Raw genomic sequence first — 72089 nt, 5'->3', positions numbered from 1 at the left:
AAAGGTGAGGGATAACACATGAACACATAAATATGTGATAGCACGGGGAACTCCATGAACTCCAGCTAATTTATCTTACAACATTTACATCTGAGCTGCTATTTTTTTCCCCTTTACATTAATGAGCAGAAAATTGATGCTTTGTGGGTTGAGGGTAGTTTGTGTGTCTTGCACACTCACAATGCTTATTTCTTTCTCTTATTTGCGTAAAGAACCTCTACAAGCAGAGTAGCTACCTCAGATATGGGGCTTTGCATGTCAGAATTTAGACAGGACCATCATCCTTCATGATTTTCATAACTATTTTATATATTTTCATAACTATTCAGATGAATATATCAATCAATACCTCAAACAAATGGTAAAGTAAAAGTCTTTCTCTGTTATAAATAAATACTAAAGAAACCCAACACAGCACAAGAAGTGTGGTGTCAGAATGATAGATTTCATTTCATTAATGAGAATCAATACAGATCTTGAAGCATTGATGCAATGATCATACCCTATTGAGGATAATTATTAGGTTGAATTTAAAATTGAGTATGTTATATACCTTTATCTTTTTCAGATAAAATTTTCTCACCTTTTTGCTTATTTTGGGTTCCTCTTAGAGCTGTGCATATTTAATTTGCAATTTCTTTCTTTTCTGTCCCTTGTAGTGTTGATAGTCCATAGACTTTGTGGCATAATCTTGTATATATTGATTACAAGAAAAAATTACTTTAAGAGAGTAAAACCTGAAAGGTCAAAATCTGAGTGCTGTATCAGTCATCCTCCATCTGACAGAATGCCCCCACAAAAGCCAAGGGCACTGTTATTTTTTAAACGCGTGTTAACACATCAAGATTTGATTATTTGGATGATGTGATAATTTTTAAGATTTTAATACCCGAGTTGATTGAAGTAATTGGCCATATTTTCTTTAGAAGATCCTCTTGTGGATATTTGAGAAGGTGATATGTTCTAGTCCAGACACATCCTTTCTGTTTCATTTTCCACAGATTTTTAAAATTTTTATATTTAATTTTTGAGTAGTTGATGTTTAAGGCATTAAAATTGTTTGCGTTTTCTTTTATCCGCTTTTCTATAAGGGAAAAAATGTGGTTTTACCTCCCTCCAAATGCTGCTTGTACAAATGTCAAAGTTCAACAGCTACTGAGATGCCAAATCAAAGAGAATTCCATAACTGGGTTTGAAAATAGTCTTTTGAAATGGGAATCAAATTAAATTCTGAATATTGCATGCCACTCAATGATAACAAAATCATAGGGGAAAAAGCCACTGAGCAGCAAAACCTGACATTTTTTGTAGAGATACAGGCACATATTTTCCCTAAGCGTCATTAGCTGCTGGTATTTCTAAACCAGGCTAATGAGTGCTTTAACAAGGAATCAAACAAGTTCCTACTTTTCAAAGGTTTGCATCAAAGATCTGATCAGTTGAAAAAGACAGTTCTGAGCCCTGGAGTAATACCAGGATACTCAAGTCAGAATGACACTTTAAATTTGTGCGCAAAATACACACAGCATACCTTAAAAACATAAAGTATAAACTTACCTTCTGGCAAGTTCACTCATGTTGTGCTTAGAAGAGCAGATTTGCCTCAAATTTATTTTCTGTATTTTTACAAGATGAAGAGAATTCTAGAGGCATCATATTCCTCTATTAATTTATAAGAACACACCAGAAATAACCACTGAGAATGAAGTTTTTCTGTTATCAAAAGAGATTATATTTATTTCTTAAAATGAGCACCATCTTTCTATGCACAGTCACCATACTGGAGCTTTTTTCATTATTCTAGCTAATAAGAATATAATAATTTTTTTCTATTACTTGTTTTTCCATTGAAAAATAATTGTGATTTCAAACAAAACCCTCAGTATATAAAGATTTTACTGTACTGAGAAATAGCTTATTTTAGTAGTTTCAAAATGGGTTATATCCTTTTAGTTGTCTCTGAAATTATTTAAGCAATAAATTATTTCATTTTTTTCATATTCTTCTACTTTCTGTGGATTGATATGGGCATAAAGTAACCAAAAGCATATTTGTGAAACTACCCAAATCTGTGCTTCTTTCTCCCTCCTAAATGCCCAGAGGATGATTGAACGCTGGCATGACTGAGAACAGTGTCCAGGGGATGACTTATCCTCTAGTCTGACCTTGCACAAATTAACATGTTTTCTCTCTGTGCTTCTTTCCGGCTTGTTTCACATGCCTAGGGTGCACCCGGGGGTGGTCCCTGCACTCGCAGATTGGTGTGACCATTTGAAAGGCTTTTTAAGAGGAGCTGGTGAAAACTGAGAGCAGAGCAAAAGGACAGATGTACAAGTAGGTTGGTTGCCGTGAGTTGAAGTTGTAAGAATTGATGTGCTGGCTAAATAGAAGCTGCTATTTGCAATGTAAAAACAAGGGTTGCATTTTATTGCTCTAACAAAACCTTGAAACTATGCTAGATATTATTCAGCACCCTCTACTGGGCTTGTAACTGTTTACACAAATCGGGCATTCCTGAAGGAAACCTTGAGCAAGAAAACAAAAAAAGGAAGACAAAATAGTGTAGTGTTAGGTGACTTTTCCTTTCCAGATTCCAATTATAAATTAATTCAATTTTCTCCTTTTATCACCACACAGTTCTGTCCCTGTGCCTTTCAGTGTCTTCAAAGTGTAGCTCTATCCAGATGACATAAGATGCCTCCATGAGGAGCTTGTTTGCCTGTATAGTTTTATCAATCACTTACCCGGGAGTGTTAAGGTATCATTTATTTAGGCAAAAAAAAAAAAATTCATTTTTTACCCGAGACATATTTTTCAGTTTTTTACCTGAGAAAATCCCCACAGCCTTTGCTGTGTATGAAAAGTGAGATAATGGAATACAAATATTTCAAATATAGCTCTAATTATAGTGGAAATTGTTTGCTCAATTGACTTTGAGAAAAAAAAAATCCATTTACAAAAAAAAGCACTGCAGCAAAGATTTTTAGAAAATCAAAATGCAAGCATTTTAGAAAGTTGGACTAGAAAGATTTTAGGAATTCAGAGGGCAGCTGGCTGAGATTCAGAGTTTTCAATGTCCCTGAGCAATGGAAGTTTCCCCTATGCATATTTCTGGCCCTTTTAGGGTAAGAGGCCATACATTGGAATGTAATCACATATTTTAGTGAATGATAAAATATTACTTTGGTTGCAGACAGATGTGTTCACCTATCTACCAGTACATTTTAGCAGGAGAAGCTCCTTGAGTTAGAGTATGAAACCTTTTTCATTAAACCAACAGAAATTATGGCTGTAAAGATAGACGGTTATATTTTTTATTTCTGCAAATAAAAATGAGTAAATTGTGTCTAAAATATAGGGAACTTTTAGTCCTTTGAATAAAATCTCTGCATCTAAACATGCATTTCAAATAATAGCATTGTTGTTCTGGTATTTAAGTACTTATTAAACAGGTGACACATAGTTTAAGGAGGGCTAAAATGTCTTAGAGCAATTTGTATTTTCAAGAAAAATAGAACCAAGCTCTATATTAACAAGATCTGGGAAATCAGTCTGCTTTAAAATGGGCTGACGAGACCTAATACTGGAATGCTAGTATAGTGCTTATGTAAAGAGTGAATTGCTCATCATAAAGATTAAATCTTCATAGTGCTGTGGCAAGTGGCAATGAACTGGCAATCCATCTGTTCTCACTCTCTTCAAATATTAGAATTTATTACTGCAGAAAAAAATAGCTGCTAATTTTTGAACCAACCACCTGTAAAGAACAAGTCATTGCACAGATAAGATGTGCCCCTCCTCACCCCCAGCTGCACCTTCAGCTAACTTCATTTCCACAGTTTGAATGAGAGCATATTTCAAGTGAAGAGCAATTATATGGCTCTGTGCCTTGTATAACCTGTTAAAAACAGTAACTTGCTGGCATAAAATTAATTCTGGGCGCAGTTTACAGATCTAACTAGCTTAGAGTAAGAACATTTCTGTCTTCAAAATATAGAACCACTTGCTTGGATGGGTTTACTATTTATATTGTGCTTTGGTTAATACTGTGTTTAAAATAGATTTGTTGACAGCTGATAAGGCAATGCCATTATGCATTGACAGTGCAATACAATGGCATTTATTTTTCTATGCACTTATTTGTGCAAGATAACTTTCTGTTTTTTAAATGGGTATAATTCTTTCCATCTGGAGAGAAACATGGATTGCAGTTGTACTCTGTAAGAGAGGGAATTCAACAGTGATAATGCATTCCTTTCCTGTTTTAAGCTTTACTTAGTTATTTCTTTTCTTTCTCCAGGGTACTCTGTTGCCATATGTAAACACTTGGCCAATTCCCTTTGTCATCTGCAAAGATCCCAGAGTATTTTTTACTGCAATATAGCATTCCACTGTTGCAACTTTGTGCTGAAACTCTGGGCCTTGCATTTAAGGAACAGGGCATGGCATTCCAAGACACTTTGTGGGCATGGCATTCCAAGACACTTTGAACAGAAGAAACAGCCAATATTTTTTTGTATTTCATTGAAGCTTCACCTTTGTATCTCCTTCCAGAAATACTGAACATTTCACCACTTTTCTTAACAATGTTTTCATCTAGTCTATTTCAGGGCACATGTCTTGCTATTCTGATTTAACACTTTGAAACACCCTTAGGTTTATGAATGAATCCTTCTGAAGGACATCAAAAGTTACCAAGAAATGGCCTGGGTTGGAAGGAATCTCAAAGATCAACTCATTCCAACCACCTGCTATTAGACAGGGACACCTTCCACTAGAGCTTCATCCAACCTGGCCCTGAACATTTCCAGGGATGGGTCAGCTGCAGCTTCTCTGTTCAACCAGTGCCTGGGCCTTATCACCCTCACAGGAAAGAACTTTTTCCTAAGATCAAATCTGAACCTTCTGTCTTTCAGTTTGAAGTCATTCTACCTTGTCATGTCACTCCAAGCCCTTGTAAATAGTCTCCCCCCTTCTCTCATGTAGGCACCCATCAGGTACTGGAAGGTCCCAGGCAAGTCAGTCCAAAACCTCTCTTTTCTAGGCTGAACAATCCCAATTTTCCTAGCCTTTCCACATAGGAGGGGTGTTCCAGCCCTCTGATCAATTTGGTGACCTCCTCCGGACTAACTTCAGCAGGTTGATATCGTTCCTATCTCATCTAAGTAATTTCACCTTGAGAGGCAGAGAGGTTTACTGGCAGGACAGTCGTGGTATTTGCCAGCAATTTCACTAGAGATGATGGAAAACCCTTGTATTAAAAGTAGGACATAAATGGCCACCAAGAGATTTAAAGTTGATGAAGTTTCTCAGGCAAGATGCCTTTGTCGGAATTGAAGAGGAGTAAGGAGGGGCTCTGACCTTCTGTCAAGATATGTGAAAGTTCCAGAATCTAGGAATTATAGCATAATAAAATGTTTTCTTTTAGAAGAGATCTTAGAGATTATCTAGCCCCTCTCCATGCTGTGAACAGGGACACCTTTCTCTACTGGGGTTGCCCAAAGCTCCATTCAGCCTGGCTTTCCTGGAAAGTTGAAGAAACAGAAAAATAATTAAAACATTTGGGCTTTTTTCACTGTTCTTATTTTAAAAAACCTTTTCCAAGTTTTTAGGAAGTTTCATGTTAAGTTGGACTCATATTCTTTGCAGTGGCTATTGCTTTCTGCTTAGAGATGTTTAAGTGTTCAGCCATTCAGATGATTGGAGCTGAAGATTGTGAGAGAGGATGTCAGACAAGGAATATGCACCTGAGAAATGGACGAAAACTGGAGATAGGGATAAATAATACTTTACCTAAGCAAATTAAGAAACTAGTGGTATCTCCTTTGATTTCATACAGCAAGCTGAAGAACTTGTCTATGAATCTAAGCAATTTGTAGGTGACTACTTTTACTAGTTCTGTGCTAGAAAAATGGTGCAGTGAACTTGTTCATTTATCTGCAGAAACATGAGAGCTGTTTACCCAAGAATCTTTATGAAGTCAGACATTCTAGCAGAAGTAGTTTGGGATGAACACAGATGGTAAATGCGTTACTCAAAAGTGATGAATCCCCAGGTGATATATGAAGACCATTTTATTGTCAGGGATGTCAATGAGGAGCCACCAGTTTCTTGAGGTGATCTTGTTAATTTTGTATGCAGGTTTTACGATTTATCTTCCAGGCTCTGAAGAGCAATTAAATTCACCTATGCTCATCAAAAGACTTAATGAGTGTCATAAGTTTTGATGATAATGCTGTTCTTTTCTTCTTTAGGTAGCTTCATTCACTTACAGCGCTTTAGACTTTAAGCACATAAATGTCACAACATCAGAATAGGATGGCTTTCTTGGGGGTGGGGGGGGGGCTTTCAATTTAAATTCTGACCTCATTTTACATTAGATGCAGTATAAGTCTTCTGTAGGCAGAATGTCAGGTAGGTAACCCAGGTAAGGTTTGCTCTGGTTCCTACAAGTCCATAAGACCTTGTACTATTATAACTACTTCAAAAGGATGACTTTTGCCTGATACTTGTTTTATAATATATCTAAAACACCAATAAATCCTCCATAAATGTATTAAAATCTACTATTTACTAGAATAAAGTCTTGTGGTGAGATGTAATTCATACACATTTTCACAACAGCTGATAAAAACTCACCTGTAACTTTTAATTGTGAGTTGTAGAATTAAAAAAATCAGAACTATATGAATATAGCATGTAATGCTGATAATTGTTATGTGAAAAACTATTGACATTCCCATTTTTCATACATATAACAAACACAGCTTTGACCCTTCAGTGAGTTCACATACACCTATTTTTCTTGAAAGGCTTTTAAAATATGTTTAATAGTAACATCATTTCCATTTAACACAATAAATACATGAATGTGAACAAAAATAATTCACATCATACTTTAAAATGTTTTAAATTTGTAACCAAGGTGCCCAGATCATGTTGAAATTTTAAAGAATCCATCCTTGCTTTCAATGGTGGCCACTAGATGACAAAAGCCACCAAATAGCACACAAATGAACCAGCAAGGTTTGCTAAATAACAAAAGTTTTATGTTTGGGGAACAAAATGAATTATTGCTATTTGTACCACTGTTGTAGTGTTCCTTTCATATAGGTGAAGAAATAGTTCATTTTAGGATGAAAGAACAGTTTTCATACAGCGTTTTTAATGAGATGTAGGTTCTCATACCTACACTTCTTTTTTACTTGAGATATGTTTTGGTGTTGAAAATGCATGAATTCATCAGCAGTGAAAATCTGCAGAAAGAGCAATGAAGCATTTTTTGTGGGCAGAAATAATCTTCCCAAGTTTATTGTTTCTATGGCTTCAGTGCAACTTAAAGCAATGCAAAGATTGATAGCACAATGTCCAAAGCACCTGTAAGACACAGAACCTCTGGAAAGATTAATGTACCATCCAGAGAGAAAGCATGGTACTTTCTGTTCATTATGACTATCACTTCTTTGGTTCTTCCAAAGTTGAGGGAGGGGATTCTGCCCCTCTGCCCCGCTCTGCTGAGACCTCACCTGCAGGGCTGCATCCAGCTCTGGGCTCCCAGCACAGCAAGGACAGGGACCTGCTGGAGCCAGGCCAGAGCAGGCACCAAGGTGATCAGAGGGATGGAGCAGCTCTGCTGGGAGGAAAGGCTGAGAGAACTGGGATTGCTCAGCCTGGAAAAGAGAAGGCTCTGGAGTGACCTAATAGTGACCTTCCAGTACCTGGAGGGAAGATACAAGAAAGATGGTTAGAGACTATTTACAAGGGCCTGGAATGACACTTAAGTTAAGGCTGACTCATCCTTTGAAATGTTCAAGGCCAGGTTGGATGAAATTCTGAGCAATCTGGTCTGGTGGAACGTGTCCCTGCTCATGGCACAGGGTTTGGTACTAGATTAGATTTAAGGTTCCTTCCAACATAAACTGTTCTATGATTCTGTGGTCATAGATATGATGAAATGTGGTGAATATAATCTAAATATAACCATGCCAACTCAGAATTTTCTCTATTTTTTCACTCTGTTCTTCTGCTCCTGCACAACAGAAATGTGTATGTATGTATATATGTATATTAATATAACTATACTTCTGACAAAGAAACTTACCACAGAAGCTAAGACTGTTAAAGGGTTGGAATGGATCTTAAAGATCAACTCATTTCTGTTGGGCAGGGACATTTTCCACTAGACCAGGCTGCTCAAGGCCTTATCTAACCTTGCTTTGAACAGCTCCAGGGATGTGTCATCCACTGCTTCTCTGAGCAACCTGTGCCTCACCACCCTCACAATAAAAAATTTCTTCGTAATATCTAGTATAAATTTATCCTCTTTTAATTTGTATCCATTACTTCTTGTCCTATCACAACAATTCCAATACTGGAAAAGAAAAAGACATTTCACATCTCCAGGAGGAATGTTGACACCAGTGCCAATCAAAATAGAATGATAGACAATGGAAAAATGTTCTTTTATGGAATTTCTTGGGTTGTGGAGGGCAAAACCCTGACAATATTCACCTTTTTTAGAAGTTTTCCCATCTTAGTTATCTGGATGACTTTCCTTTTGAAATCTTCAGTATGTTTTAGTGACTCACTTCAAAATATCTGTTGCAGTATCTCTCAGTAGTGGCTGTCCATTATCCTCAAGGCTTTTCACCCTTTTAAGAATTTTTTAACAGTATGTTTGTTAGCATGTAGAGTGATATGAAATATAACCCCCACTGGAGATTTGCTCCACTGTCTATATAGGGAATGATGAGATGTTGTGAATGTGTTGTTGAAAGCAGCTGCATGAGTTCAGTTGGGTACAGAAGATGACACTTGGTCTGATGAACATTTGCATCACCAAAGAATTCATTTAACATGTATATTAGAGAAAGAGGGGATTATTTCCTCAGTGAGTTTAATTTTTTATAATTTCTTTAATTTGGAGTGAGGGAAAGATTAAATCGGTCTAAACCCTATACAAAATACTAAAAGGAAGTTAACTGTCAAAACTAGTGCATCCGAGAAGTAAACACTATTGATGATGAATGGATGGGATTTTTTTGGCAGAACAGTTTATGAAAAACACTGTCTCAGGAAAGCCTTCTACAGGAAGTCAAGTGCAGACTTAGACACTTCACATTGAATGCAGAGTATATCTGTTAAGCACAGTCTTTTTTGCTTTTTCAGCTACAGTGCAGATAAGCACATGCCAGTTTTCTGATTTTGTATACTGTAAACAAAACCTCAAGCTTTTACTTTAATGTAAGCTGAGTGATTTCATGATTAAAGAAAACTCTGAATAGTGTCTGGTTCCCTGTATACCCATTCTCTGGGAAATTGATTCCATTTTAATGACTGCCTCACACTCCAGCACCTTGTCTGAACTATCCTAAGTGTCCCCAGTAGATGATTTATGAGCCAATTTGGAAGCTGGTACTCCACAAGCCAGAAGTATGGAACTGCCTCTAGCTGACCAGAGCTTATCATGGAATACCTTTTAGGAAGGTAATGGAGTACTTCTGCGTTCTGTACCATTTCAGAAAGTTTTAAATGTTTTCCTCTCCTACAGTAGAAACAACATTTCTGTTAAAAGCATTATCTCTAGGCCTGGGGTATTTTCTGAAATAAAAAAATGTTTTTTCAAAGAGTATAATTTTTAAAGCATTTTTATATTCAATATGTATACACATTAACATGTTAAAACTGATACATTTTTTACAATTATCAAGTTTGTCAAATATACAGAATGACATTCTAGTTGTACCATCCTGACTTTCAATTATAGTACAAATGTAGTTTTATTTTCTTGTCCATGTAGCTACATTTAACTTTATAATACCATACTGTGGTTTATTCTGAGTGCAAATGTGAAACCTGAACAGTGAATACTTGGTAAGACTTGGGACGATCTTTTTCATATACAGCTTCTGCTTGTTGTAAAGTGTATGCCTGAATGAGAATAAAATCAGGCAGATTGACTAGTTCAGTTGCAAGCTTAACATTTTAGAAGACCATCATTCTACTTTGCTGCAAAGACTTGTAGAAAAATTGAGAGATCTAGCAGAAATTGAATTATTAAAAGTAAAACTATTTTATCATTGTGTATATTTCTTGAAATATAGTAGTTGCAAATTTGAAACAGGTTAGGTGTTTGCATTTTTAACTGGTGTAAAATTGTTTAGAAAAAAAAAGAGAAAAATCCATAGGTAGTGGGTGGAATAAAAGCAAAACATAAAAGACAAGGGATATTGAGTATCTAAGAAATTATTATAAACATCTGCATGTGTCAGCCTTGATATTCTTAAGCCTCATATTATACATGTTCATTGGATAGGAAAAAATTAGCTTAATTTCCTATATGATATTAATTTCTAGTGTTATATGGAGAGTGGAAAAAATAAAAAATAAATTTTGTTTCTTATTGGATAGAAAAGTAGCATTATCAATTTCTGCATGCTTATAAAGTTAGGAAGATATTTTTGTTTTTTCAAATATCAAGGTATAATCAGCCTATTTTTTTTAACCTAGCTTCTCTTGGTCTCTATAAAATTATCCCTTTCCCCCCAAATTCAGTTTCTTCTGAAACCAATACTCATGTAGTTCAAGACTAAAGTGGACTCATTCCTTCTATCTCTCAACAGAAACAAAATTCAGCATGTTTGCAATCACAACAAACTGAAAACCGACCATTATATCAAGACATTTTCAATGAATTACAATGGTAGATTAAAGAGGCAAGATGGGCTCATAATTGTATTTTGTAACAGGGAGACTTATGAATGAATGAAATGTGTTTTAATTTATGTGCAGAGTCCATCAACAATATTTTCAATCATATAAAAAGCACCTCATCCTCCCCCCACCCCTTGATTTTTCCTTTTTATGCAGTTTCTTCAATTATTTCCAGCATCCACATGTGAGGATATTCTGCAGTACCAGGTTTATGAAGTTTGTGAGGTGAGGACAATGTCACATCTTGGCTAGGAGGGGTGAACAAATTAGGAAACAGTGCTGATCATCTACTAATAATGTCAGCTTCACTTTATTCACTGAATAGGAAATGCATGGGTTAGGATATTGGATATGGCTGTGGTTCTGAAAGATGTTGGGAGGGAAAATCATAGCTAGTGGGTTTTGTACAAATCAAGTTTAATATTAGGGACCAAAGAATTTAATCATAAATAGTCATAATCTTTCTTACACCGCACATATCTCTGATACAGATTTTGATGCTTTCCACAAGGATGAAGCTTTCTTTTGACTGGTGACTTATCAGTATAATATAGAAAGTACCAGAGACGTAACAGTAATAAACCAGCAAATCTTTTTCTCTGTACTACTTTTGTCTTCCTTAATTGTCATTAAAACTTGTGATGAAGTAACTACTCTGTCCTGAAGTCCTTAAGCAGTGAAATTTCCAGATGTTCAAAGCAGATTGCTATTAAGAAAAATACGTGGATGATTGGGTTTTTTTTATCTAAGAACATTTTGTGTCTCATAGGTAGCATGGAGAACTTGCTCAATCTGTATCACAAGCTCCAAACCCCACTTCCCATGAACAACTGTCAGAGCTTCTGTATTAACCTCACCTTAAAAGGGTGATGAATCACAAAACATAAGTACCTAATAGAAACCACACTGCTGTCCTTTCTTAAGAAAAATACTGCATAATCCTAGAGAAAGAGACCATAGTGAAGACCAGAAATGCAAATTACACAGGTTCCTCTTAGACTGCAGTCTAGGCATTGTAAATGACTGTCTGTGATGATGAAATACGAGATCTGCTTGTTGGAATGATCTCTGCCCAAAGTGGGCATATGCATACATCCATCCCTGCATGTGTGTGCACATGTTTCCATGTGTCTATTTGGATTTAATGAAGTAATTTTGCTGGATTTTTCCTAATGCAGGGAGTGTCCCAACTCACCTTGGTGCTTCTATGAATGACTTTTAACATGTTGCACACTTTTTGTTACTATTCCTTTCATGTTTTCACCATAAATGAAGCTGGAATTCTGGTGTTTTCCCCCATGTCACCTACAACAATAAGAAGGACAAGGTTTTCTTTTGAGCTTCTTGGAGCTGATATTACTGCATTATGTCTTGCTGGATAGAGACAGGCTTTTTCTAAAATCATTAAAGCAAGTTTCTGCTCCACTGTAAACTGTATTAAGGAATAAACTAACCTTTATTACTGTAATCTCATTTCATATATTACTTTCTCTTAATCCACAGTACACTGCTATTATATAGTGATTACACCAGTGTATGGACACATAAAATGTTTAGATTTCGTGTTTATAATATAACGTTATTAAAGTGTCTTAGCAGTATGCAAGCTCCATGAGTTTTAAGCATCGGAATCTTAGTAGAAAGTCAGAGTTTTTGATAACAATTTAAAAAACATAGTGGGTGATAAAGAAGAGATGAAATCAGTGTTTTTCCAACCCAGAATAATGATCTAAAATTATTTGTAAAGCCCTTAAATAGTTTAACGTATATTACTTAGAACATATCAAAACTATGTGCTAACAGGAGGATACATCCATGAAGTCTCTTGTAAAAGTTGTATTTGGAGAGGCAGTCAGACTTATGTACTCGATAGTAAGATTTGTAGACTTTACTAACTTTGTGTTTTATTTACTGGATTTAATAATTCTTAAAACAGATATCACAAAGCTTTGTCCTTTCTATATTAAATACTGATGACAAGATCTGAGTCTGTTCAGTTTAGTGATAAATAGATCCAGATTCAGAATTTATGGCTAAGCATAGGGCAATTCAAGTCACACAGGAATTCAGCCTTTATACATTCAGCCTTTATAGGTCTGATGTTCATACTCTCATTGTTATCAGTAGGGTTACAGTGCTTTATTCTGACTAATTTATTCAGTTACTTTAGCCTTAATTCAGTTCTGTCTTCACTGCTTCAGGCATCCAACTCTATCCAGACTGTCTCATTCAAAAAACCTCTTTGGGAAGCTGAGTTTATGGTGGTTTCATAGTGTTATACAGTATCTGGCACAGGAATGTGCTTGTTTTCAACAATGTGTGCGTTCTCATAAAAATGGGAAATTGAGTGTGTGGTGCTGTTTCTAAACAATAAAAGGTACATGTCACATTGCAGTGAGTTGTGCTTCTCTATTCAAATCAGACCAGTTTTTTTCCAAAGCTAAGAAAAAATAAGATTCTGAGCTAGAAAAATAGGAGATATATTATATTGATTTATTTAATAGCACTTGATACCACTGAAGTCAAGACAATTTTTTTTTTAATTTCAGAGTGAATAGAGCCTAGTTTCTGAGAAATAATAATAAAAAATATTTTAAGGGTTAAGTCAAAGTTCTTCCAATGTCTGTAGACTTTTCACTTTTATGTCATGATCTGTTCTATAGTGTATGGAGTACCATGCTAACTTTCCTGATGCATAGACTGAGATATTGCATAATAGTTATTTTTGATCTATAATGCATTCATTGTGACAAATCTGATTTTACAATAATTAAAGAATCTCAGAGTTATTTAATGAAAGAATATTATTTTTCCCAAGACCCTTTGTAAAGCATCCTAATTTAATGAAAGCAAAGAAGTCAAAGGAAATGTAATGGTTTTGTACATAAAGACATCAATACAAGCTAAAAAATCACATTGGGAGACTAGACTACTATCCATTATGCTGTAGTTGTTATGAAAAGGAATGTTAGACAATTGGACATTTTTAACGGTATACTAAATCTGAATCACACTTCTACATTTTGCTCCTAAGAAGACTGTAAGCAAAAAGCTGATCTCTTTTTAATTATTAATACATCAGACTTGTTACATAGCATTAAAAATATATTATGGGCCTCTCTTTCAATAGCTGAACCCTTAAAATGGGCCTTGGTCAGAGCTAAAGTGTGCAGATATCACAGAAGATAATTAGCACAGCCTGCTTCTGATCGTGAGGCAGTTTGTTCTGCAGGGATCTCTACAAGGTGAGTTCTGGTTTGGTGTGTTCACACATACTGCCTGCCTGCAGAGCTGAGAATCAGAGGTTATTTTCATGCTTCTGTGCCACCAGCATTAACTAGGCAGGTTAGTGGTGTGAGGTTTGATCTTGTGAGAGTGGCTCTCAAATGAGAGGGGAAAAAAAAATGGAAAAGCTGAGAGAATTGTTCCACCTGGAAAAGAGAAGGCTTTGGGAGACCTAACTGGGACTTTCTGGTACCGGAAGAGAGCCCACAAGAAAGATGGAAAGAGGCTATTTATAAAGGCCTGGAGACACAGGACTAGGGGAAATGGCTTCAAACTGAAAAAAAGTAGGTTTAGATTAAAGATTAGGAAAAACCTAATGTGAAGGTGATACAGCACTGGTGCAGGTTGCCCACAGGAGCTGTGGATACCCCACCCCTTGAAGTGTTCAAGGCCAAATTGAATGAAACTCTGAGCAACCTGGTCTAGTGGAAGGTGTCCCTGCCCATGGAAGGGGGTTGGGACTGGGAGATCTTTAAGCACTTTACAACCCAGGCTATTCTACGAGTCCATAAAATGTGATTAAAAACATGTGTCATTTGTATATGGCTTACATGATTCAATTAAATGTGGATCAGAGACAAATATGCTTTGCCCACTAATAGGAACATTTATATCACCTTTAAAATCTGGATTAGAAGTAAAATCTGACCCAAGTGTGAAACACTCAGTGGTTTTATATTCTAAACCCAGACCATAGTTCTCTTTGCCTTGGCTCTAGAGTCTGCCAGAATCACTGTGGTCACTCTGGTGAAAAGAGGTAGTATTTAACCTAGGCACCTGTGTCCTAAAATGCAGGTATCTGCCAAAGAAGGTGGAAATCTGCCTTGGAATGGAAAATGTGACCCTCTTCCCTCCAAATTATTACAACTTTGAAATTACGGAACTTCGGTGCAGTTCCACTCACGGCCACCAGGGGCGCTGGTGGCTCCCGGCCGGGCGGGGCCGGTGCGGTGATTCCCCCGCGCCTGCAGGGGGCGCTGTGGCGCGGCTCGGCCGTTCCTCCCTGTGGTAATGGCGGGCAGGCTGGCGGGAGAGAGAGAAAAGGGGATTCCTTCACAAACTCACACCAGGAAGCCAATTCCTGTGCACTTCCGGATGGCAAAATGGGCTGCTGCAGGAACCTTGGAGAGGTGGATGGAATGGCAGAGGTGGGCACACACTGTTTGTCACACTGGGTGACAAACAAAATGTAGCAGAAACTCTGCAGCCATAGCAGGAGCCACAGGGCTGTCCTGGCAGGCACGGGATGCTGGGTTATAATGTAGTGAAAAACCAGCAAGGCTGTGCAGCAGCAGCTGGGCTCCCACAAACAGCCGGGAGATGCTCCGTTGGAGCAGGAGAAGGGGATCAGGTCCTGGGTTTTCCCCTGACGCACCCGAGTAGATGGTTAGGGTCCTTTCCAGTGAGATCTCGTGCTGGAAATAAAGGTTCCAGTTCAATGGCTGCTCTGAAGAGCAAAGGCTCACCTACAGTAGGAGAAGCAGTGAATGACAGAATTCCGTGGAGGCAGCAGATTCTCCCAGCTGTAGCAGCAACTCAACCATTCTTCTCCTGTCCCAAGAGTGAGAGAGAGTGAGAGCTAAGACCAGCCCCTCACACTTTAGCCAAAATTTCACAGTATCTCTGCACTTCCCAAGACAAAGCCCCTCAGCTAGAAGCATAGCCAGCTGCACCCTCCCCCCTTCTCCTCCTCTCAAGTATTGGTTGTTCCCATCTTTTAGGTAACAAATAGGACAAAATTCCCTGAGAGAAAAGAAAAAAAAAAAAGAAAAATCCTAACCTGCAACAACCACTTAGGTAATGGACAGGTTCCCAGTAACAGGGGAGTTAGTACTTGACACTGCTCCTGTACCTGAGTACTTGTTAGTACTTGACACTATGCTCATTGTAATTGCAACACTATAAATTGGAAGAGTGGATTTCATAGCAGAGTGGAGTTCTCTGCCTTCTCTCTGTTCTTGATCTAAGAAATTATGAGCTTCCATTGCTCAGATCCTTTGCAAATATGCCTCACATTCACAGGATCGTAGAATCATTGATTTCAAAAGATCTGCAAAGTCATTGAATCCAATCTCTGACCAAACAACACCTTGTCAACTAAGCCAAGAGATAAAGTGGAGGAGATGTTTGCCAAATTCAGAGTTGACCTCTCAGTCATGCAATGGCAAGGGCCTCTGAGAGCAAAGCCACTGCATGGTAGCAAAAGCCTTGGAAGCACAAGCACAGCACAATATCAGAGACCCCAAGGGTGCAAATGCCAAACAAAAATGACAAATTACTGGTAAATTAAAGCTCAAGATGTGCCAAAGTGTCCCTAGGGAACAACAAAGAAAATAACAAATAGGGAACAACAAAGAAAATAAATACGTAAAATAGTGCATTTTTTTTATGGAAGCACAGAGAAAATGGTAAGACATAAATAACTGTTCTGTCCTCTTCAAATATGGGAAGAAAGGAAGAAGGGACAATTGTTCCTGCACTGCCACTTGGTTAATAGTAATGCACATTGTTGCGATTTATGCTTGACAGTATTGATACCAAATTGACAAAAATCTATCCAGCATCAGTATCAGGCCCTTCTTCCTCTTTGTTGGAAAAAGAACACTGCTTTCCTGCTTTCTGATTTTTCCTTTCCCTTTCTTCCTTCTGCAGACTCATGTAAAAACACTTTACTCCTGTAAAGGGTTATCTTTATAAACATGTTTAAATAAATTAGAAAGATACAAATACTACGTATGTGTTCTGTGCTGTGCTCCCTTCCCATACAGGGTGATTGATGCCACATCATTGGGAAGCAAAATTGGATGTGGTGCTGTCTAAGCAACAGGTTCAGAGTCAGGGAAGAGTGATGGTCACTGGTTCAGCTCATCTTGCATATTGTGCTTCAAGTAGAAAGGGCGAGGCTGGGTGGTTGTGCACTGGTTTTATTGGGATTGTTGAAATCATTTGCTTGCTCTAAGAAGAAGTAAGTAAATTCACAGAGTGGTTGATTTTTGTCAAGACAGCTGGAGATTGTCTAGCCCAACTCTGCTCTTCAAACATGGTTATCTAGAGCAGGTTGCTAAGGACATTTCTGGTTTTGAGTGTCTCCAGGGATAACTCACTGTGCTAAAGCTTAGGACTTATGTGTATTTAATTTATAGCAGGTACATTATAGTAGGAGTTTAGGAGTTAGAACTTCATGTCTCCTAAATCTAAGCCCTAAATTATAGGCTTGATTGAAATTGGCAAATGATAATTTAGCTTCTCTATTGAAGCTGAGGTCCTCAGAAAGGATAAATCAAGAAAGAAGCTCCATGATGAGTAGGACTCTGCTTCCTGTGTCTGTAATTCCACATGCCTCAGCAGCCTTGGGCCAAAGATAGAACATAATCCTGCCAAACAGGAAACAAAATCTATTTCAGGTCTGTGATACTGTGCTCTCCTTTATTGTGCCTGCTGTCTAATTTTGTTAATGGATTGTTCTTGCTCCTTATTGAAAGAAATGGTACAGATTATATCCTTAGTTTAGTCTTCCCTGGATCTTCCTACAATGACAGGACTGCTGAAAAGTCAAAATGAAAGATTGCAGTGAAAGGAAAATATGGGAAATAGCTTTTTCCTTCTTCACTTAGTCTCATATAAAGGTCATAGGTGACAATAATGTATTCTTTGGCCACCTTATAAAATAAACCAACCACTTCTCCATTCCCTAAAGGTCTCTTTATGCATCTGAATCCTGAAGAGACATCGATTACTGTTTCCAGCTGGTACCACTGGATTAGAAGTGCTGGCAAATAGCACCATCAGGAAGGATAGATGGATAAATACCCAAGAAAATAAAAGGAAACACTGAAGGTAAGAAAAGTCCTTAACTCATTTTAGGTACCTGCATGTCCTTATGCGTTTTGTATGTAATTTAAAAGCTTTAACATGGTTTACCTTTAAAGAGAGGATACCCTTTTCTGGTTTTGGATTTGAGGACATCTAAATCTGGAAAGAATTGTCATTTTCATACATGCAGGAGCATTTTTCTTCCTTTATTTCTACTTGCTAGTCATGGCAGAAATTGGCTAAATGTATTATTTCTCCCCTCCTTGTCTGTCACTGTTTTTGAAATTAGTTACTAATTGCTTAATGAGTTCTAGTTAAACTGGCGTATGTGACTGGTAGCGATTATTCTTAAATGCCTAACTTGGATATTTGATAGGTACAAATAACTAGACAAAAAAAGCTAAGAATAATTACATTCTTACAACCAAATGGATGTAATGAACTTTGAATTTATGTAATGAACTTTGAATTAATGATTAAAATGCTTAGCATCCAGTTAATTCCTAATGTTGCGAGGAGTGTGTGCTGATGACAGTCTATTAGGGCAGACAGTTGTCAGAATTATAGCTCTTGGATGGCTCTTTCCTAGTTGTCTAACCAGCAAGAAAGTCTTGTTTCCCTGCTTGTTTGATTTTCTTTTTTTTTTAAGTAATAATAACCAACATAATGCAGCTGCCTAATTTGAAATTGATGAAAATTTTTTGGTTTCAGTATAGAAAGTTCCACATGACACAATAAAATATTATTCAAATCAAAATGAAATCCTAAATGAAATACTACATATGTCACAAATATCTTGTATTCATATATATGTATCTTATATTCACTTTTGACTAAGGTCCTTAAGGTTAAGTACTTGAATCAATTCAAGTACTACCAATTTAAAGCTCTAGAAATGTGCAAGCACTTATAACTATATAAAGGAATAACATGAAATCTGTAGAAGCTTAATTAAATAATTACATGTCTCCACAAAATCTGGATTTAATTTTCAAATTTAAGCCTCAGTAAATTTCCCTCCATTTCTAAAACTTATTCTGAATGTGAAAAGTGGTTTAGCTTTCATGGAAAGTAGTGCCATAGGAATACATGGGTCTGTCTTCAGACAATACTTTTGATTTGTAAAGTGTGAGCAGTTTCTAAAGCTTGTGTCTGATTTCTACTTCTCAAATTCAAGTAAAAAAAAATTCTTAATGTATTTCTGTCACATTTATGGCAGCCATTAATAAATCATGCAGAAATAGAGTTATAATGAGGCATTGCTTGCTGTATATGTCCTGACTTGATACAAATGATAGTAATATGGGTGGAAATCTAAACCACAGAAGCCCTTATTGCTTGAAGAAAACAAACATTTGTTTGATAAAATCATAGACCACACACCTTGACACCATTTATAGCAAACTGATGAGTTTCAGTAAATAGAACTATTTTTATAGTATTATTTGTGTAAGAATGCATGTCGAAACATGCATTTTATTTGTATGAGTTAAAAAAATAGAGACCCCACTTAGATTCAAGAGAGACAAAAAATCCTGGTTTTTGTTTTCCCCTCCTAGAACAATACTGCCATTGCAATATTGTAATTTTCTTCTGACATCCTTTGAAAAATATAATACAAATCAAATCTTTCCACTTTTTGAAAACTTTCTGGTTAACTCGTCAGCTACAGAAGACTCCCTGTCTTTGGTTTTTGGTTTTCTACTAAACAGGTAGCAGTTCTCGTATTGTGGCTCTTTCCAATCTCTGAGCAAGCACACTAAACTTAACAAAAAGTAGCTTACTGTTATACACTTATGGCCTTAGATAGGAGCTGAAAATTACTCTCTTAGCTGGTATGCAAGCAGGTACTTAAATATCCACATTGTACCTGATAAAGAAATAGGATTTTTTTTTTGTGAATATGCTTATGTTCTATGATTCTGTTGACCTGTTCAGTAAATTCCAAGAACTGTATCCTTTGAAGGAATCTACTGTGGGTATACTGTAAGTTCAGAGTCCCTTCTAAGACAAATGGAGGCTTGGTGACTTACAGTAGTTGCTGTTACAGCAATTGCTGTAACAGAACAGGACATAGGATCCTTTCATTTTGTGTGAAAGTATCCACATGTTAAACTTACTCATACAAAAGGAATTTTCAGCATATCTACTTCAGCTATGAGTTTTCAGACTGGTGTTACTTGCAAGTCTTCTGTGTGTGATCTTTAGTGGTCAGCTAGATAGTTCTCTTAAAAGATTATTTCAACGTTTAAAAAAATTAACAAGAAAAACCTCAAACCTTAATCAAGTCTGAACTAAAGAAGCACAGTAATGTAGATTTTTCTGAAACTTAGAAAACCAAGAAAAACTAAGAGATAATATGTAGGGTTCTGGGCTTCATAGACATTGAGAGGTTTTACTTTTATATGCACTGCTGAGCATCTGGTCTATGCACACAGGCTGAGGTTGGTGCATGTTTGTCAGTGCTGGTGCTTACTCTGCAATGTCACTTTTGGGATTGGTGAATGAGCAGTATTGATTATTGTGGTGGTATGACAAGCTCAGGAAAAAATTACTTCACATACCAGTTTACAGATCAAGTAAAACCTATCAAGTGTATAGGTACAAACCTATCCACTACAAAAAGGAGGCAGGAATTCTTAACAAACTTATTATTTCTACTCTTTTATTTGTTAAATGTTTTTATTTCTTCTAATTTAATAGCTCAGGTATCTGAACTTCAGGTGCAACATATAATCATTTAGTATTTGACTAGTAATACTCCTCTGGCACAGGAAGTAGACTAGGAGGCAGTGACAACTAAAAGAAATCCATGTTTTTAAAAAAGCTTCCTAATTTTGCCTTCAGAATAATAAAAAAAAAAAGACAATAATTTGGAATTAGAGGTAATGGTATCTGTCTCTTAAATTCTTACTACTCCTGCCACCACCTCATAATTATTATGAAATGAAGAGTATTATTTTCAGGAAGGAAATCTTAGAGGCTCAGGAAATGGCAATTCTCATGTCCCAAAAGGTGAGCCATATGCATAGAGAACTTTGGTGGGAACTCAACAGAAAAAAATGTCAAGACCTCTGGAATAGGGGTTAGGCAACTTAGGAGTCCTGCAACGAAATCAGGAGAGTATGCAGCGGAGAGCACTATCCAAAGAGCCAAAGCTCAAGTAGAACTTAATTTGGCTGCTGCCGCAAAATACAATAAAAAGTGCATCAACCACAAAGGGAGGGTTAAGAACAATCTCCATCTTTTTATTGAACACAGGGGAAACGTACTGAAAAAGGATGGGAGGAGTGCTGAGATTCTCAACGTCATATTTATCTCAGACTTTAATAGTAAATCTGGCTATCCCCTGTGTACCCTGTCCCAGGAGCTGTAAGACAGGTGTGGGGAGCAGAATGAAGCTCTGTAATCCAAGCAGAAAAGGTCAGTGACCTGCTACACCACTTGGAGACACACAAACCTCTGGAGCTGGGTGGGATCCAGCCAAGGGCTCTGCAGGAGCTGGCAAAAGAGGTCAGTGAGCCACCTTCAATCCTCTACCAGCAGTCCTGGCTATCTGGGGAAGTCTCAGAAGACTGGAGGGAGTAAATGGCAAGCCCATCTCAAAGAGCTTGAAAAGAGTTATGAGGTCAGGGTTGTCAGCCTGACCTCAGTGCTGGGGAAGGTCCTGGAGCAGACCATCTTGAGTGCAATCACACAGTGTGTGTAGGACAGCCAGCAGTCAGACCCAGCCAGCACTGTTTGTGAAAGGCAGGTCCTGACTGAGCAATTCACCCATGAGAAGGTGACCTGCTTAGTAAATGAAGGAAAGGATGAGGGTGTTGTCTTACCTGGACTGTAACAAATCCTTTGACACCATTTCCCACAGCATTCTCCTGGAGAAACAGGCTGCTTATGGCTTGGACAGGTGTATTCTTCACTGAGTTAAACACTGGATGGCCAGGCCCAGAGAGTGGTAGTGAAGGGACATAAATCCAATTGGCTGCTGGTCACAATTGGTGTCCCCAGGGCTCAGGAATGGGGAAAACCCTGTTTCACCTCTTTATCAGTGAATTTGGATGAGGGGATCGAGTGCATCCTCAGGCAGTTTGCAGATGACACGTAGCTGGGCAGGAGTGTTGATCTGCTGGAGGGCAGGAAGGGTCTGCAGAGGGATCAGGACAGGCTGGATCTTTAGTCTGAGGACAGTGGCCTGAGGTTCAACAAGGCCAAGTGCCAGGGCCTGTGCTTGAGTCATGACAGCAACCCGACAACCCCAGGCAGTGCTATGGGCTGGGGACAGAATGGCTGCAAAGCTGCCCTGGGGAAAATGATCTGGGGTGATGGTCATCAGCAGCTGAACATGAGCCCTGGTGGCCAAGAAGGCTACCTGCATTGTGGCTTGCCAGACTGGACAGTAAACATCCCCCTGTACTGGGCAACAATGAGGCTGCACCTCAAATCCTGTGATAAGTTTTGGGATAGAACGGCATTGGTGTTCTGGAACCCATTCACAGAAGGACAGTGGAGCTGGGGAAGGGTCTGGAGCACAAGTCTGGTGAGGGGCAGCTGAGGGAGATGGGGGCATTTAGTCTGGAGAAAAAGAGACTCAGCAGGGACCTTAGTGCTCTCTTACAACTGCTTGAAAAGACTGTGTAGCCAGGTAGGGTTCAATCTCTGCTCCCAGGTTGCAAGTACAAAGATAAGAAAAACAGCCTTCAGCTTGCCTCAGCGGAGGTTTAAATGGGATATGAGAAAACATTTATTCACCAGAAAAGTTATTGAGCACTGGAACTGTCGAGGGAAGTGGTGGAGTCACTGTAGCATTGGAATCTCTGGGTGAACAAGGATAGGTTAGATTCAAATCTACACAGGGACCCTCAGCCAATGTCAATCAGCCCTAAATGCAGATGTATCACTGACCAGAGAGCTGGACAGGGCTAAGACCTCAATAAATCACAAGTGTAATTGGAGCTCCTATAAAAGGAGATGTGGGAATAAACTGGAGGCTGTTTGTCACAAGAAGCTTGGAGTGTGTGTCCTCTCTGTCTCTGACCCCCATCATATTGCAAATAACCATTCCTGTAGGTTATCTACATTTTATAAAACCTGTAGAAGTTGCACTTAAGAACGTATTTTAGTGGTGGGCATGGCTGTGCTGGGTTAATGGTTGGAATTAATGATTTTAAGGGTCTTTCCAATCTAAAATATTCTGTGATTCTATGAATCTACTATATAAAACTGAGCACAAAGGAACTAATGAGAAATATTCAAGAATGAGGGAACTATTAATGCTACATTATTCTTTTTTTCTCAAAAGCTGCATGTTTTATTTCACATTAGGGAGAAATAGTTGATGCTACATTAATTGGGTTTTTTTTGAAAGCAATTTGATACAATCCTTCAATAGAAAATTCCTAAATAAAAATCACAGGAAGGAAGTTTTATTTAAAAATTGTGAAGCTACAGTGTTGCTTTGATAGGCTTAAAATGTCAGAGAAGTATTTTTGTGCATTTTGAAGAATTTCCAGTACCAATTTTGATTAGTAATAATGACTGTGCCTTGTGAAGAACTGAATGCTTTCACATTCAGATTCACTAGGCTTATAAATAATGTGTTTGGTATTATCAAAGCAGTTATTACCATAAAATATAAGAAATCAGGACATCTCAAATTCTGTTTAAACTAGTAAGTAATTACAGTAAAAAAAATAGGACCTGTAGATTTATTTTATGCAAATATGGATGAATATATTTATTTATACTTACATTACTAACCCCAAGCTGCATGACTTCAAACTTTTTTAAAAGTTTAGAGAATTGAAGTTTGGATATTTTGATTGAAATAACAAAAAAATAACAAAAGCAATTAAAATAATTTGAAGCATAGTGACAGGAAGAGTTTTGCCTCTTCAATGTGAAAGTAATTCAAATTTCTCCACTTGGAAGAAAAAGGAACGTGCAGTAATTATCCTGTCTGTGCAAAATAGATTTCACATTTGAAGAAACAAGAAGGGAGAAATGGTGTCTTCAGAGATCATTTTTTTTCTTGTGAATACTGAAATGAAAGGTTCTATATTTGGGTCAAATCTTTTGTTTATACACTTCATGTTGCCCCTACATAGCACAAACTATTTCAAATCAAGACTTGAGAATTTTGTGTGAATCTTTTTTGCAATAACTGTTTAGAAAAACTCAGTGTATAAGACAGCATATGTATAAGACTGTGACTGCATAACATGGTTACTGAGAGATATCTAAATTTATTTCCCTTATCAATTATGTCCCCAAAGACAGAAGCCTGAAATTGCTACTTCCAAATTGTACTCCATTCTTGGCTTGTTATCTTGATTTCTGCCCTCAAGTGAGGAGGTCCCTTGTTCTAGCCTCATTTCAGAAAGAAAATATAAGTAGGACATCTTGCTAAAATGACAGAATTGAATTAGGTTGATATTTGGAATATATAAATAGAAAAACTATTTTTTCCTCTTTTCTGGATACCACAGATCATGGTCTTCAAAATGCTGAGGTGATTTGACTGATAATATTAAATGAACCCTATTAAATGAGACTAATTATTTCTTGCCTGAGTCAAAAGCAGACCAATAAATTGCAGTGCTGCTTCTGTCAGTGCATTATTCCCAAATGCCATATTCCCCCTGTGCATTTTGCTTCTGTGAATAGGCAGAATGTATTTTAGTCGATAATCTGTTGGTACTTTTACTTGCTGAGATATGATGGCAGGCAGAATTTAAATATCTCCAGAACTGACTGAAATCTTAGCAGTGCAATGAAAAAACTTTGTTTTCCTAACCTCAGTGATACAGAAATCCAACACCTTCCTTCTAAGCATGGAGGAAAGACATGGACAGACTAAGCTGTCTCAGTGATGTGTTGGAGATTCAGGGAATGCAACAGCGGAGACCAGCACCCACCTCCACTGCCATCAATAACCACCAGCACGGCACATCCTACATGCTGCTCACAGGCAGATGGAAAGGGAGGTGTGGATATGTTTGTCTGAGTGATTCAAAAATTACACATAAAACTCCTCTCAAAAAAAAAAAAATTAAGACTAAACTTAGTTGGTGGGAGGCAAGAAAGGTCTGGGAACAACCATTTCTAAGAAGGGCTATTACTTTCTGACTTAAAATTACATGTATTTTTATACAATACTCTTTCATCTTGTATTCTTTTATCATGAAAACATCATTTAAATAATTGTGGTAAGTGTTGTAATCAGGTTGAAAATGTGAATGCTGGAAATACAAGAAATATCTGGTGAGAAAGCTCCAGATTATATGTGTCTGATTGGCCAAAATTTTTTGGATCTTTTTTACACATATATAAACCTACATATGCTTGTATAAAGCAACAATACCAAAAAGGTATTAGCAACATTCTAGACTAAGACCATGAAGAAGCCCTGGTAGACAAAAGGTGTGACATGGCATTTCATTAGCATCTTTCTGTGAGACTAGGGAAGTCTAGTTAATTTCAAACTCTAAGATTAAGCTGTGTTCTTTCCTCAAATGAAAGAGCGTGATTATACTTGGGTGGGGTGAGAGGATTTTGATGCTTTTGCAATTCTTTGACATATGGCACAGTCTAGCACAACCAGTCATCACGCCAAAGATGATTATGTCCTACAGCACCAATGCCAGCACTAATTTATTAATGTTGTCAGAAAGACAAAGACACTGACTTAAGAACATTTAACTGCTCAGAGGGTCGTGCTTTTCAGCAGATAAGGGAAATATGTGTTTCAACACTTGCAACTTCTTTGGTGATAGCAAAGGTTTTGTTACTTGTGAATACTTAAGGATTATTTCAACCACCAGCCTTGAATGTCAGATTTCAACTCCCAAGTAATTTGTACTTGCAATTAGAGCCTTCACACAAAAGATATTCAGTCACCATGTGACAGAGGTGATGAAGGATTGTTGTTCTTTTCTTTGTTATAACTTTAGCACTGTCCATAAATTCTCTGGTTTTTGAAGAAGAATAATGTTTGATAACTACTAAAATGAAACAGTGTAAACATTAATCAAAGTCCTGTAATCAAAAAATGACTTCAGAATGACAACAGATTGAGACAAGGACTTCATTGTGAAATTAGTGCTTTACTGACTCTTTTTGTGTGACCTTGATTCGTGAGCCATTAAAGCAGTACCTGGATTTGTCATATGGCTTTATGAATACCCAAATAATTATCACTTATTTGTCTGAAAGGGTAATTCAGGTGGACCTTATCTGCAAACCTGTGTATGTGTGAATTTTATTTTTTTGAACAGAAGCAGCATGTAACTTACATTGAACAACAAAATGAGCCTTAATTGAAGTTAGTCTCTCCAGAAAATAGATGTTTGTCAATCAGCAGGTGTGAAATAAGTAATAATCTCCCTTGGTCATACTGCTTTTGATACAGACAGTTAAGTCTAAAGGCAACCATTATGAAGTGCAGTACATTAGGATGAAATTAATATATCCCTTAAAAAAACATAAGATAGGTGAACTCCATCATCATCTTATTGTCACTTCTGACACTAAATGGCTTTGTCAAACAGTAAAACTTGATCTGTATTCCCTTCAGGATTGCAAAGATTGACTGGCAATAATATTTTTCCTTAAGTGCATTCACCAGAAAAGAAGGGTTCTTGGATTATATGTCTGCACATGAGAAGTGAACCTTCCTGTGCTGGTGCAGATTTTCAGAAGAGGATATGGGCACCAATACTCCACTTGGCCGTTTCTCAGATGTAAGAAAAACATTAAAAAAATATTAGCGTCTTTTTGAATATTTGAAGATACTCTTTTTTTTTTTTTTAGTCAAGTTTAAGAAAATAGTCTTCACAGTCATAAGAAGAAATCTGCCATGAGTGTCTCTAAAATGCTGTCTTTGGTACAATTTAGATTGTTTTTAGATATATTTGGTTTAAATGCATAAATAACATTAAAATTATTTTTATGTATAATCAGGTTTTTCAAATATTGGATCTTATTTTCCTGAAGAACCAAATATTATTGTATCCTTATGATGCAAGTTTGAAAATGCATTTATTACTCAGCTTTGTTCCAGTGCTTCAGATTATAACATGAAGTCTGGTGGAAGTGATCCAGATACCATAGCCTTATTATTAGACCAATACATAAGCATTCATTTTCAAAAGAGAATATAATGAAGATTATTTTAATGTGAATTATTTTTTCTGCATGTTGTGTGTTCATTTTTGTTAAGTCTTGAATGTCTATTACCTCCCTTTGTATATTCATAATAATATTTAGAAAGATACATACTCTTATGGGATAAGTTTATTTCATGTGGGAATGTAGGTGAGCTCCTCTTGTTACTACTATTTAAAAAAATATTACTAACTTTATAGACAGCACATTGAAAATGTGTTATGCTTTGGTGCTGTACTGTGCTGTGAATGTACCACTAACATTTTGTGGAGTTTCGAAAAGAATTTAAGATACTTTACAAAATGTTTATTCCCATTCATACTGTTACCATAGAGTCAGTAGCAAATAACGATGATACAAAATCTTTACTATAAATGTGGTATGATACTCAACCTCTGCAGAGAAATAGAGGCACTCCACCTTCTTTTCTGAAGGTGTGAACATATTCTCTGCCATTTCAAAGCTGTTTTCTCTGAATATCCTCCCTTTTCATCATCTACCAAACTTGGAAGATTTGGTCTCCCTTTTTCCCTGCTCTTGAGTTACTGAAGTTATTCCTGTGGCTTCAGACCTGATTTCTTTCTAATGGTGCAGTGACAGTCACAGTGTGTGTGAGCTTTCCTAGGCTAAGTTTTCCTCTGCACTCTGTGTGGCAGATCTTCAGACTTCTCCTTAGTGCTTAGTTTTTATTTTTATTATTTGACCATGCCTTATCTCAGCATGTGAGAAGCCAATTTAATTTATATTTATGCCTCAACATATCTTATAAATCCATTTTCTGACATGTGATGAGAAATTACTTTAGGGGGTGTACAGGTGCTGGGAGCCTTAACCCGTGCCACGCGCAGGAGGCAGCTCGAGGAAAAACAGAGGGAGGCTTTGTCCCCAGGTGGACTTTGCCTGAGACCCAGCTGGGGGAGAACTTCCATGGCTGGGCTGCAAGTGACCCCTCTTGGATACAGGCAGGCCCCAAAGCCTGGAAAAATTTTGCTGGTTTGACCAATGGTCTTCCTAAAATGCTAAGTTATGGGAAGAGCCTTAGCACATAAACACAGTCAACTGCACCATAATTTTTCCCTACCATTTCGGGTTTCTTGGCAAGGAGGGAGTTCCTAAACGGTTCATGTCCCTGCAGAGCTACCTCTTCCCTGCCTGCTTTCCCCACCACCCCTGTCTGTCTACCCCGTTTCACCGAGCAGCCCACGGCAAGCTGTTCTTCAATGACAGAGGAACCAACAGCAACCAGCTGCCACCTCCTGCATGACTCCACCTCTTCTAGCTACTCTTCTAGTTTTTTTGTTCAAACATGAAATGTTTATTTTTGGTGTGGTCAACTTGGGCAAAATCTTTTTCATCTTCTAAAATTCCTGGGAATGGCATGTGCTGCATTTGTCTAAGTGTTAGATCTTGCATTAAGAGAGTTTAACATCTAGAGATTTAACATTTCTAGTTAATCTGGGTGTAGGAATCCTCATTTGAACTGCATCTTATGAGGAAAGGCTGCTCCCTTAATGGGGATCTTGGAAGACTTCTAAGGAAGAAAGTGCTCCATTTTTCTTTACTGTTGCCATGTAAGTGCCGTTAGATGGTACTTCAAGTGTCACTTTATTTTATGGGGTGATAACAGCAGAAGTGTTAGAAAATGAAGACTTCGGTACTCTGGAGTGAGCAACTATTTCTTAGGGAGAAAATGGATGAGGTGAGGTGCTTCCTTATTTTTTTTCTTTTTCCTTTACTTCACTTTCTTTTTAAATGGAGCATCTGAGATGAATATTTAAGAATTCTACTTCAGCAGAATGGGTATTTTAAGCCCAAGTGAGTAGAGAGAACAGAGCAATATGTGATACTTAAGTCAGTGTTGGAGATTTTTTGTGAAATCTCTGCAAAGGATAGAAGTGATCTTCAGTTCTGGAAGAGCTGAAACAAAAATTAATCCAATACAGAAAGGAACTGGGATCTCACTAATTTTCAACATCAGAGGCAATATAAAGTTGAGGATCTGTTTCTTTCCTGTTGAAATGGCAGTCCCTGGTCTGTTGTGGCAAAGTGGCTGTGGACAACAGAAGTCAGTGTTTTATTTTTCTTGTGTATAAAAAATTTCTCCTGAGAGAGCTTGAAAGGGGAGATATTCATTAGTCTAAATAGGCAGTAGTAAAATTTGCATGAACAAAGAATTTCTTCCTTGTTAAGTTCCATATGCTGCCTTTTCATTGTCAAAACACTTTGTATTTTTTATCAAACATGGGAAATTATTAAACTAAAATGTCTTTTATTTCTGCTGTATCAGAATTAATGGATTGTATCAGAGGGAACAATATATCCACCAAAGCATAAAGGAAGATGATGGCTGTGAATTAAAGTCTATCTAACAGTGGTGAGAGGATCTCGGAGACAGGTTGCAAAGATACTTTATAGTGAGAAAGCTTGTTTTCAAACCCTAACCCTTTTAAGTTTTCTCTGTGTGTAGCATATGATTTGCATGACTTCTGGGTAGATTTTCTTGTGCTGAAACAAACCGCATCTTTTTTGAATGCTCAAGTTCTGAGTGGTGACTTTCTTGTTTCTCCACCTTACATACAGTCTTATGAATGATTATTTGAAATTTTTTTGAACATCACTCTTGAGATTTTGTAGGAGAGAAGGGAACTAAATATGGTTTTCTTGATGCATGTGTTACTGCAGAGGATTGTGACAGATTTAATTCTCTATTTCATCAGTCTTTAGAGTGATTCCAGTTAATTACTTTCTGGAATTTGTTTTTAGGAGTATTTTTCTGAAAGGCTTTCTGAGCCGTTTTTGACTAAGTAAGGCATAATTTAGCAAATGCACCTTCTTTTTTTATTAAAATCTTTATCTTACTCTGTAAGAAGAAAATATTTTATATACCTCATAATGTGCTACAGACTCTTGAGAATGATTTGCTTTATTCTGAATTAGTGTTAGCTTTGCGTCAATTGTTTTGCATATTTTATTGATAGTCTCCCATATGCTCCTTGCTAGTAAGCAAGAAGTCTCTTAAAATACTTTAAAAGTGTTTCTGCACTGTTAACATTTTACAATGATGAGGTATGATACTTTAAAAAGTATTTGTGACAACTTGAATACAGAGATTGGTAACAATGCATTAAAAAAGCTTAACATAATTGTTATTAACTAATTTCTACTCTGTTAAAATAATGTGAAATTACTAAAAATTTTTTTAAATATATTCTCTCATTTCAATACAATAAAGGTCATTATGGTCTTAAATGAATCCATCGATATTACACATGAATCACCTTTTAAGAATGCTGTACAACATTGGAGAAGCTGAGCAATTACTCTTAATCCCCTAACATCAGCATATCCTTTAATTCCAAAAAAATTGCAGGGGGAAAAAAGGAGTGATCATCAGTAATAGTGCTTCCACAGAGTCCCATAAAATTTTGGCTACTAACTCATCCTAATGAAATATAAATGCAGTAAGGCAGGTGTATGCAGTTAAAATGGTTCCTGCTTGCTGTTTGTAATAAAGCAACATTTTAAAAATAAAATACAGTTTTAATAAAATTTCTTGTCTAGGGTATAAATGGAGCAAGTAATCTTCAAGGACAGACTCAGAAAAATAGTCATCCTCTGTTTTTTTCTTTCTCTTAAGCCACATACCCAACTCGTCTGTGCAAGTCTTAGCACAGTAAATGCTTTATGTTTTGCAAAAAACAGTAAAAACTCTTTTGTTTTGTAAACAGAAGGATGTGAAGCTGCAAGAAGGGTTGTTTGCTGTCTAAACATACATGGGCATTGGAGAATGGGCATTGGAGAATGATCTTACCAGATACTACTATCAAAGCTTTTATTTGCAGCACAGGGTTTTTTCTACGTATTTTACATTCCCCTGTAATTTCTTTTTGGAAATTATTATCAGAACTATGTCTGCAGGTGGACAATAAATATTGAGATCCCAGAAGCCGGATTTGGAAATTCAGTGCATCTCAGTATGTAAGCCTTGATTTTTCTGTTTTAGAAGTATTATCTTTTTTTTTTCCAGAATGCTTTTTGTTGGTTGGTTTGTTTGTTTGTTTGTTTTGGTTTGGTTTAGTTTTTTGTTTTTTTTGTTTTTTTGGGGGTTTTTTTTGTCACTTGTTGTTGTTGTTTGGAGGCTTTTTGTTGTTGCTATTGGAGTTTTTTTGTGAGTTTTGGGGTTTTTTGGTTTTTTTGTTAGGAAATACATCAGTCTGTGCTTCAGACTTAATCTCTTTATTGAAGACTTACTGTCAGATTAAGAAATTAAAAGCCTTGTGTGGCCTGCATTTAATCTATAAGGAACATTAATAACTAAAAAAACAAATGGGTTTTGAATAAATGGCTGCTGTTTTAGTCAAGCATAGTGTAAAATGGTATTTGGTATTTGGTCCTTTCTTAAGGCATACATCCAGATTCCAGAAATTCCCAAAATATTTTGAAGGACACCAGATCCTGTTACTATGCCAAGCTTACTGTACCTTTCAGTGGTTTGGCAGGTAACAGAATATTTTTTATGAAACTTATTTCTTCAATAGGAGTGTAAAAGAATTATCAATTGAATTATCAAAGCTGAGCATGTCATGTTAAGATCAGTGTGACTCAGTTCTAAGATTCTAAGCCAATGGTCATCACTGCCTGGTTTTACAGGTCTGAAATTACAGGGATTTGATGTCAGCCAAACTGAAGGGCTGCATACAACACTTTGCCAGATGCAAGTGTTAGCAAAATGATAATCCCTCTCTATTTGCAGCCATAGCTTTTGTACCCTAGATTCAGTTCAAAACAGCAAATGCAGCTTTTTCCTTTTTGAAAAAAGTCTACAAAACACACGTCTCAGAGCCAGACATGGAAACATTAGTGGCAACAGTAGTATTAAACTGCGTAGTTCAACTTCCAAAAATGGTTCACCTGCCCAACAATTGTGGTGATCATCTGTATAAAAAATATCTGCGTTCATATAATATAGCAGGAAAGAGTGCTGGGGTATCAGTTAGGTAGATGTGAAAGGCTTTTACGTGTTTCAGGAGTAGAAATACAAGACTTGAAAATCATTGACTGTACTTTTGGCTGTCTGTCAGAAAGCACACTTATCCATCTCAGAGACTTTACTTCTCGTTTTGCTCAGTACAAAGAAGTTAAATTTTGTACCTCAGTACCTGCTGTCAAATTTTGGATCTTTCAGTGTTCCTTTATCCCTGCAGGATAAACTGCTGTACTGACAATAAAATGTGAAGTAAAGGCAATTCAGGGTCAATGCCAGTTATTCAAACAGTGTTGTCTCATTTATTTTACAGTGGATTTCATCCAGACTCCTCTTGTTTGTTAAGTTTGTGAACTCCTTAGAATAGTGTTTTGTAAACCTTTGGTAATTAATGTCAGTTTGCTACATTTTCTTAAAGGCGAATAAATTGTATGGATATATTAACACAATCTTTCAACTAAAATTTATCGATTTTTTTTTCTTTTTGCCAGCAAGATCCAATGCTTTGTCATTTCAACACTTACTGATAGTTCTAAATTTTGCCAAATACAAGTTTTTATTTATATATTTTTATATATTATATATATTTTTATATATTATATATATATTTATATATATTTATTATTAAAATTAATAAATATACTCTTGACATCCAAGTGACATAAGGAAGATATAAACGGAAATCAAATTTTGTTGGATAATTGGAGTCAGTGTGATGTTCAACAGAAGTTGGAGGTTTGACATTCCTGAAATCAACTCTTATTAAGACAAGACCTGTTCTTTGACATGCAGTTCAATTTTGCAGTGTTTTCCTGGAAGCATTTTACTGACATGTTGCTGACATATACCTGTAGACACGCATCACTAAGGCTGCAGGATAACCTGAAGCAGTGAGCATTTTTTAGATTTTTGTTTTAATTTGAATCAGAAGCCATTCTATGGGCACAATTTGTAGGAATGTGGGGTTCCTAGTGGGGACAAGGACAAATGGTGGATGTGAAGTGTCAGGCTGTTTCTGTAGCTAAAGAAAAATATTTTGGTTTGTAGACCATCACTGCTTCAGGCTCGAGAGTTCAACATAAAATCATAGAACCACGGAATGGGCTGGGTTGGAAGGGACCTTTGAGATTATCTAGTTCCAACTGCCCTGACATTGCAGGGACACCCCTTCCACTAGAACAGAGCTCTGTCCCACCTGGCCTTGAGTCCACTTTAGCATGGTGTTGATGGGGACAATATTTGATGTCACTGATTTCACAGAATATTCTGATTTGGAAGGGACCCACAAGGATCATGGAGTCCAAATCGTAAATGAATGGCCCATACAGGGATTGAACCCTCAGTCTTGGTGTTATTAGAAGGTGTTGATGTGCTGACCAACCAAGCTAATCGTGGTGGATCTCATCAGTTGATTTATCTCATCCTGAGATGTTACTTTTATTATATGAACTCTTATAAAACAGTGTGGGATGCAAAACTTAATTCCCACCTAAAAGAAAGCAAGATTTGAATGTTTTGAACTTCACAGGAGAGCATCAGTCTGAAGAGAGCCAGAGGAATTAGCTCATCCATGCGATCACTTAAGTGTGAGTGACTGTGATACGGACTCAGACCTGGAGGGAATCTGAATCATTTATTCAAAGAAACTAGGTGGTTCCATACACTTTTCAAGGCACAGTATTTCCTTACATGGTAATTCTCACTATGTGAGCTATCCCCTGTTGCCATGTCAGCAACACACGTTCTAAATGTCTTTTTATGGGGTGATTACATGCTGTTCACTCATCTGTCAGCTTCCAGCAGGCTCCTCTGCCTCAGGGGTCTGCAGTGGGACACCTCTTCTCCCCAGGGTCAGGTGGACACAAGGCCCTCTGTGCTGCCGTGTGCTTTTGCAGGCATGTCCCACAGCCTGCAGCCCAACTCCATCCCATCTCTTCCCACACATAAGTTTTGAAATTTTTGAAAAATTCTCAATAAAATGAATCTTATCACTGCCAGTAGGGAGGAATTTATAAAGATAGCTCGTCTTTAGATATGATCTGTTGAAACCAAACAGAGTAGTTACAGTGATTTAAAATAGTGTGTTGGAACAAAAGCTGCTAAAGGAGCCTTGGTGAAGAGAAAAAAAACAGCGAACAGCAGAGAGAGCAAACGAGGCAAACTTTTCTCTCGGACTAGGCTAGCCCACTAATTTCTACCCTGTGGAAATTACTTCCCATCTGTTGTATTTTCAATTGTGTGATTGGGAAGGTAAGAGATCTTTCCATTCTTTTTCCTCACCTTTATTTCTGCAGCCCTAACGGCTGATGAACCAGCTCTATGAAAGATGTGCATAAATTTTTTACATATATATATATATATATATATATATATATATATATATATATACATATATGCAAATCTCCCACTTTGGTTTTGATTTTCAGCCTTGAAGCTCCCACTGTGTTTGACCCTGTGCTGGGAGTAGAGTGGTAGAAAGCTTATGCATATCCAGATGCCCCATATTGCAAACTCAAGTAAAGTTTTGGCTTAGGAAAGAAAATCGGTAAAATAATTTGGCTAATCAGTTCACTTTATAAGTGAGTTTTCTAAATCATACATTCCCCTCTTTCACTAGAACTGCACTACTTTTACCTAATTTGTGGAATTCTGGGAATTTGTAACCCTGTCAAACTATCCTAGCAGTTAAAATACAGCATGCTGAAAACACCAACGTATACAGCACAGCAATGCAACACAAATAAATTATCAAAATACATCTCTTCATCTATATTTATTATCTGCATGCCTATATATACATAGACATTCCAATTTTAAAAAAATGCAAAAATCGAATCCTAAAGCTAGTTCACAATGATCTCTAAATTTAATTAAATCAGTGGTTTGTGAAAAGGCTATTTATTTTATACAGTTACATTTTATCACTTTAACTGCAAGATAAACTGCCTTTTAAATTACAATGAAAAAGCTATTATTAAGTAGAATAATAACGTTGATGCAATTTTTAAAACCTCAGCTTCCAAATATTTATTCCTATGGTTAATAGCTTTCTGTGTGTGCTGAGTTCAGCATGAAAATTATTTAAACTAAACAAACTGAGAAGCTAAAAGTATGCAAGTGCAAGAAACTAATTTAAAAATCTCCTAACTACTATGTTTTTTACTGTAGCTAAGCTAATTTGTTCTTACAAATAAGAGAATAAAATGAAACTATGCAGTATAGTCTATAATAAAATCTTTTTCATTTTAGATGCACTTAAAAGGAAAAAATATTAAATACTACTGATCAGTTTGTAAACATATCAAAATATATTGCTCTACGCTGTAAGATTGTATTTCTATACCATTTTTCAAGGATCAACATTATTCATTATTTAGGATTTTACCTTTTTTTGTAAAATATTAATTGGACAGTACAGAGATGCACTTAAGCAATGTGCAATTGTTTTATGACATAGGCTGAATGCATGAATTCAGCCTTCTGCAAAGGCTGAAGATATGAATTTTGACCCTTTGTTTCCTTTTCATAACCAAAAAGATGTACCATTATTGTGGCATTCTGGTGGTGGAGCGGCTTAGATTGGGAACATAGGATTAAACCTATGTGTAGTCCATTGTGAGGAAAATTTGGAATAGTAGATGAACAAGCTGGTATACTTTCTGCTTAAGACATTTATTCAGCAGAGTCAAAACTAGTGCAATGCAGCAATGATATCCCTCTGCCTTCCAAGGCAAAGGGATTGAGAGATTGAGGAAGTGGTCAAGCATGCTGGAAAGTAATATTCAAGACTTCCACATTAGTTTTGTCCATTACAATGATATCCTGTCAAGGTTTAATGTACCTGGATCACCCTCATGAAAGTTTTATAGATCTCTGCCTCCTACCAGAGCTGTGTTTTGACTCAGAAAAGGTTTCAGTTCCAGGAAAAATCAAACTTCTAATGTAATAATAAGACAGGTAATTTCTTGACAGGCACATTCATTATTTTATTGTTTAGTCAGTGCTGGTCCTCTAGCAATCTCAACAGAATTTGTGAATCCCATCTCACTAGAAGGACAGTCAAAATATTATGGATTAATTACTGCAACTATGTCACATAAAATATGTGTGCATCTTGCTAGGTAGTTGTTAACATTATTAAACACAACAATTAGGGAAAGTCACAAATCTCTGATAGTGATAAACTTCTAATAGATTATCTCTTCTAATAAACTCTCTTCTGACCTAATAGGTCTTCTCTTCAATACCGATAGGTTTTTAAAGTGGAGTCAAAGTCCAATTCCTACAATTTTCTTTGAGTGTTTTGTGGGAGGAATCCCTTTTAGTCTTGCTTTTTAATGAAAGTCATATATTTAGAAAAAATAGAAAATAGAAAAGAATGTAGAGAAATGCTATTAAGTCTGTATTTGTTTACTCTTTGATTGACAAATGTGTAATTATGGTATTAAACTCACCTAGGCTTATTTATCTGTCAGTCTACATGAACAGATTGTGAACAGAATGATCTGCATCTTTAATAAAGGTTATTAATGTGAGTAATGTTCTACCAAACTTGGTGTGCTAGACTGGCGTTATCATTGTTTCATCCTGATCTCCCACTTTTTATCACTTTCCAAATGTTTTTCCTAGTGAATTTCTGTATTACAGAGATGACTATTACTCCATATGTCATGACTCAGTGTGGAATACTATCATCTGCTGTTTAATTCATTAGGAGGTAAGTTCTATGCTCCTTCCACCCAACCCTCTGCCTGTTATTTCTCCTTTTTAAATGCCCTATGAAGATACATGGATTTTTTTTCCTCCTCCCAGGGGAAGAGATTTTTCCCCAAAAATATGATCTGGGGGTTGCATTTGTATTTTGTTGAAAGAGTGAGTGTAGAGCATTATTTTTCAACATGAAACTAACATAAACTCCCTATTAATTGGTCAGAAGCTGTGAGATGGGCAGGGAAAAGAGAGGAAAGGAAGAAAAAGGATGCAACTAGTGAATACATACAAAAGCAAACTTCATCCATATCTAGATCTAGTTCTCCAATTCCCCCCAAAAGAAAGACTTTCAACTTTTTTTTTTTTTTTTGATGGCAAAAGAAAGCATGCTCCAGTGCTCAGATCTGATAGTAGAAAGTGTTAATTTCTTGCAGTGCAATCACACTGCTTTGTTGGAGCTCCAGCAACACAACAGGGAATTTGAATTGATGTTGTGCTGTTTTATAGGTCTGGTATTTTGTGTTTAAGAATATAAAAAAATACTTGTTCTAAAGATGTTGCTTCTATATATATCTTTATGTATATATATACACATATATATACATATGCATACATTTGCACATTTTTTCAACTGCTAGACAATTTTCTTTAGGAATAGTGGAGCAGTCATGGTGTTTTCAAGACTATTTAAGTCATGCTTATGTTAAGCTGTGTTACTGAATGGAGAATTTGTTTAGTTAACAGTGCATGGACAAAGGAAAAAGATAAGAGAATAATCCAGTGATGAAGTAAGAAGAGGATATAGGCACTCAGTGATGTACTCTGTGAAGGCACCATCATTAGTCTTTGTTCCTACAAGTATTATCAAGCAGGGTCTTGTGATTAGCTGGTGATATTACCTTCAATTGTGGCAGTATGTCATGCACAGGCTCGTTGCTTCACGTACATGTACTCATGCCTATGCTGTGCAGAGGGAATTCGCTCCTTGTGGGGTGAGTATACATGCTGACTACTCTGTCCCTGAATACTTAACATATCTTCCAGTGACCAGGGTATTCTGTGATGAGAGCATTAGCATATTTTTAACTTATCATTAAAACATTAAGTGAGTATAGGATAGAAAAGAAATAGCTAAAATGCTGCACAAACTCTGATGCTGTGATAGAGATTTACAGTTTCAGGATGTGGTGAATCTTTTCCATTTTGGCTTGCTCAAACTCAATAAAGCCCTTCCCTGCTTGGCGTTAATGCTGTCTTCCATCCACTTTGAAAAGTCACATGCAAGAACAATTCTTATTTTCTGTGCCAATGAAATTAAATGGCTCCTCTCAACACTACCTTTGCTTTGAGTGGTGTAATGCATGTCTTGTTGCACACAATTTCTTCTGTATCATTTTCTGTTTTAAGAGATTTAGCTACGTGGATCTTTCATCATATAGATTTGAACATCAAACCAAATTTTATAGCTCAAATGTGTTCATAGATAATTCAGAAATAGATGGATACTTGTCTTTAGTTTTCATCTCCAAGAACACTAACACAGAGTTCACCAGTTGCACTCCAGAACAAAAAATGTAAATAAGCTCCAATCAATTACCTGCTGAATAATGTAACACAAAGCAAAGCTTTTTGAGCTAGGCACTGGAAATTGAACACTATGATTTTATACAGGATCCATGCCAAGGTCTCTGCTGAGATGGGATGAGTTTTTTGGCAACCAGCTAGGAAAAGGAGGAAAAGCTGATTATTTTTATTGAATTTTACTTTTGTATTCATGTGGCTGAGAAGACTCTTCCACGCCTCCCCTTTGCTATTGCACTGTTCTTTTAGATGTAAGCTCACAGACAAGTTTTGTTTTAAAAAGAAAGGATATGGCTCTTGCAATTACATACTGATGGGTTTATAAATGTCTTAAAAGAGTTTTCATACCCCATGACAATTTGATTAAAAACCACCAGTCTGTACAAAGAGTTTCAGAAAAGCCAAACCTATTACAAAATACACTTTGCCAAAATGGAACTGAGTATTTAAAATAAATTGTTTATGGGAAATATTTTGTTGCTTATTAGCAATATTTGATTTCTTGCAGAAGCACAAGAAGAGTTTGAGAGGATATAGGTCCATGATGAAACAGAAACTGCTATGGGACACTGGGAAAAGATCATGAATTTCCACTGCTTCAAAGAGTCATATTTTCTAGATATATGAAATGAATTCTGGAAAGATAAAATTTAGCTAATAATAAGAAAGAACTTGAATATGATAGAAGTAATACTAAGAAGGAGAAGAAGGTCTTGTTCTTGAGCATACTTGAGCATCTTGCAATGTATTTTAAAAACAGCAGCATTTGGCTAACTTGATTCATGCAGATGGGTCGCAATAGCAAAACCACTGCTGTGTGTAATTGCAAGGTAATTTGGGGATCTGTTCTTCATGACAAGCCAGGGGTTGGAAACCGATAACACACAGATGTTAGTGCAGGGGAGGCAGCAAACTGACAGCGACCACTGGTATATGTACTTTACAGTGATTTAGTGGAACCATTTCACTGTTCCTGTGCTTTTTTCCCAAGTTCACTTTGCTCCTGCACCTCTCCTGTCTCCCACCCCCAAAATTATGGCTATGAGTGACATAATCTCCAGTTCCAGTGGGTGAGAACTTTGACCAGGATTGTGTTATGTTTAATTCTACTCTTATGTAAACCTCTAGGCTGTAGTCTGAATATTATAACATGGATTTCATTGCATTCAGCTCTGTTCAGGCTGGAGCCGAGGAGCCTGAGGGGAGACCTCATTGCAGTTAAAGCTTCCTCGTGAGGGGAACAGGAGAAGTAGACACTGATCTCTGCTCTGTGGTGGCCAGTGACAAGGCCCAAGGGAATGGCTTGAAGTTGTGTCAGCAGAGTCCTGATTTGGTATCAGGAAAAGTTTCTTCATAGAGAGTGGTTTGGCACTGGAACAGATTCCCCAGGGAAATGGTCCTGGCCTCAAGTCTTTTAGCGCTCACAAAGCTTTTGGACAACTCTCCTGGGGACATGGTGTAATTGTTGGGGTGTTCTGTGAAGGGACAGGAATTGGATTTCAATTATTCCTTTGGGTCTCTTCCAGCTCAGGATTATTCTGTGATTCTATGCCTCTCCATGGAGCCTTCCCTTGTCCAGGCTGATCAATCCCTACTCTCTCAACATGTTCCCATAGGAGAGGTGCTCCAATCCTCTGATCATGGTTGTTCCCTCTTTTGGTCTTACTCCAGCAGGTTCACATCATTTATGTTGAGGTCCCCAGAGCTGAACACAAGTATTCCAGGTAGGTGTCACCAGAGCAGAGGGGAGAGGCAGAATCCCCTCCCTACCCTGCTGCCCACAGGACTTTGGATGCAGCCCAGGGCAAGTTTGACTTGCCAGGGCTGCCAGCAGATATATCAGCAGTCATGTTGAACTTCGGGCCTGGGGTGACTTTATGATGCTTGTATCCCCATTCGTCTCTTTAGCCCAGAAATAAGTTTTGCACCTTGAAGATTGGTTCTAAAAGTGAAGTGGTGGTGGGGGGGAAAGAGAAGAAGTGTGCAGTTTGTTTTCAGAAATTGCACTCACTCCTCCACATTCCTGCTCTGGGACTCTGTTGTGTGTAGAACGGACAGACGGCAGGACAGAGCTCTCTTTTGCTTTTAGTTAGCTAAGGCAGAGAAGTTCCCTGGACTGTGTTTTTTTCTTTTTCTTGGACTTGTTTAAACCTGTTCTGCACTGAAAGCCCAGCAGAGCAGCAGCAGCTCCAACTGTGGCCACCGGGCTGGGCCTGGGCCATGACATTTGCAGCACCAGAGGGACTGATCAGAGACCGAGTGAGCTGAGCTACAGCCCACGGAGGGACTTCCTGAGTCTGTCATCTCTTTTGGAGCGGCAAGAGGTTTTATTGTTTAATATTGTTCATTTTTTGTGCTGGTGAATTCTTTGCCTGTTAAATAAACTTTTTTTTCCACTTTTCTCCAAGGAAATCTTTTTCCAAACCAGCTAGGGGAGGGGCCGCTTGAATCTGCTTTCCAGAGGAATTCCTTAAGATGTTTTCTCTCAAATTGGGCCTATCCAACCCTGACTATCCTCCTCAGCAGGGCTGCTCTCGATCCCTTCTCCATCCAGCCTGCATTTGTGCTTGGCACTTGCCCTTTGCCTCGTTGGACCTCCTGAGTTTTGTACAAGCCCATCTCTGCAGCCTGTCCAGGTCCCTTTGGATCCATCCCTTCCCTCCAGAGTGTGGCTGCATCACAGAGCTCAGCATCATCTGCAAGCATGCTGAGGGCACACTCAGTCCCACTGCTTTTTACCGTTCTGTTTATGTTACAGCTTTCATGACTCACCTGGACAAGGTCACTTCTTTGTGCTGGAACATGTAGTGAATTCAAGATGTTAGAGAGATTTTGTTTTGTGCTTTTGGACAAATCCTCTGATTAGCACAAGGGATCAGACCAAGGTACAGTTCAAACAGTATATTTCAGTCAGTACCAAAAAAACCCCAAAACAAACCAAAACTCCAAAATAAAACTGGAAGGCACTATGTCTTGAGTTAGTATGGCAAGATGAGAATTTTGAGGATTAATAATTCACGTTGACCACTTGGAGTGGAGCACGTACAAAGGAATCTAATCTCTGAGAACAAAAATATCTTAGAGGCCTAGTATAATTATTCTTTTTTGATGAAATAAAAAATGTCAGTGGTACAGTTGTGGGAATAGTATGATACACTTTGGAAAACAAAGTATTTGCTAATTGGGTAGATAATAACAAAGTTATGCAATATGTTACAGTGGTGAATTGGACTGTGTGTGGGTTGTGTGATCAGATATATTTAATCTATTTAATCAGATATTGGTTGAGCTTTTTATATGACAGGAATATTGATAAGGTAGTTCTGAGGTGGCTCAATGTGGAAATGAGGTAGATTAATTCTTTCTTTAATAAAGTGTTTCTTGGTGTAGCTGCATAAATTATGTAAATAAGAAAAATATATGTTTGGAGCAAACTCTGGGAAAAAGCTACCCAAGATAATATCCCACACTATTTGCTAGTCGCGTTGTTTTACCAAGCCAAGGAATCTTAAAAAAAGCATCATGAATTTTGGCTTTATGGAAATTGATTTTTGCCCCTAATAAAGGATTAAATTTGTATATTAATTTCTTCTTAGGCAAATTTGACTTTTCTAGGGTAAATTAAAATCTGTCTGGCCATGTAAGGTTCTAAAACGTAGCAGTAATTAATTGTAAGTAATTTCCTATACCTCTTATTTAACCTAATGGTCATCATCATGGGAAACATATTTTTATTGATCATAGTAATGACTGTGAGTTGCTTTTTGATGCGTCCTAACCTGGTTGTTGTAAGGTGGTACGTTATGGTGTCCATATGTCATGGTGTCCTGCATTACTTTTTCCTTTCCAGGACAGTGTCTAAAGCATTTTAATTATTATTTGAACTTGGCAGGTTTTTTTCTAGGCATCTACTTGTATTTTAAGAAAGCATGCTGTCTCCATATGTGTTTGTCATTCGTGTGCATTTTTTACAATTTCTATTATCCTTAAATATGAAAGACAATTTTTTTGGCTTCTCTATCAATATTTCTTTATGCAAATAATAATTCTCTAGAGCATGCCACAGCAGGACTTTCCTCCTTCTAGTTATGTATCACCAAAGGGAAAACCTCCTACTGGTTAATTTATGTGTAAAAACTGCTTCAGTTTACATGTTAAGTGATGCTTTGGCACTTAAGGCTAAATTAATACTAATAATGTTTGTGTAACTATTGACAATTGTTGTGACCTCTGGTTGAGTCTTTAAAGAGACACATATGTTTAATTATCAGCAGTAGATTTCATTTATCTGCAATTACCATGAAGAATAAATTATAAACTAGTGAGAAGAAATAATAACAGAACAGAACTGAAGACATTTGCCCTCCTTCAGCAGATGGAAGAACATAGAATAAGTGTTAACATTAGGTGGTGACCAAGCTGCACTTTTAAAGGAATTTAATTTTTAAAATCTGGGGAAAAAAATCAACTCAGAAACTAAAGTTAAAATTTTTCCCTTACTCAATGTAATCAGTGAAATCCTTAGTGAACTGGGTAGCAAAAATAGCTATCTCATATAGGCCAATGTTAATTTATACTGAAGTGAGGCTCAGTTTTGATAAATATTTTCTAGGTGAAAATGGGAAACTACTCTAAGTTCATATAGATGAGAGAAAAAACCTTCTCCGAATTATAGTGAAAGATCAATAAGCAAAGGGAAATTTGTCATGACAGTGTTTACTCTTGGAATATTTTCATGTCTCAGTAAAATTCGTATGAAAGTTCAGTAAATTTGAGGTACACCTTTCTTGGAGGATCGGTATGACTACTTTTTTTTCCCAGTAAATTATGATTATGTTTTATAGGGAACCTTTTCCATCAAGACATTTTACAATTTATGTAAAACTCATTAATTCCTCCACCCCTCAGTAACATTCTTAGCAAAAATCTGCTTCCTGATATTGCATACCTCTCATTAAAATACACAAAAAAAAAATCTTCAGAATCTGTACACAGTATATAAGACAGTCTTGGAAGTAAAGCACAATAGTCAAAGTAAAGCACAAAGACTCTGATCTTCTGCTATCCTTACTCCAGACTCTGGCTTAATCCCATGCTGAGGACAGGAAAATTTCTATCTAGGAGGACCTATGCTGACACCACTTTTGAAAAAAGCAGGCACTATGGATGCTGTTGCCTATAGTTATCCTGAGGAGAAATTCTCATTCCATCACACTTTGAATTTCTACTAGCCACTTGACCAGGTTTCCTAATTAATCCAGAGATTTATCCACAAAAAGTGTATTTCTATCCCTATTATCCAGTAATGCAGACTTCAAGAAAATAAATCTAACCCAGTAACATAGAATATCTCTAAAACAAAAAATGTATGAAAATACAATGGTCTTGCAATCTTCATATATTTCAAATAAGCATTTTTCTTAAAACATCACCATAGTTTTAGCAATTTCTTGTAAAGTCATTGATTTTATGTTGCTTCACGGAAGGTGCAATTTATTACTGTTAATAATGTTTCTGTGATTGCATGAAATGTTCCTTGTTGCTACTAATTAATTAACCCATCAGAAAGTGTCCTTCCTTTTAGAATAGATGATGAGAGGTTTTTATAAAGTCTATCTGACGTCTCTAGTTGTCATGTGAAACAAGATCTGGGATGTGAATATTCCAGAAATTACTTTTGCATGATTCTCCTGTAAATGTCATGTTCAAGTCAGTCTCAGCACAGTCAGGTGTTGGGAAATTACCTGTTCAGTCTTTCCAGCTTCTGCTTCTGTACTGGGGCCTTAGTGGCTGGGTTAGTGTTATTGTACTTGGTTAAGGGCTAAGGAAATTTTTTGACATACCATTGGAAAAAATTCAAAGGTCTTTAGGCTTAAAGTGGCATGTTTATGGAGAAGGTTTTTTCTAAGTAACATACCTAAGTAAGTTCTTCATACATGCAGGAAGCCCACAATGTTGTCACCCAGCATTTGCCAAGCACTGTGACAATGTTAATTTGGCAATTAACTGTTGGTCACAGGCATGTACAGCACTCTTGCAATTCTGTGATGCTTCTGTGAGAAATCAGCTTACTGGTGAGTCCCAGTACTGGGTTTGTTTTCTGCTGACTCTGTGGTGATTGCTGCAGAGGTGGCTCTGAGCAGCAACCATGGAAGGGGCACAGAGCAGTGAGGAAACAAAACCCTGGTGCTAATCATTCCTGTTGATATACTTGAGATTTCAGCTGGAAATGAGGGCTCATCTTCTGTATCCATGGTTACTACCGGAAGCATTGTTGGTCCTTCAAGATACTGTCTGGGATAACTTTCTAGGGCTTTTTGTTCTTCCAGTTAATTTCCAACACTTTCATAGGCAGTTCTACTTTTTAAAAAAGTTGTTCCTGGTCTTGTCCCAGTGTTCTCTTTTTTCCCCTCTTTCTTTGCCTGTCTGGTGCTGCTCCACAGCTTTTGTGCTGACACAATATGCGTCACACTGCTCTTCGGTTATGTACTGAAGACCATCTCCACACCCATAAAAGAGCTCAGAAAGACAGTAGTCCAAATTACCAGAAGGTCAAGTAATGTCCTGTTGGGCTACTCCCAGGCCATTACAGGGATCACCAGCCTGTCAGGACCTGTCTGGAATTCACAGGGACAGGTGGGAACACAAGCCTACAACTCCAAGAAAATTAACAGCTTTTCCAGACTCCTATGAGTGCTATCTCAGCTGAGACATCAATCTCAGTGTCCAGGCGTGAAAACTATCACAGAGTGCCATGGGGAGCAGTCTTGAAAATCATCTTTTGTGCTAAGAGGAGTTGGTGCTCTGGGGTGGGACACATTGTATGTGGGAGAGGAAAAGGAGTTTCATACCACACAGGATTTACTGAGTATTTAGTGCAGGAATCAATTGTAAGAAAAGGAAGGTGTTTGGGTGGTTTGGGAGGAACAGGAGTGAGAAAACAAGAGAGAAATTAAGGGACTAGAAGAGATCATCTCACATAGTTTGGTCTGTATTCTTGCCTGGCCTTGCCCTGTGACTGATCACCTGTCTGTCCCCCTTATAAATTTTTTCCCAGCTCTTCCCTGGATAAGAGGTGCCCCTTCTTTGTGTGCAGGGGTATCTGTGTGCAGTAACTAGAGCATGAGGTGGAAGGCCAGTGTGTCCATAGTGCCAGGAACTGGAATGAGTGTAAGGCTGTGAGCAGGTGTGTGAGCAACAGTAACCATCCACACGGTTGTTGAGTTGGTGAGTAGAAATTACCCAAGATCAAGATGTGGAGCAAGTCTCTATGTCTGACTCCAGCTGTGAAAGCATCTGGGTGCCTCTAGGGGAAAAAGCATGGAGGGGATTAGCTGTTGGGACCTGGAAAATCCTGGCTCAACTTTGTGTGTGATGACTGACAGTCTCTGCCAGCAAAGGGTGTAGGGCTACCCTTTGGGGACTAATGGAATGCAATCATAGAGTGACCTGTGTTAGAAGGGACTTTAAAGATCATCTCTTTGTCATGGGCAGGGGCACCTTTCACTCGACCAGGTTGTTCCAAGCCCCATCCAACCTGGCCTCATATATGTCCAGATGCCAGCATCTGTTGAGCTTGGGATCCCTCTGGAAACCTGGAACCACTGCAGCCTGATGTCAACCCAGCTGTGGTAACAGCAAAGCCCACCAGATCTGGCAATTTCTAATGTTATGTCTAAGTAAATATATTGAAAACATGGTCATTGCACCTGGTAACTACATTTTAATTTCAAATGTCTAGGGCAATATGGTCAGGTACTGCTCATCCCTCTTGCCAGATCAAAATTTTTGGTACAGAGCAAAAAGTACTATAGATTTTAACTTATCTTACTGTATAAATGGTTTCTGGTTTCCTTCGTATGCTGACTGCTGAAAGGAGAATTTCTGAACAAAAGACACAATTTAGGAAAAGAGTATTGTAAATTTGCTCATTCTAAAGTATAAAATGGGGATTCTCAAAAAGTACTTGACAATAATTTGACTAATCAGTGAGCTACTGAAAGCAGAGCCTTGCACTTTAGTGTTCTTATGGCTTTTGTGCATATTTGTGTATTTTAATTGGAAAAAAATACAGATTTTTGCCACCTGGTGTTTTTACATGCTGCTTAGCTGTGGTATATGAATAGATTGAAATTTATAAAATAATAATCTAAATAATAACATAGCTATTAATTCAGTATTATCCTGAAAAAGGATTGACACAACTTGAATGTTCTCAGTATATTCCTACCCACCTTTCTCACTGAGTTATTAATCTGCATATAAAAATGATGTTGAATTACTGCTTGCAAATGAGGTGTCAGCTGTGTAGGGCATGGTGCCTTTGCTTGATAATAGTGGTCTCTCTAGTCTGCCAAGAAAAGACATAACAAGATCTAAGAGCTGGAAGTTTAAGTCACCCAAGTCCAAACTGGAAAGACAGTGAAAACTGCTGGCAATGAGGGCAAGCAAGTGTTGAAAGAGATTACTCAGAGGCATGGTAAATCTTTCATATTCTGGTTTCTGTCGTTCTTAGAACTATCACCAGATTTGTCAGATATTGAATTTCTATGAAGGTGTTTTATATCTATTTAATGATTAAGGTGGAGCTAGTTCAGGAGAAGAAAAGAAACTGTAACTGATGTCTACCTTTGCCTAAAATGTCTAAGATAAATAAAATCCAGGTTAAAAATCTCAGTGGGCTAGTGGGCTACATTGCCACTGCAATTGGCATAAATAAATTCTCATATGGTTTGAAGAGGCATATTTTTGGTCACAAAATTCACCTTGAAAAATCATGTGACTGGCTCAACTTTGTGTGTGATGACTGACAGTCTGGTATATGTATCCATCAGATGGAATATGTATCCATCACTATTGCCAGATCAGTGACTTCCATGGCATGGGCTAGATTGTGAAAGGCCTGCTGGTGTTCACAACAGGGATTTGGTCTTTAGTATATCTTGGCCAAGTTAAAGGCTTGTTCAGTTTCCATGTGACACAGGGGTACACAGGTGGTGTTAAAAAGTCCAGCCCTTGGAGCAGAGCAGTTGATTCTATCAGAAATGATACAGCTTATTTTCAGGAGGATATGATGACAGGTACCTTGCATGTGAAGTATAGACCTGTAGGACCTAGGACAATTTTTAAAACATTTTTGGATCTGTTCAGTGCCAGCACACGAGTTTGTTACTTTTGTAAATGTTTAATATATTTATTGAGTGATTTCCTCAGAACAAAACAAGAAGCACCTATAGTGATGAAGTTCCTCTTACTGCACTTAATAACAATGACTATTATAAAATGAGCACAGAGCTGGGGGGTATTTTTTTGATAAAATGAAGCACAAGAAAGGGAATAAAAGCAAGCAGAGTGCTTGTCAGAAATGGATGACAGAGAAACTGTTATCTGCAAAGAGGAAAGAATTCAGTTAAATTACATGCTTGAAAACACATGGCTAATAGATGGGGAGAGATACATCACTTACGTTAATGTGGATCAATAACTGATCTTTGCAAAGAGGCATAAGAGACAAGTGTGTGTCATTAATGAGAAGGAATTAAATACAGTCAAGAAGTCAAAAGCATGCATCATCAAAAATGAAGAGTGAGACTGAGTCAAATTTCTATTCAGCATGAAATTTTGTGGTCTTGTTAATGGCATTCCTTAGCTTTATTGGGAAAGAAGAATAACCTTTAGAAAGAAATTAATGTGCTTTCATTTGGAAGTAGAAAATTAATAGCTGTTTAAAATTCAAAACAAATTATTGTATCTGAACCTAAAAAGTTATTTGTTATCCAACGCTTAAATGTGTAAAGCTGATGAATAAAGAATGTAGCTAGCAAAGAATTCTGGACAGCTATAACTAACGAAGCAAAATGCAATTGCTTTGGAAGGAAAAAAAAAAGAGAAGAGGTGAACTGGGAGATTTAAGACTGACAAATGAGAAATATTCTTTAGATATAAAATGATCAAATCTATATTTTACTAGAGTTTTTCTGTTGTTTTGGGACATGAAATGGCATAGAACCAAAGAAAGTAATAATCTGTATCCCTTGTGATTAATGAAAAATTGAAAACTTGACTCAATGCCTAGAATAGTGACGATTTTTAAGTGGGTATCTCTGCAGAGGAGCTGAAGGGAGCAATCAGAAAAAAAGGCAATTTTTACACACATTGATACATTAACAAGGAAAAATTATTGACAGAAAAGCAAAAAGAAGAGAATTGTAATGGCACAATGAGAAATAGAAATCTTTATCTCATTTCCGTGAGCAGCAGTTCCAATATTGTTACTGTAAAACATGGAGTATATTTAAAATTTTACAACAGGCACAACAGTTTGTGACTTGGAGGGTCAAGCTCTTAGTAAGATGCAGTCTCAGGTTCTCTATTGGAATTTGTTAGATTTATAAGAATCTGTTAGATTTAAACTCTTGCTGCTCCTCCTTCCAGACCTCAGCCTCTGGCCCACATGTTCTAACCTTTACAATCTTAATGCTTTTGTGATGATGTTATGAATACAGGAGTGTCTTGTTTTCTTGATTCCCCTCTGGAAGAAAACCATCTGAGAGGTCTGAAAAAATTCCTGTTTTTTTGTTTTTTTGTTTTTTTTTTCCAGCAGGGAATTCCCATTATGCACACACATGCTACTGGAGCCCAGAGTTTTACTGTCTTATGCTACTGAAGATCAAAAAAGAAAGGGCTAAATCTTCCCCAAGGCAGGGTTTTCTGATGATAATAAGGATAATGCTTACAACCAGCTGGTAACTCAGTGAGGTACATTTGCAGGACTAAATAGTTATCATGGCCATAATACAGCCTTTTTGTATCTTCCCTAATTTTGCAAAATAATTATGTAGATCGAAGGGCGAAAAAAAATTTAAAAATTAAGGATTTTATTCTAAGCTCTCTGTAACTGATGAATCATCAAGTTATATATTAAATATTTAGTCTTCTTTGCATGTTGGATTTTTAAAAATATATTCTTTGCATGTTCTGGAATATACTTTCATGTCTCTGCTCTAACAGCTCATCTAAAATTTTATAAATTATTAATATTTCAAAGAATGTGCTCTCTGGAAAATATATAGCTCCCCCCATCCATGTGTTTTTTGGGGTTTTTTTTCCCCTCCATCTATTCAGTAATAACCATTTTGCAGAAGAGAATGAAGGTCAGCAGCCACTCATGACTTGATCAATGCATTATTTTCTTTTTTTAGTTTAAATTTTTTTTTTTTATTTTTTATTTGAAGTTTCTCAAATCTGTGCCTGTCTGCCTTTGCCTTTTCTCAGGTACTGACCACAAGTTTAATGATGAAGAGTAAATGGTATTGAGGTGGAATGAAGGATGGGAACACCAACCTACTCATATCCTCCCCACATGAGATCTTGAACTTTCTTGTTCTTTCCTCTTTTAGACTGGAGTGCATTTCTTATCTTGAAATATGAACGTTAAAGTCCTCTTACTGTGCTGTTCCTTACTCTAGAGCCTCAAGATATAAGAATATATAATAAATAATCCAGTAGTCAAAATGGGATTATTTTTCCAGTTCAGGTATTTATGAAAATTTTACAATTGATAGACTCTCAAACTTGAAATTGTCATCTTTCCTTTCTCTCTCTTCCCTCTACATTTTTTCCAGCTGTTGTTATGATGAGCCATTATTAAAATAATCACCTGAGTACAACACGAGCATCACTTGAGAATGCTTCCTACAGTGCATCATTAATGGACGTAAACACTTCTGAGTACATCAAAAACTAGTTTCACTTATAATGGATAAATTCTGTGATGTGGACGCCTGCCCATTAAAAGCTCAACTGAGAGCAGCAACCCTTTTGTGCCTGGAATCAGAAAAATAGAAGCATGCAATGATTCAAATTAACTTCCGAGATGAATTTGAGTCACTGACTGATAAATGATGGTCCTGTGATTAGTGGGGAGATTCTTTTTTCAACAAGGCTTTAATGAAATTCTCCTGTGTTTGAATTATCATGCTTCATCTCAATTTTAGGAGACACAATGTGAATGCAGAACACTGATCAAAAAGTAGCACTTGGAGAAATTTCAAACACATTTTCATTTTATTCTAAAGCTCTATATCCACCATATTTCATATAGAGATTTCAGGATGAACCTGAAACTAACATTTTTAATCTGTGTTTTAGAAACAATAACATGTTTGGTAGGGAGAAGGACATGGTAAACGAGAATGGAAGAAAAAGGAATTTTTAAGTACATAGGATTCTGTGGTATCACCATTGGTATTTTGGCTTTTTTTTTCCTCTTATTGAAAACTCTATTTTCAGGGTAAAAAAAAAAAAAAGCATTGTACTAAGATGGATGTAATTTTTATTTTGTAAAGTAACTTTTGGTTAATATCAATAGAAACCAGTAGTTCTCTTATACTAAATAGAATCCTGTTTTAAGGATTTCAGCAAAAAAGTGACTTAAGAGAATTACCTAAATCTTGTTCCAAGGGTGCAAGAAGTAAATGGCAGAAAATTGAGATAGGAGTAAATGACAGTAAAATCTAAATACAAGATATTCATCATAGCAGTGATAAAATTGTATAAATTTTTTGCAAAAGAAAGAAAATATCCCCAAGCAACCAAGTCTGAAACCTTTAAGGAATTTCAGAATAAATCTGGATGTGGTACTCTGTGCCATTTTTTTCTGGTGTTAACAGTTTCTCTTATGTTGACTGGGCTTTTTTCTTTTTCCTGAGCACACACAAATAAACTGGCACATTTCACCTTTGAACTGCACCTATCAGCTTAAAACTGCTAGTGCTTTCTGTGATTATCAACATTATTACTACAAGGAAAAAAGAATGAAGAAAGTAAACTAAGATAAATAACCCTCTCACCTCCCACGCTGATTAAATTTTAGAAATATGCTCCAGTTCTACATATCCGCCACAGGCAGCATATGTCTAAATGTACTAGCAGGACATTAAAGGCAGCTGTTGGAGACTGAGTGTTATAATTTATGGCTTAAACATCTTCATGAAGGATCTTTGCATATTAGAGCAAAACTGTAAAAAAGCTGCAGCAAAAACCACCAAAACCCTGAACGGGTCCCTCCACTAATCATTGATGAAGATAAAAATGCATTCACACAGGGATTAAGCTTAGCACCTTCAGGGTGGAGACTGCAGCCCCAGGGCTAGGGTGTCTTCCTTCCTTCCTTCCTTCCTTCCTTCCTTCCTTCCTTCCTTCCTTCCTTCCTTCCTTCCTTCCTTCCTTCCTTCCTTCCTTCCTTCCTTCCTTCCTTCCTTCCTTCCTTCCTTCCTTCCTTCCTTCCTTCCTTCCTTCCTTCCTTCCTTCCTTCCTTCCTTCCTTCCTTCCTTCCTTCCTTCCTTCCTTCCTTCCTTCCTTCCTTCCTTCCTTCCTTCCTTCCTTCCTTCCTTCCTTCCTTCCTTCCTTCCTTCCTTCCTTCCTTCCTTCCTTCCTTCCTTCCTTCCTTCCTTCCTTCCTTCCTTCCTTCCTTCCTTCCTTCCTTTCCTTCTTTTCCTTCTTTTCCTTCTTTTCCTATTAAATAAATATATCTGGTTCTTTTGGTACATCTAACCATGTCTAGTTTTAATAATGTTTTTTGGGTATATTTCAAACCTTTTTGGGTTTGATCCATTTTATTCACAGGCTTAGTTTTCCCTGGTCTTTTGTGTTTAAACCAGTTCCTAACATCAGCAAAAGTCCTATTAAATAAAAAATTAGTGTATACACACAAAATCTTCTATTGAGCATGTAAGGTTGTATAGCACATTCATGCATTACTGACTTTTCTGAGATCAGAAGTGTAGCAGAGGTGGGCAGCAAAGGCACTACACGGCTTTTTCTTCCAGGAGTACCTGAAGTGAAAGCTGTTTCAGCATTTCTGCATGTTGCTTTACACATTTTGATTGTTGCTGAAAATTTCTGGATGCTGGAGGAACTCCGTACCGTGTATATTGTATATTCCTGTGAATTCCAGAAGGAGCTTTTCCTATAAGTGTTATTGGAGAAATCTCACAGCAGACATCTCTTATTCTCTCCTTCTTTAGAAGTCAGACTGGGAGACAAAAAATATTGCTGGGACAGAAGGAATGGGATAAGGAGAAGCTGGTTATGAAGCTCAAACTATCCAACGTTCCTGAGAAGCTTTCATAATTGCTATTCTTTGTTTTGCCTTTGACTGCATTTTCCCATCACATCACATGTGATAGGTACGATCAGAAAATAAACTAACTACTCAACATGAGTGTTTGATAGGATGACTTGTATGCAAGGTAAGTACTGGTTTGTTTTTTTTTTCCTTTTCGTAAATTATACACAAAGTTGAGATCCTCTGTGCAGTAAATAATTGAGTGTACCTTGCCCTTGAATCTTCTTAAACCGCTGTCACATTTACTATCAACTTTGTTAAATTACTATTTTATATAAAGAAAGGTATTGCTACTTCTCTCTTAAAGTGAAGTGTGTCACTCCACCAGCAACAAGAAAGTGTTCTAGTGAACTGCCGTGTCCTTCTACCAGGAACATCAATGTTGTCTACACAAAGAGAAATGTGTACTGTTGACAAATGACCAACATATTAAGTCCATTTTGAGAACTAAGGCTCTATCTCTCACTATGAGGAATTTAGATTTTTTTTCCCATGAAACAATAATTTCCTAACATGATATTGTGTTTGGGTATTGTACCAAATGTGGTTTATTTCTCTAAATAAACATTGTAATACCTACTACATTAAAGAACTACAAAAGGAATACTTATTGCCTTTAACTACAAATATCTGAGGATTCCGTCAGTCAAAGAGTAAACAAAGTGGATATGAACAAATACATTTTATCCTGACAGGTAGCCTTTATGCTGAAAAATAAAAGTTTCAACTGACTGAGAATTTACAGGTTTCTTACTGAATAAGCCATTAGTGTTTTTTACCATTGACTATAGCATTTCCCCAAGTTATTTGTGGTTACTGCTTACCCCTGAGCATGGAGGATCCACATTTGATTCAAAATGTGAACATGACAACATACACCTGAATTTACATGTACCTGTGATGACCAAAGTTTGCCCTGCATTAGGAAGTTGCTTATGGAACGTCACTGGCCTACTCTTCAAAATAGATTAAAGTGACACCTTGAGAATTTCTACTGGTGTCTGTTGCCTTTAGTCAGCAATAATGAACTTGTATTATTCTCCTTTTGCAATGGTGGCACTAAAAAAAGTAATTTTGCTGGGTGAAGTGAGGAGGATTATACAAGTTCTCAGGAGGTTCCTACTCTGGTAGGACTCTCTGCTGTATTCATTGTTATATTAAAAACATTGTTTGCACAAGATAATGATTTGATTAGAGGGATGGAGCACCTCTACTGTAAGGAAAAACTAAGACAATTGGGATTGTTCAGCCTGGAGAAGATTCAGGGTGACGTAACTGTGGCCTTCCAGTACCAGAAGGGAGCCTATGGGAAAGAGGGAAAGGGATTATTACAAGGGTCTAGAGTCACAGGACAAGGGGGAAAGGCTTCACACTGAAAGACAGTAAATTTAGACTAGATGCTAGGAAGAAATTCTTTACTGTAAGGGTGGTTCTTTACTTAATAAGGTTGTCCATAGAAGCTGTGGCTGCTGCATTCCTGGAAGTGTTCCAGGAATGCAGCAGCCAAGGCCAAGTTTGGATGGGTTTCTGTGCAACCTGGTCTAGTAGAACGTTCCTACCCATGGCAGTGTGGTCTTTAAAGTTCCTTCCAACCCAGACAATTCTATGATTCAATAATTTACATGAGGCTTATGCTGAAATCCCCTGTAGCCTTATGGTTTGGGGAACCCCCAGAACAAGAAAGCTGAGAGATTATATTTCGTCCAAAAGTGGAGATAACTGATCTCAGGTTATAAATCTATATGAACAGCAGAAGCCCCAAATTACTGGATAAAAACAAGTATAGTCCACCTCTCAGCTGATGCTAAAATATCACCTTTTTGTTAGATATATTTTTTTCCATACTGAAATGTCTAAAATAAAATAAAATAAAACAATCCCCTCCCCCCAATATATCCATTCTTTGGGGAAAAAAAAAAAGTTTAGAACAGATAAATCAAATTGTTTTAACTTCTTTTTCTTCTTGCAATTTGAAAGCTGAACTAGTAAAAGGAAAAGTAATTTTATTGTATGGTGGTAAAAGTTAGACTTTCCTTGACCTTCAAGGCGTGTATTCCCTTTCCATCTAGAATAACTAATGTTTTGTCATTTTCTCCCATAGAAATAATAATAGCAATTGCAAGGGTTATAAAGTTGCAGTAGCAGCAGCAATAATTCCTTCCCTGTGAAAAACCAATACAAGGCAGATGAGAAGCCTTGTAGTACTTTCCCTGTCCATAGCTAATTTGGAATAGGTGGGCTGCTAAGAAGGCTGGAATCACTCCCCACTTCCCTTCTCCCTCACCAGCAACTTGGCTGGAAACTGCACTGTGAAAGTATGGTATTCACATATCCTCTGAATGGAGAGAAGCTGTGAGACAAGCAGAGATGAAGGAAAAACAATTCTTATCACTTACTGTGCCTATGTTATGCCAAAATAGAATGCAATATGGAGATTGTTTATCCAAAGTGAGGATGTTTTGTGCCTATCAGGGCCTGTCGGACTGTCACGAGAGGAATCAGAGATGAGTGCAGTTCTGTGCAGTTGTGAGCAAGGGTGAGTGCAAGGCAGATTCAGTTTAGATGCAATCAATATAGTATAGAATAATAAAGTAATTATTTACCCTTCTGATGATGGAATCAGATGCATCATTTTCTCTCTCCCTCTCACGTCAGTTGCCATTGTTTTCGATATGAAAATGCTCCAAGGGCTGAAATTAGTGATACTCTGCAAAAGGGAGGTTCTGTATCAGGTTTGGTTCCTCATCAAAGTGCTGAACTGGAAAAAAAAGAAGGCAGTACTAGAACCTTTGGCTGTTTTCTCTTGTCTTCATATGTGTTACCTGAGTTCGGGGACTAATCCCCATCTGGCTACACCCTCCTTTCAGGCAGTTGTAGAGAGTGAAAAAGTCCACCCTGAGCCTCCTTTTTCCAGGCTTAACACTCCCAGATCCCTCAGCTGCTCCTCATGAGATTTGTGCTCCAGACCCTTCCCCAGAACATTCCAGAACCTCAACTGAGGAGCCTACAACTGGACACAGGATTTGAGGCGTGGCCTCACCAGTGCCCAGTACAAGGGAACAATCACTGCCCTGCTCCTGGTAGCCACACTATTGCTTATCCAGGCCAGGATGCCACTGGCTGCCTTGGCCACCTGGGCACACATGCTGGCTCACATTCAGGTGGCTGTTAGCCAGCAGTCCCACACACTTTTCCAATTATTCCAACATGGCTGATTTCAGCAGAAAAATGCAATGGAATTGTTACTAGCATAGTGAATATGTTCACATTACACTTTTAGTCTGCTTTAAAAATGATTTGATGAAACCAACAGGCCCTACTAACACTGTTCTCTGTTGGATTAAAGTTTCCTGTTTTAGGTAGGTGTCCTCCCTACAACTTCCTCATGTTGTATTATTTCAGCAGCTCTTGTACCAACAAAACAACTGTAAAAATGAAGCAAGTTTTATTTCTTTTTCACCTTTTGCTGGAATGTGTTGCTTGCCATTTTAAGCTGTTTTAAATTTCTTTTTGTTATGAAAATCTGAAATCTATGGTTTACACACTTTCATAAAAATGACTGAGTTTTTTGTTAATTTTTAATATTAGTTAATACTTTTAACACTTTTGAGGTATTCCATATACCCCTGTTCATCCTAACTTTATGACTTTAACTTATCCTTGTAAGAAATGTTTTCTACTAATTAAAAATATCTTGATTTTGCTTTGGATTTTGATCTAACTTGATTTACTTTTAAATTTGTGAAGAAAATAGGCTTAGCTTATCCTGTGCTAAACTTCTGCAAAAATGTATCCAATTCTTTAAAGATTTTTCAGTATAATTTTATGTAGTTTATCTTGATCTTCATGAAGAAAATAGTAGATACATTTACATCTACAGTTCTGTTGGCTGCAGAATCATAAAATAATAGAATGATTGGGCTGGACAATGTGTTCCAGCGCCTTGCCACTGTCATAATGTTCCTGATATGCAATCTAAATCTACCCTCTTTCAGTTCAGAACCATTACCTCTTATCCTGTCCCTCTTCAGCTCTTTTATAATTATAATTTAGGTACTAAAAGGCTGCTATAAAGTCTTCCCAGAGCCTCCTTATTTCCAGGCTAACAACTCCAACTCTCTTAGACTTGCATCATAGACAGGTGCTCCAGTTCTCTGATCATCTTCATGGTCCTCCCCTGGACTCCAAGAGGGCCACATTCTTCTAATGCTGGGGGCCCCAGAAATGACTTTTCGGAAACTGTTTATGAGTACTGGAAGAATGGTTTCTTTCTGTGATCAAGCATGTCTTGTTGCAGTGGGTTTTTTCAGTATGTCAATATGATACCTTGATTTCTCACTTGCTTCAGCTGCTGTTTTGTTGATTATGCCTGTAGATTTTATCCTTCCAAAATTTATGCAATAACACCATTTAAATAAGTTGCTGCTTTGAATATTCTTTGACTGTCACTAATTTGGATTCTAAATATAAAAAGATTTGGAAAATATATTTTCCTTTCTTTATTTCTCAATATGTCTAATTTTGTCCAGAGTTGCTCTCGGGTATGTGCCTTGGAGAACTAATGCATCAGCCACCACCAGTGATAGAGCACTGCCAGGAATTTGGTCCAGCAAAGATCCCAACAGGAAACAGGGGTGTGAATCAAAGGGAACTTCCACACATAGCAGCAGTAATTCAGTTGAGTAGTGAACTCCATTACCAGAGTTAACTGCTTGAAAATGGAGGTTTCAAGGAGATCATCAGCTTCCTTAGGCAGCAATTTCAAGTGAAGTGACAAATACTATGAGCTATGTTATCCATGAAAATAGAACAATTTCCACAATCATATGAAATGATGATGGATCAGCCAGTAAACTCATTTTTTATGCCACATAAGTGCTAAAGAATCTGCAAGAAGTACTCTGCAATAATGCCAGTACTATTTTTTTTAGTGTTAATGAAAGACACACAAAAAATAGTTTTAAACAGAAGAAATATTTGTCTTACGGTGTGTTCAACACAGCCTCTTCATTGCCTTGGGTAAAGGCTATGAAGACTAATGTGAAATATTAAATGGGAATGCCAAAAGATTTTATTAAAATATTAATAATGCTGAGTTTTCTAAATCATGTTGAAAAAGAAGGCATTGCTGTTGAGAAATTTAAGGGGTCAAAGTACAAATATTATGTGCATAAGTGTATAGCTGCTGACAATAGATTTTAAAACATTGATGTTTTCAGGCTGCCATGATCAACTTGAAAATCTGCATAGACTATTTTTTCCCATAGAATAATACTTAGATATAAAAGCATATAAAAATATCAGCAAGGGTGTTGTAAGCAGACAACTTCTTTCAGTTAACCATCTAAATGCATTCTGACTTTAAATCACTCTATTTTTTGTGTTCTATGTTTATATAGACATAGCTATCATTGTATTTATTCCTTAACACTACATTGCATCTTTCTAAAAAAAAAACAAAAAAAACCAAAAAAAACTAGAGAAATGTTGCACTTGGAGGTTAGAAACCCATCAATCTTCCAAAATATGAAAATGTGCATATGAGGTATGCTTCTTTTTTTAACCTGTCTTTTACATACCTGTAATTGTTTTCACTCAAGTGGGGCTTTTCTCAGGATCAATGACCATGTGATTTGTAGGGAATAATCTTGCTTGAATCCTGATAATTTGACTTTGACTCAAAATATGTTTAGAAAAACAATACTCTGTAAAAAAGCTCATTGAATTCAGAAGGTGACATCTATAAAATAATGTTTGCAACAATCCTAAAATAAGAATGAAACTGCAAAATGTGTGAAATTTGACTATGGCTTGGCTGTATTTTATGTGATTGGTTGGTTTGTTTTAATTTGGAACAGTGGAAAACTATATAGAACCTGACTACTGTAAAATCTGAGAGAAAAATTACTGAAAAGTGTGTGCGAAGGTTTACTTTGTTCACTTGGAGCAGCAAAGGGCTAAAGATATCCTTTTAGTTTCTCATGGCTGTTTGTTTTTCTGTTTCAGTGTTGTATATTGGCTTTCATTCAGAGGGATTCTGAGTATCTTGTGTATCTCTTACACGCGCATCTGCAAATCTGTGAGTAAACAGTCAAACTGGTGAGTATGTACTTGTCAGCCTAGCTAAATATTAAAGCTTGGTAAATGCTTACTCAAAAATAACTTAAGATTATTCATTTACTTTTGAAGAGAGCAAAATTTCCATAGGATATTTGCAATTTACTGATTAAAAAAATGAGAAATTCCTTTGAAATAAGGGGTATATGCAAAAAATATCTTTTATACTGATCTGAAAATTTTTCGTTGCCTATTTCCATTTTCTTTTTTATCTGAAAAGTTGATACAGTGAATTATCTTCAAGTGAAAATGAGATAAAAATCATCACTACTCAATAAAACTCATCTAGCAGGAGTTTAATGATTTTTATTCCATTATAGCTACTCTGAACTTTCATGAAGTGAGGAGCACATCTACCCACTTCTGTTATTTTCATTCTGCTATTTTTTAGAACATGATTAGAGTACTTAGAATCTTTAATTTGCATAATTTCAAGATACCTTTTATCTTCTGGGAAATATATCTCTTCAGAACTCTTGTAATTAATCCTTATTTCATGAAACTTCTAAAATGGACAAAAGTCACTAACTTGTTTGCCCCTTTCATGGAGCAATGTCTTGTTCCCTTGTTTCTAAGGTACTGGTGATGCAAAAAGCCTGTGCATTCAGGAAAGAGAAAGAAAATTCACTTCTGCTACAGAATGGGATGTTTTATCTCACCCTTCATGTAAATGAAAGTATTGTTCCCTTAATAAACCTCAAGGAAAAAATATTTATTTCTGAACAAAGTTCCAGTATTAAGATGTCACGTATTATTACTACAGATCATGTTAATTAAATGATAATTTGTTAAAAATGCATATCCCAAGTGACCAAAACGTGCCATGGGTGTCAAGGAAAGCTGAAGCCAACAGGAGCCAAGGCCAAGCCCATCAGTGATGGTGATAGCTCCTCTGGGATAACAGATTTAAGAAGGAGGGAAAACTGCTGACACAGCAGCCAGACAAAGGATTGAGAATATGTGAGAGAAACAGCTCTGAAGAAAACAGAGAAGAAAAAGGGAGAAAAGCTCCTCCAGGTGTTCCAGATGCCAGAGCAGAAATTCCCTTGCAGCCCATGGTAAGTTTTAGTTCACTGAAAGTTTTGTAAATGCTGCTGACAGCTCCAAATGTGCCTGGTTAAATGGGAGCAAATATCTGTGCGTTGCATGGTACCTTGGCTGAGTGACTGATTCAAGGGTAGCCAGAAAAACTATACCAAAAGGGAGTAGCAGTTGGAATCTTGCTCATTAGATGCCTTGTTAATATTTTGGTTTGTGATTGTGTGCCTATGTGAGCCCAAGCACACCAAAATACTTCATTAGGTTTTGTGTTTCTGATTAAAAGAAAAAATCCTGTTTCTTTTGTACATTTTAGTTCTCAAGAAAGCCTTAAAAAAAAAGAAAAATAATTTTATATAATTAGCATTTTTATTTTTAACCTTTGTATAATAGTCTGTCCTTATTTCCAACCCTCTTATTTTTGTAATTCTGCAGGCTGTAATTCTACTGTTTGCACACACAGTTCTTTGATTGTAAGTTGTTTTATTTTTTCATTTGGTGTTAGGAGTACTACTATTTTTTTACCAAATAATTATATTTCAGAAAGGCACTATTCTGCTCTCATTCTTCCTGTGTTACACAGCATGTTTTTGGGCAAAATGTTTTTTGTCTCTCCTGCCTCAAATTGTTCCATGCTGTATTTCAGTACTGAGTCAAAAGAATCGCTTTCAGATATCTCAAATATATGTAAAGAGACATACATATTTATGTATTTGTTATTAATCTATTATTGTGAAAACCTCTGTGATTCTTTTTATTAGTTAAAAACATTAAAACCTCTGGCCCATGTGACTTCTGCTAAAGAAAGGCTTTATAACTATGTTAGTTTCTTCAGTGGACAAGATGGCTTAAACTAGATGACAAATAAAGTTAGTTTCAATATAAGATTAAAGAGGAAGACACATCAGAAGACATTCAAGATTCTGTTCATAATGGTCCTCCCATATGTTGGATGAATATCACATGAATCTGACATTGCCCATCCAGTCAGTTAAATGAATAAGATGTCTGATGTACAACTTCACCAGTTGCCATTAAACAAAGTAAGTTTTACTTTGAGCAAAAGCTGATATTCACGTTCAACAATTTACATTACATTTTAGTCATGAAAATAATTAATCCATTGTGCAAATGAATGAAATTGATATTAGAGATCAGTAACATTTACCAAAAAAAAAAAAAAAAAAAATTAAAGTATTGAAGCACATTATGATGTTCCAATCCTGCAGTTGGCTTTCAACATGGTTTTCAGGAAAAACACAAGTGTTGGCCACTGTAGAAATGCAAGACGAATGGTGTAGGTGAACACTGCATTTGCCAGTCCCTAATCTAATTGATTCAAAGTAGGTTTTTCATTTTTATTTATTTTAGTAAATGAATTCTTGTTGGCTGAAGGAAATAAACAAAGTCTTAGCAGGTAAACTCAGCCGAGCATGTCAGAGTGATGATAGTCTCTCTTTGTGAGTGACCACGACACAGACCCAGTCCAGCAGGGAATCTGAATCATTTATTCAAAGAAACAGACAGGTTTCATACACTTTTCAAGGCACAGTATTTCCTTACATGGTAATTCTCACTACTGACCTATCCCATGTTGCCACATCAGCAGAATGCTTTCTAAATGTCCTTCTCTGGGGTGATTATGTGCTGTTCTCTCGTCTGTCAGCTTCCAGCAGGCTCCTCTGCCTTAGGGGTCTGCAGTGGGACACCTCCTTCCCCCAAGTTCAGGTGGAAACAATCCTCTCTGTGCTGCCATGTGTTTCTGCAGCACAGCCTGCAGCCCAACTCCATCCCATCTCTTCCCACATCTCTCTGAAAAACCATTTTTAGCCTTGGGGCTAAAGATTAGTGTAAGATTTCCATTTGATGTCAGATGATTTTCAGTTTTGTAATCTGATTTGTAAACCAATATATTAGAAAGTAGTTTCCCAAAAAGTTAAAATTTGCTGTTTTATTGCTAGGGCTGTTATAGTGGAGTACAACATGTTTATTCTGCATTTTGTGTATTGAAATATCAGTACTGAACATCTAAATACTGTAGTTTAGATAAGAAATAGTAGCTATTTATATTTATAAGTAATTTGTTGCGAAATTATTCCACAGTGGTTTTGAAAATGAAGTATTTCTGCAACTATAGTTTTCCTTTTAAGCTTTGAATATCCATAGTGAAGGATATCATTATCCATCCAGCCAAATGGCTTGTACCCAGCAATAGCCAGTAGCAGATTCTAGGCAAAGCACATAGTAAAGCAGAGAAGCCCTTCCCCCTTTAGCTTCCAGACACAAGCAGATTAATGGCTTTATTAGCCAGCAGCTACATCAAACCACTGTATTTAGTGGCTGGGAATTGATATCTCTTGCATGAACTTATCTCATCTTCTTATGAATTCATTTATACTTCGGGTCTCTTGTGAATTTCACTATTTAATCACATTTTGTGTGGAGAATGTAATTCCTGCTTATGACTTTGAATTGCTGACTGGGACTGTGGTAGTATCATGATTTTCCTTTTCTCTCCTATGAAAAATAAGGAATAAATGTTCATTGTTTAACTTTGTGTATATTTGTTATTATGCTGTAGGCATCTGTTGATTTTTTTTCTATAATTGCTTTTTTTTTTCTGTCTAAAGTTGATGGGGTATATTTTGTCTACACATTTCTAAATAGAGAGGCTATTATTTATAGAATCCTAGAATCATGGAATGGTTTGGTTTGGAAGGGACCTTAAAGATGAACCAGTTCAATCCCCTGCCATGGATAGCATATGGAAAATGACACTATCAAAAGCCAATGTCCATAAAGGAGACAGGGGAGTCCTGCAAATTTATTCAAATAGAGGGAGGGAGTCCACCAGGTTTTTTCTCTCACCCACGGGGTTTTCTCTCTCTCGGTTTCAACGGGCACAGCCTGCTTTTATCCTAAACTCCTGGCTGCATGTTATTGTCTTCTTTTCCCCATTGGCTGTGGTAGTAGGAAGGTACAACCTTCCTGAACCACCTATCACATATTCCCCTCTTCAACCAGTTGCTTTACCCCTAAGTTCAGATGTTCAGGCTTGTGCAGACCCACTTGTCTGTTTTAGGAGCCAAGCTGTCTGGGCTCTGCAATAAACCTGCTGCCCAAAGTTAGCAGAGATGTTAAGACCCATTTCAAAGACGATAACCCCCATACCTTCACCCATCAAATTTTTTGTAAAGACATAAGCACACATCTTTCCTCTCAACAGGACACCTTCCACTAGACAAGGTTGCTCAGAGCTCCACCCAAACTGGTCTTGAACATTGTCAGGGATAGGGTATTGTCTCAGTTTAATGACAAATTTAGGAGAAGACACCCTGGAATGAGTTGTCTCCTCTAAAAGTGTTACAACAATCCCTTTCCATCAATTGGAAATTAACACTAATGAATGAAAGTAAAAAAAAAAAAAAAAAAAAAAGACCAATAGCAATGGTTTATTAACAGAATGCCCGCAAGGCAAGGAAAAAATTCTAAGTGCTGGATAATATACTGTCAGATCTTATGCCAAGCACACTGGAACAAAACCCCAAAATTTCAGGGAAAAAATACTGGCTCATACCATGTGGTAGAGGATGGTGTCATTGGTCTCAAGAGAAAAAGCAAGCAGGAGCTTCGTACCCCTGTTCAGGCAGACAGATGAAAACCTCTGGCACAGACCTCCTCTCCACCAGCAGATGAAGCAGGTGGGCTTGGTGTGCTCTCTATCCTGGGCTCAGCTTTCCCGAGGTTTGGGGCCAGGATGGAGCAGCTTCTCTGGCCTGGTGGTCCTTACCAGCCTCTCTCCTGCAGGTCACATTTTCTCTCTCTGGTCCTGGACTAAACAATCTGTCCAGCTCACCTCAAGATTGCCCAAGGGTTGCTGCTGCAGCTTCTCCAAGGCCAGGGGAAGAAAAACCTTCTCACCCGGGCTAACAAAACCAAGCTAGCCAAGCCAAACCCAGACCACACTGCCCCCAGACATGTGGGGAGTGAGGCTTTGTTAAAAAAACACCAACAAGGCCAAGGCTCATCCCTGCTCTGGACCCACCTCAAAGATTCAGCAATCATTTTGGGGCATAAAACAGAGGATCAGGGAATACACTTTCACCATAAATCACCCCAAGACAGGCATCCACAGCTTCTCAGAGAAACCTGTTCCAGTGCCACACAGGATATATTTTTTTTTCCTAATGTCTAACCAAAATTTCCTTTCTATCATTTTGAAAGAGGGGAGATTTGTCTCTCCATTTTGTTTCCCCATTTCTTTTTTCCCCATTTTAAATTTGACCAGTTTAGGGACCATAACTATATGTGATATTGATAGCATGGGGTGTTATCCTCCATGGATTTCAATATTAGCATTGTCAGAATTTTTTGCCTATGTCCTCAGCTACTGATAGCTCCTTACATCTTACTGGCCTCAAGGTCATCTGAACTCCTGCTACACTGAGCAGGATAAGAAATTTCATTTTTCCATTATTTTGTTTAAAATATAAATTGCTTCTGATACCATGATTTTTTTATGGGATTTTGTTAATTGTCCAGAATATGCTCATGTCAGGGCAATTCAAAGTTTAAAGGCTTCTTGCAAGTTGTACTGAATCTCTTATTCCAAAGAGAGAGATTAAAAAGAGAGAGAAGAGAGTATAAATAACAATAAAAAATAGTAATAAAAAAGCAAGAAAAATGCAGTCAGGCAGAATTTGTCCTTGACTGCAGATTAACATTCAGTGATACAGGGTTAGGAATGAGAGATGCTGATAACCAGAATTTAAGTGGAATCCTTCACAATTTTGGGCAGGGATGTGAAGCAAGAGGATAGATGGAAGTTCATGCCTGCTGTGTAGATCACTGGTGTGTAAAGTAATGTGTGTGGGAAAGTAATGCTTTTTTCCTTTAGCCTCTAGAGACCATTGGGATTTTTCCATGCTTGTGTATTTCCTCATAATTAATGGAAGAAAAAAACCTGGGTTCATTGCCACCATTATAGGACAAAATGCTTCTACTCCTCCACTGAATATTATATTTGAAGCAAATGGCTGACTGGTCCAGCTCTAGGAGAAGTGAATTCTGTTTTCAAAAGGAAAGGACAACAGATAAGAATAATAAAAGTGAAAAACAAAGAAGATGAGAAGGAAAGGTGGAAAAGAGGATGATTCTGTAGTCTCATTCTCCTCCCACTGCGAGCCGAATGCCTAATGGGGTGTGCAGCTACTCCCTCTTCCTTTAACTTAGAACTTTAGAGGACTTTGAAAGAGATTGGTAAATTTTTTTATGAATAACAAATTAATAAAGTAACTTCTAAAATCTGATGAGTGCAATAGGTTTAAAATAAATAGAATAATAACAAAATTGTCCTCCTATCCATTAGGTACAGTGGAAATTTTAATATGCCTATTCTTAATCCAGCAACATTCCACAGCTGTTACAACTGTATATGAATTCCATAAAATTCTCTAAAAGCACATACAATTTTCATGGTGATGGGGACTTTTCCACATGTTGCTGCCTTCTGTACTTCTGAAGCAGGTCCTGGTCTCTGCATGTGCTTTGCCCACAGCCGCACTACCTGCCTTCAGCTTTCTTAAAGGAGGTCCTTGCCTCAGATTGCTCAGAAGCAACCTCCTGGTTTGGGGACTCAGCCTTTCCCATCTAGCACATAAAACACTGTTCTAGGAAATAGCAGCACACAGTGCATAGTAGGGACACAAGGAAATTTTATATTCTGATAGTCAATAGGTTTGCATTAATATCCAAATTATAATTTTGAACTTCTTGTCATTGCATTATGCATACATATACCAAGTCACATTCCATGTTTACATTAGTTTAGAAGGCATAAGGATCAGAGAAATACAGGCTGCCATCTCCAGAATGAGGGTTGTACAATAAGTCTAAAAATTTCTCAGGCTTCATTTAATTTTTTTCTTGCTAGTTTTGCTACTGTCTGGGGGTGAACAGCATTACCCTAGGAAAGAAAGAAGAGGTGGAGATATTGGATAGCATTTGATATTAGTATTAAGAGTGAAAAATACAAGGCATGTTTTTTATATATAGTGAGAGAAAGAGCACAACTTTTTAATGTCCTTACTTGTGTCTTTGTGTATTGATTCTTTTTCTGAGCCTTCAACTGCAACTGAAGTTTAACAATAATGTCCTTTTCAAGGTCTTCGTAAATTTCCCTTCAGGTTTCACTTAGGGAATCATAGGATAACTTATTCTTTATGAAAATACCTTCAGTTAGGATGTTTCATAGGTCACCATTATTAGAAAATAAAAAGAATGGGTGTTGTAAACCTGGGTGGAAGGCTGTTCAAGAGAAGTTGAGCTCTTCAGTGGTCAGGGATTTAATTTCATATAGACATAAGGGAAGTCAGTTCAAGAACATCACTAACTTAGTTACAGACTTAAAAGTGTTCACAGGAATCAGTGTATCCTGGAGGCATCAGAAAATTTGCTCAGATTAAGAAACCAGAATATGTGAAACTTCATAAATATATACAATTCAGAAACTGGAGGAGAGGAAAAAAGAAAGATCCTTAATTTCTGGAAAATCACTTGCAGGGAAGAAATGTGGATGTATGCTATTCTCTTAAGCTAGAATCAGAATTCAGAGTTGCACCATATTTGAACAGAAAGTGAGTGTTATTGAATGGCCATATAGTTACCTTTTATTCTCACATCTGAAGTGTTGTTTTGCAATGTGTTATTAAATGAGTTGCTAAGTTATCAGGGTGTATAAGTATGAAGATGTGTGTATTTAGTCAGAAGCCTGTAAAAGTGCTTGGGAGAATCTTTTTAAAAGACTTCAGTAGTGCACCATGAAGAAGCATCATCAAATGATAAGCATGTGACTGAGGATGAAGGGAAACAGATTTATTAATGTCTTATAAATAAAGCTAGCAGAGAGACTTGATGTGTGATAAATTTGTTTATCTCTGCAAGTACAGCTGCTGAGTATCTTAATTCTTCACTTTAAAAGAAAGTGTCTGTGGTAAATTAATAAAGTCTTGATATACATGTATAATGACCAGGGTTTTTTCTACTCCTTCCCACAGCATAGCTTCCCTTTCATCTCTTCTGGAAAGCAACTTACAATATAATTATTATAGAGAGTCAAGAGGATTACTTAATGGAAGAAATAAATCAGCAATGTTATTAGAGCATGAAATCAAGTATATTGAATATAAAACAGAACCCCTATATTATGTTTAGCTCACATGAGTAGGCTTATTCGAGTCAATGGAAATATGTGCATAAATAATACTTTTAAGAATTAAGTCCTTGAATAACTGGTTTTAGTATCTGGACATAATACCCTTACAGAAAATTTAATAGTATTACAGTAATGTTCACTGCTCCCTTTTTATTTTTCTAATGTTTAACTTGGTTTATTTGAGCTGGTTAAATCTTCCTGCAGAAAATTCCCTAAGCCTTTGCTTCAGTTGGTTTTTGTTTCTTTTTTTGAGTTTGTTGGTGTTTTTGTTTTGGTGTGGGTTTTTTTTGTTTGTTTGTTTGGGGTTTTTTTTGTTTTTTTTTTTTAATAAACTCAATAAATGCAGAATTTGTCTGTACTGGATAGATATTTTTGGATGTGTTTTGATTCATGCATCTGAGTAAGGACTGTGGAGTATAAGCAAAGAAACTGAGTAAAATAATGTGTTTATTAAGGATGGGAAGAAGCCATACATTGCATATGTGTTTCTGTATTTAAGAGGAAGTACTTTCACTAATTCTGTGTCTCCAATGAAGCAGATACGTACAAAGAGGAAACTTAATTTGTTAACATAGGAAATGAAATACAACAAAACTGGAAAAGTTGGCTGAATAATTCTCTGTCCTTAGAATCTGCAAATTATTTAAGAAAATATAGCTGACTTGCACTGCCAGCTACCGTGACTAGCTATGTTAAAACATTCCACAAACAGTCTTTTGTCAGTCTGTACACATACTAGCTAAGACCATGCTGTTCACCATGGAAAATAAATTTTAACAATACTGTGGGAATGGATTAATTGGCAGTCTTTGTTTACTCTGTCTTGATTCCTTTGCTGTAAAAGTCTATTTCCTGTATGCAGTAAGTCATTTCATACTAGAGAGATTTCACCTGGAGCATAATATCCTATAAGCCAGAAAGAAATTTTCAGATGTGTTGCTTTATTGACTTCTCCCTGACTGAAATTGGATCCCTGTATCTTCATTAAAATTATCTGAAAATATGTATATATTTAAAATTAAGATATAAACAAATGTGGGAGGGAGTGGAAAGCACTTTTCATTTTGACTTTCACGTATTTGCGTCATATTTTTCCTCAATATGTTTTATATGTGTTTAGCATATTGCTCACTTTTCACAAGGTCCCATTTGTTGTTTACAATATTATTTATTATTATATTTATTCTTTATGCTATTTTATTTATTGTTTATTTAGCATTTTTATTAAGTTTCAATGAACATTTAGGTTAAAGCATCAGTGTATAAAACTTGTCAGAGAATTGAAACTGGTTGAGATTAGAAGATTGTTCTTAAAAATTAGAGTTTAGAAGATTCTTATTGTTTCCTAATGTTTTAACAATTTGGGCTTTTTTTTTTACATTTCTGCATTTCAAGTAGAAATGAACATAAATTCTACAGTTTTTAAGGAACTAATAAGATTTGTAGTTAATACATGGAATAAAGGTTTCTGTGTAAACTTAAAAACTATTGAAGTAAAGACTTTTTTCCCTGTTGCACATTTTGCTCTATTGTGGTTGGGCATTTAATTTGGGCAGTTAACTGGAAGGAAACCTACAATTGTTTTTGCTTTCCATAATTTCTAATAATTACACCTAAAAATTAACATAAATGTTATTCTTTGCAAGTAATAAGCTAGCTGAGGTCAAACTGTTTGACTGTAGTACCATTTTTGTATTTTCAGGTGGCTTTGATGCAATATTATTCCTTCCCTCTTGATTGTGTGATGGTGGATCATTATACCACACATTTCCACATATCCTTTTAAGAGTGGTCAGAACTGTGTTTTGGGGTGTTTTTTTCCACTGATATATCTATAGTGAAGGATTTTATCATGCAAGTTATTCATAGGCTGTTTTTATAGTCAGTGAAGAGAAACACAGAAGATTCATCTGACCTGGTTCAGCCATTTATTCAGAGTTAGGTAAATTGTGCCCAGAGGTTACATTTTCCCTTGTTCTAAAGTGAACTTAGATGACTGGCTTAGCTGGAGATGTCTGTAGTGTTCAAAATCTGCAACTCACTGAAGTGAATCCTGCCCAGGTTTTTTTCATTCTGAATATTATCATGTAAGGAAGAGCTAAAATGTGGTTACAGGTCACCACTGTGCACTGCTAAGTTTTCCAATTTCCTTGGCTAGTTATCCAACTTCTTTCATAGGAAAACAAGGGGACAAGTCAAAGAAGTAAGGGATGGTCTTTTTGGAAAAATTTATTGTGGGCCCCCATATATTTGACTTGGAAGGGTTTAGCCCATGTAGATCAAACCCAGTTGTCCTCTAGACTTTTCAGAGGAAGACTTAATTTAGAAAAAGCTGAGAATAATTTTTAAAATTCCAGTCATAAGGAGAGCTCTTTCTAGCATGCCTTATGGTATTAAATTTTCACATAGGATACCTGCAGTGACTGTGTTGACAAAGATTATCATTGCACTTGCATGCTGCAGACTGAGGGATAAAAATGTGGTTTGGGGAATAAGGATGAAGGAGGGAATCTGTTTGTATAAACACGTACTCTCCTCAATGTCCTCTGTGTTTACCTTTGAATTGGTTATTTTGCCTTTATCTGTTAAACTTGGAGAATAATTTAAGTTAAGAGTTTGGACATTCACCAAAGTGATGAAAGATGTGGATGTCTGAAAAGAAATCTCTAGAATAGTAATGAAACTGTGTGGATCCAGTTTGGGAGAGCCGGTAAGGGACACAGGGCATTCCTTCATAAAAGTAAACTTCTGAATATATTTACACTTACTGAAATTTATTCTGCTTAGGAAATGGCTGTCTATCACTTGTGTGTCAAAATAGCTGTAGACTGAAGGGGTGTATGTGTGTGATTTCTGAGTTTTCTGTCGAAAAAAGTAAAGCAGAGTCTAAAAAATCTGCTGCAGTATAAGGAGTTTGTATGAGTATAATCAGAAATATATAAAAATACTGAGGAAAAACATTTATTCCTGTATCTTTCTAAGTCTTTATTGGATAAAAACTAACAAAATATATTAGTCAGAAAAAAAACCAAACCCTATAAAATATGTGCTGGGAAGAAGGTAATAATTTACTTAGCTAATAAAATTATTTTTTAAGGTCAGCAAATAATAATGGAACATAGTTAATTTGAAGGAAGACAGTTTGCTTTACAGGTTCCAAAATATTTCTGGGACATTGCAAATAGATGATTTTTAAGGTGACTTCCAACCCTAGCCCTTCTATGATTCTGTGAATAAAAATATTGATGCTGTATGATGTGCTTCCTCCTAAACTGTATTTCCTTGGTATGGTATGGCTTCACTAGGGATATGTTTCTGCCATGTGCAGGAAAGAAAACAGAAATATTCAGCTGAAAAATAACTATTGGAATAAAAATAATTAGACTGAAAGCAGCAAATCATACTAAGATGAGAATAAAATATTTTAATTATATCCTTTAATAATATTTGTTTAAATACAAGGCAATATAAATATGATCAGAATTTTTGTTATATATGATACCATCAGTGACATAATTTGTGGGGGTTTTCTGGAAGTCTCTAGAAATTCTAGGAAAAGAAACATTCATTTTCTTAAACTAACCTTTCCTGGTAGATTTTAGCTCCTGTGAAGTCTTTAGGGATGCATTACAGAACACCAAAATATTTGCTACAAACTTGGGGATGTTATTTCTAATATAAAGCACAAAACTTGCTCTTGAGAATATTGTACTTCACACAGAAAACAAAAGATTAAATTTATTGATCTCAGGATTTGTAAATCCTAAATGTAGTTTGAGGTCACATTTTCATAAATTTTTTCCATCCTCAGTTCCCACAAATCTTGGAACTGGCTTCCATATATAATGGTTATGTAACTGCTAAAACAAGTTACCAGCTGAAGAAGTAGATGAATCTTTTAAAATCCCCTACATAGTATATTTAGAAATCTTTATTAAGACATTTTTAATTTTAGCTTTACTGAAGCAAAGAAGGATCTAGGATCCGAGGAGAAAAGAGAAAGAACAGAGAAAATGAAAAGGGAAGCTCACATCTGATGGCTGCAGGTTAATGCAATTGTTCAAAAGAGGTAAAATTAAAGGACGTTTTCCCTTTGCAGCAGCCCTTTGAATTCACTTCCCAGAGTCACTCAAGCATTCACAGATGCCCAGCATGTTGGGACCTACTGCCTCCAAGTTCTCTTTCATCTCTGTTGCCTCCTCTCAGATTTTTGTGCTCAACCTTGATGCAGGAAAAAAATGCAAGTGTCTATTGCCCCCTATTTGTCACTTATTTTTTCATAAAGGAGTAGTTTATAAAACCAATGTTATAATACTGGGGGGACTGAACTACAGAGTCATGCAGGCTGGTATATATAAACATTAGCTCAGGTTTACACTCTTAAATCAATTGAGAGTTTCAGAATCAGAGTGTTACCAGGTAAGATGTGCTTGCTTTCTCTGAGCACCAATATCATCAGGTTCAATATTTAAAAAAAGAAACTTCCAGATGGACATAAGCCAGTGAATGGTCTTCCTGTATCATGGAGACAACTTCTGAATTAAATCTCTTGTGGAATCACAGTGATCAGCAAGAGGTGAGGATTTGTGTAGGGAAACCCTATACTGCCTGCTCCTTCAGGAGCTTCTTGGGCTGAGGTCTAATTTCAGCTGAATGAGAGAAGCAACAAGTTTTGACTTCATATCTCCAAGTTATCCTGCAGAGTAAGGTGATGAAAAAAATAAAATAAAAAAGAAAAATGTTTAGAATATTGTCCATTATAGCTTACGGGTAATTTTCATAAGTATGTTCAAAAGGTAATTTATATTATTCATTAAAACTACCTCACAAATCAGGATTTTTTTTAAATTAAAATGAATGATTACAAAAATACAAGCATTTTGGATTTTGGTCAGAGTGTTTCATTTGGAAAGTGAAAACATAGTGAAAATTGAGCTTCAAGTATCACTTGCCTCTGTTTTACTTTGCTCTCCAACTGCACTTGATCTCTGTACTGTGGTATTGTTCATCATGAAAAGTCAACCAGGCCAACCATATTCACTTGTGAAACTTCAGCCGAAACAGAAATGTCAGAAATTTTTTGTTTCCTCTTTTATAACAGAAATTTGCTTTTTTACACCTAAGGTATGGCTACCTTTTTTTCTTTAAGCCTTTAAGTTTTCCTCTGGTTTGCTCTGCAGAGGGGTGGAGAGGCCTTGCTGTTGTGATGGGAGGGGGTAGGACTGGGCTCCTTCCTCAGCTGAGGGTCTGGGAATGCAGCTTGCACTACCTTCCCCTACAGGAAACACAATAAAGCAAGAGGCAACTCTTTGTGGTTCTCATCTCACACCATGAGAGCAGCCTTA

The 72089-nt window shown here is 36.9% G+C and overlaps 1 long non-coding RNA gene across 8 annotated transcripts; it reads left to right on the top strand.

The window, feature by feature from the left end:
• Positions 1-14992: 14992 nt before the first annotated feature.
• On the top strand, positions 14993-71244 carry LOC135294928 (uncharacterized). 8 transcript variants are annotated; one of them, XR_010356909.1, is made up of 6 exons: positions 14993-15146; positions 17696-17835; positions 56906-57053; positions 58383-59551; positions 68447-69454; positions 70700-71244. It is a non-coding gene; the product is annotated as an uncharacterized LOC135294928 (long non-coding RNA). The 8 variants fall into 8 exon arrangements; XR_010356910.1 differs by lacking the exons at positions 68447-69454; positions 70700-71244 and adding an exon at positions 66587-68186; XR_010356915.1 differs by lacking the exons at positions 68447-69454; positions 70700-71244 and adding an exon at positions 60367-62009.
• Positions 71245-72089: the final 845 nt, after the last annotated feature.

This window comes from Passer domesticus, chromosome 2 (assembly GCF_036417665.1).
Source record: "Passer domesticus isolate bPasDom1 chromosome 2, bPasDom1.hap1, whole genome shotgun sequence".
Classification (NCBI taxonomy): Eukaryota; Metazoa; Chordata; class Aves; order Passeriformes; family Passeridae; genus Passer; species Passer domesticus.
Note: the sequence above shows the minus strand (reverse complement) of the source record. Positions and strands in the feature narration are given on the sequence as shown.